General features: G+C 38.7%; 1 protein-coding gene across 1 annotated transcript; it reads right to left on the reverse strand.

Annotated features, from left to right (window-relative positions):
- Positions 1-19,072: 19,072 nt before the first annotated feature.
- LOC149781128 (hyaluronidase-like) lies at positions 19,073-50,897 on the reverse strand. Its single transcript, XM_089935236.1, has 5 exons — positions 50,431-50,897; positions 22,418-22,668; positions 21,913-22,053; positions 20,784-20,991; positions 19,073-20,229 (listed from the first exon to the last, which is right to left on the reverse strand). Exons 1-5 carry the CDS (start codon positions 50,749-50,751, stop codon positions 19,699-19,701), a joined length of 1,452 nt encoding a protein of 483 aa, XP_089791362.1. The 5' UTR covers positions 50,752-50,897; the 3' UTR covers positions 19,073-19,698.
- Between the last annotated feature and the right edge of the window lie 16,070 nt (positions 50,898-66,967).

The following is a 66,967-nucleotide window of genomic DNA, read 5'->3' on the forward strand; positions in this document are numbered from 1 at the left end:
AAATCTAGCTATATAATTTTCAGGGGTTCTTATCACTTTATCAGAGTCAAAGACAACGTCAACGTTATTTTTTATATATCATAAAATCGTTTTAGTTCTCTATATCTTTTACCATCACATTGTACACACAACTGCGTTTTCCCTCTAACTCAAACACCACACTGTAAACGCGGTCTTGGACCAAGACTCCCTCTTCTTACGCTTTCTAAGTGTTGTCCGAGAATTCATTTACGCAAGATTTGTTAAAGGAGATGAAGACCCTATCATCAACCACTTCCATTGATTCCTTATTTGAGTCATTGTATACATAATATGATTTATTTAAATATTTGTCTAAAATATAATATGGAGGAGTTTGCGAGATTATCTACAATCGAGCCCTGTAAAACTTCGTTTCCTGAATCAAGAAGACAGAAGAACCCCTGACTTGCGGAGCGAGCTTTGGTTGATCCAATTCCAACATCACTCCTGCTTGAGTGCTTAGATCCAGTATTGCCCTCACTAACTGATGCTATTAATACCTATCTCTCATCTGGGGAATTCCCATACTTTTTCAAAACTGCCATTGTAAAGCCTCTGCTGAAGAAACCAACACTAGACCATAACGATTTAAAAAACTACCGCCCAGTTTCTAATCTCCCATTCATTTCAAAAATCTTAGAAAAGGTTGTTCTATCCCAGCTTGTATCTCATCTAAATTTAAACAGTCTTTTTAGCAATGTACAATCTGCATATCGCCCTTGCCACAGTACTGAAACTACTCTTCTAAAAGTAGTTAATGACATTTTCTCTGCGTTGGATAGCGGTAAGATTACAGTCCTCACCCTCCTTGATTTGTCTGCAGCATTTGACACAATAGACCATGATATATTACTTCACCGTCTCCAGCATGCATTTGGCATTCATGATACAGCCTTACTGTGGTCCAAGTCCTACTTGGTCAACAGGACACAAATTGTGTCTGCAAATGGAATACATTCCCGCCCAGTTGATCTATCATTGTGGTGTTCCACAGGGATCAGTTCTTGGGCCTGTACTCTTCATTCTGTACACTCAGTCACTCTCAAGTGTCATAGATCATCATCCAGTATCTCACCAGTTGTACGCTGATGACACCCAAATAAACAAATCTAGCCACCCAACTGAAGTTGATGCTATCATCCAAGGTGTAGAGAGGTGCATTTCTGATGTGAAATCATGGATGACGTGTAACAAGCTGCAGATGAATGATGATAAAACTGACGCCATTCTGTCACAACACAAAGACTTTCTCATTTACATCCTTTACCTCAAACAATAAATATCAGCAACGCCAACATTAAATTCACACAATCAGGACGAAACCTAGGTGTTACTCTGGACAGTACTCTCACATTGCACCAACATGTCATGAACATATGCAAGGCTGCACATCTTGAGCTGAGACGCATCATTCAATTCGCAAATATCTTTCAGTTGATGCCAATAAAACACTTGTGTGTTCATTAGTACTTTCAAGACTGGACTATTGTAACTCAATTATGTCTGGTTCATCTCGATATCTACTCCAGAAATTTCAAAAAGTTCAAAAGACAGTTGCTCGGATCATCCTTAGAGTACCACGATCAGAGCACACCTTCCCGCTGATCTTTACCCTACACTGGCTATCCATTCGATCCAGAATCAAACACAAAATTTGTTCTCTGTGCTACATTTCACTGTCGGACTCTAGTCCAACATACCTATCTGACCTTACCCATGTGTAAACACCAGCAAGATACTTACGCTCCTCTTCTGACAATCGTATACTCATTATTCCCACTATGAAAACAAAGTCATATGGACAGCGTTCTTTTGCATACCAGGGCCCAGCAACATGGAATGAAATGTCCACTGAATTTAGACACAAAGACACAGTGATCACATTAAAGAGGGCTCTCAAAACTCACTTATTTCGACTGCAAGAACAAACTTAAAGACCTAATAATGATTCCTACCTGAAATATTCCCAGCATGTTTTTTATTGTTTAATGTTTTTCTAATTTCATGTTGTTTGTTTTTGTAATAATATTATTATTTTTCTTATCTTATAGGTGTTGTCTAATGATGTAAAGCGCTTAGAGCTTCTAAAGATTAGGTGCTATACAAAGTCCTTATTATTATTATTATTATTATTATTATCTCGCTCGAGCGTATCATATGAAAGCGGTTATTTATGGAATTTATCAGCTAAATGATAACCCCAAACATTAATGATCTTGCTCCAGTGAGATTGTCAAGACTAAACTGTGTAGTCGAACGAGTAATCGAACATTTTACAAACGCGATACGTGGAAATGGGTTTAACGGATCTACGACGTGAATAAATAAACAACTCGGCTGAGTCGATCAAGGATACCGGAGCTAATGATGTGGCTAAATGACATGATTCGAAACATTAGAAAAAGGTGTGAGCTCCAATAAAAATCGTTGATCATAATGCACACGCGTGGACTAGCGCAGTAACAATATTTCAACGAGATCGAACCGTAAGATTTTACCCTCAAGACTCTGAGGGAAATATGTTTGATTTTATTCACGAAATAAGTAAAAACGATCCTGTATCAGTATGACTATTTAAGAGATCCGATGATGAAAAATATGATGAATTTGTTCGACCTCACGGCGAAATATATCGTAAGGATTCTCTTCATGAAGAAATGAAAAATCTTGCGCAGACATTTTCAACAGAGAATACTGAGAAATTGCTAAATAATTGTTTTACAGTTCCATCTGTTGCAGCTCACTTTGCAAGAGAGAAACATTCGTGGAGGCCAACAAGATTTGATTTCTTGAAGACGTACGACTAAGTTGCTATGAATACGGACACGGTGGATTGTGGAATACCAAGTATGACCACAAAGATGTTATCTCGGTTGATATGGTCGCGTGTTATCTGGGTAGGCAACAGTTTACACATCTGTAGTTTTCAAGCATATCAAAAATGGTTGTTAAACTTAATTTGATTGGCACATTGTGCCCTGGAATAAGCGTTATGGCATAGTTTGAGCCCTCCATAAAATAAGTTTTACAAATGCGTGTATAAAATACGAGCCACCTAGAAAACCCAAAATGTCTGATTCCCTGCGTTGTTCATTACGTTTTTGTTCGCCGAATACTAGCTAGTGATTGTGATGATAACAACAATTTTTAAAGTTATGAAGTATGTTGGATTATTGGAGCTGGGAAATTGGTCATGGAGATACCAGTGAGTGATTTTGAGCCCAAAATGGTCTTAGATAGGAGTCAGATATACATGTTGGACGGACAAATATAGAGGGCATGGCGGTCAGTCTCCCATTTGGTGGTATTTCGAAAATAAATGTAGAAAGGGCAGAATACTGAGCCCAATTAAAATACAGACAATTTAAAAATAGAATGCAATTTGCATTTTGGTTTTGTCAATCAGTTTAGCCCTGCAATTCATATGCTACAAAACCATATATCCATATCAGGGTTAAAATAAAATGAATAAGTAAGGATGAAAAATATGAAACTCAGAAGTAAAGATATTTATTTGACAAACCATGTCTTCCCAAGAAGATTATGGTATTGTTGACTAAAAAGCCATCATGGAACAGATCTAAAATCCGGCATATTAGTCACTAAACTACTGATTGAAGAAGCAAGTTTGTGTCAGTGAAATATCCTATTTTGGAGCAGACGTATCCAAAATGTAATACCTGTGCGCTATGGAAAATTTCTAATCACAGACAAAAAGATCAGTTTCCCAACATCTTCATGCTGACAAAGCTAATTATCTATATGCGCCTTCAGAAGGAAGCACACAAAAATATTCCAACACCAGATAAGGAATAGAGTATGCTCAGAAATAATTAACAGATTATTTATACAACTAGAGGTGACATCATTTAATGATTTTGATTTCAGTAGAGCTCTACAAAAAAAGTGGAGTATTGAAGTGTTAGGTAAATATTGAACCATGACTGTTTCCTATTCCCCTTCCTTCTTTTCTACTTTCCCTATCTTTTGGTGACAAAGAGTGAAGTCCCCTTAAGATAAAATCCTGGCAGCATCTCTCCTTAAATTGTACATTGGGAACACATTTGGAATTTCTCGTTTTATGCAGAGATATTTAACCAGTGAATGAAGGTGCTGATGGAATAAATAAAATTACCACAGAATCAGCAAGGGGGCAGAATTCAAACAGTTGAAGTTTATCACCTTGTGCAAAAAAAATTAAATTATAGAAAAGGACTGGATATTGTCAATATTTTTCCTTCTTCACTAACAACCACAAGTACCTGTGACTGCAGTAGTCTCGTGCATCTTCAGGAAGTACAATGTGATATATTTGGTTGGTATTCATCCTCATCCCCATGCCCAGATTTGTTCTAGATGAGATTTGCTTTGCACGAGAAAATTGCTTTATTTGTTCTGTTTTGAAGATAACGTTGTATTGTCTTCCAAGTTTACGTTAGACATTAAATTGGTAATGGTATTTTTTCAAAGCATTCATGCAGTGAAAAACAAAGGACCTGGTGGCTAAAATGAGTTAAACTGAGCCACCATTAAATGACCTAAAACGATGAATAAAAATCGCTGACAACCAACAGGTAGTCTATTTGAACGGATTTTTGTTTTCTTGACATCGATGAGAATTGCATGTAAATACATGATAACTTTAATTATACCTCTGTCTGTAATCTTCAAGCTTACCTTGAAATACAACCATCATGTCAACATACGTAAAGGGGCACCACCTACCTTTCAAAGATGGGAAGACCATCAGGTGTATCTATATATATCATATCAAAGGCTGTGTATCGTGAATCGTAATGCTACGAGACAAATGTGTATCGTTTAACCCCGAGCGGGAACAGAGAAAACCGCTGTCCATTGTTGGCGATGTTGTCCGCGGTCTGGTCGCCTTCCAGGAAGCCAAACTAAAGTAGGTGGAAAGCATTGCCAGGAACATAGAGTCGGTCGGAATGATGATTAGCATCAATGAAGGCTATGCTGACGGTCTGATTACGACATCAAAGATGTTAGGCTCGCCCAGACCCAGCAAACAGGGTTCTTACTTCTACAAGAAATTCATCGATTGTTTGGACTGTTAAATACAATGATTGCTGAAGCATTCGCAGGCCTTTGTATATGGAACGTCACTTTGAGGTCTAAAAAGAATGACATAGCAGGCTTGGCACATTCAAATGGTCCATAATAACAATATTCAACAAGAATGCAAGTTGTAATATGACTGTGACGACCGGCCGGCTATTCTACATGCGCATAACACATTCGAGATTGACGGCGGTTTCACCTGGGGTAAATTGTCCTATCAGAATAAAAATGTAAGCTTGTTTTCCGGGATAAAATAGCCAATTTAACTGGTTTACTTAACGGGGATGTTGTTTGAGCGGCTTGTTTTTTTTTTTTTTGTTTTTGTTTTTTTTTTTGTTTTTTTTTGGCACGAAGGTCTTAAATGCAAAGAGGTAAGTATACTCCTCCTATGAAACCAGTGTTTACACGTAGCACGCGGTGGGTTTGTGATTGAGCAAACGTTACACGTAGCACGAGGGGAAATCCACTTTTTATAACATCAAAAACCGGTCGATTTTTCAATTATATTTTTTCTACTATTTTACTATTTTATGCTTTAAGAACTTTTATCGACGCGCAGAAGTTTAGAGCACAATATGGTTGCAAATATCGTTTAGCACTACTGAGAAAGTTACAGTCTGGGGAAGGTAAAGATCACAAATCTGTCACCAAAGCAATATAATTGATGACGCATGGTAAAAGTTGTAGAATAGAACTAGCCTTTCAGCTGCTAACGTATCACTGTATACCGTGCATTTGTACTATTCCACACGTGGGAACTAGCCTTTCAGCTGCTAACGTATCACTGTATACCGTACATTTGTACTATTCCACACGTGGGAACTAGCCTTTCAGCTGCTAACGTATCACTGTATACCGTACATTTGTACTATTCCACACGTTTCATTTGATCATAACGCGTGCACAAACTTCTGAAAAATAGAAGGTTGCAAGCAAGGCTTCGAAATGCTAGCATTTGTCTCTTGTACGATAAAATTACTTCACAATCAATTGTACGATCATTAAATGACCAATACAGAATCAGAATTTCGAACTGTTATGACTAAATCATTAGGAAGAGAATTACATACACAATAGTCTGTACATAGTTAATAACACTCACGCTTGATTCACCTAGAATAAGTTAAAATTTGTTTCAGTACTGTGTGAAAACAGCGGAAAAAATAATTAGTGACAGCTTTAGAATTAAACAATATACGAGAAAATCTAAACAAGTATAGAAGTTATACCGAACGTGGTTATTTTTGTAAGTGTGCCAAATGAAGCAACAGGCTGGAGAAGACAATAAGTATTTCGTTCATGAACAACAACAGTGCACATGGTAACAGAACCATGCATCCACCTGCAGATCGAAATAAAAGTAAATGAAGACAAACACAAAATATCTTTGTTTTGTATACTATGATGTGATAAATATTCAACGTAACTTTTATCAATTATGTTTTATGCATAACATGTGTATTTGAATGGACATGATAAATTGATACATTGTCCATTTTTATTGTTGTGAAATATTGCTTGCACTAAAATCTGATTAAAAATTACTTCTGAACTTTTTGCTATAACGCTAGCGTTTGTACAACTTTTCTGTTCATCAAAACATACAACACAAATTAGCAACTCAAAGATAACATGGTGAAAGAGATCATAAAAATAAATTAGATAACTCGTTAGAATGATTCTTTGATATCGTTCAAGTTAATGACTGATGACTATGACAGCATTGATGATAAAAAAAAGAAAGCAAATAATTAAACTAAGCAAGTTTTTAGTGGTAGACATTATGAAAAATCATTTTTTCTGGTAGTGCACAATACAATAATCAAATATTTTACAGAAAATACACATTTGTGGTATTACTTTACAGTTAGAACAAATAAGCAATGGAAACTAATCGAATAAAACTTATTAAAGACGAAATGAAAAGCGATATTGTAAAGGAACACATTTTCGTGCGGTTAGAATTTTCTTATCCGTACAAGGCAATTCAAACATAGATACATCAAAAGTATGCTACGTTTAAGTTTCTTCTCATAGTCGAAAAGCTCTCGTCTTCACATGCGATGCTACTGTGCTTATTTCAACCACCTGAGTTTTTTATAGTAAGGACATTTCAGAGTTTAAATTGTGTTTGATTTACACATTTCATTATTCCTTTACCAGGTGTGAGCATTGCGTTGTAATACCCTATTTATTTATTTTAATATCAAGTAGTAACATTCATTCATCAACCACTCAACTTTAACAATGTAAGTCTTCCATAAATTAGTTCGGTTAAATTTCGAAAGTAACGGATCGCAGATCATCATGAATAGTTGTTCTCCTGGCAAACCTTAGTTTCAACATGTATAAACCTTTATTCATCTGCACAATTTTTGTTGCTGTTATTCTTCGCCTACGAGTTTACCGCTGTTTACTTAATACTGCGTTATTCCTCATGTGACATCATACTAATTCTGTAGTGTCTCGTGTCTCAAATATTATTCAGTTCCATTTAGGATTTTGACTACGGTTGTTGATCCAACAAGACAATTCTGCATATCTTTTTGGATTTAAGCGAAACTGAAGGTAAAATTGCAGAATTAGTGAATATCATATTTCTTGTGGGTTTATGGCGTGTTTTAGTACAACTTGGGTTGAACCATTCTACTCGTTAGTTAGATTCCCTTTCAAGGACGATAATTCACTTTAATCAAGACAAATTTTCAGTGGATCAATCACATAGTTTTTTTAAATAGTCCTACAAGTGTACCTAAATGTCTAGATCTATTAAATCCTTTTGAAATAGTCCTACAAGTGTACTTAAATGTCTGGACCTATGGTATCCTTCTTTAAATAGTCCTACAAGTGTACCTAAATTTCTAGATCTATTATATACTTTTGAAACAGTCCTACAAGTGTACTTAAATGTCTGGACCTATGGTATCCTTCTTTAAATAGTCCTACAAGTGTACCTAAATTTCTAGATCTATTATATACTTTTGAAATAGTCCTACAAGTGTACTTAAATGTTTGGACCTATGGTATACTTCTTGAAATAGTACTACGAGTGTACCGAGATATATGGAACAATGGGATGCTTCTTGAAATGATCCTACAAGCGTACCTAAATGCCTGGATCAATTGGATAGTATTTAAAATGGTCCTTCAAGTGTACCTAAATGCCTGGATCTGTTGGATACTTCTTGGAATAGTCCTGCAAGCGTACCAAAATGCCTATGTATATGGAATACTTCTTGGAATAGTCCTGCAAGCGTACCAAAATGCCTATGTATATGGAATACTTCTTGGAATAGTCCTACAAGCGTACCAAAATGCCTATGTATATGGAATACTTCTTGGAATAGTCCTGCAAGCGTACATAAATGTCTAGATCTATGGGATACCTCCTGAAATAGTCCTACAAGTGTACCTAAATATTTAGATCGATGAGATACTTTTATAAATAGTCCTAAAAGTGTATCTAAATGTCTGGATCAATTGGATACTTCTTGAAATTGTCATACAAGTGGACCTAAATGTCTGATCTATGGGAAACGTCTTGAAATAGACCTACAAGGGTACCTAAATGTCTCGATCTATGGGATTCGTCTTCGAATAAATAGTCCTACAAGTGTACCTAAATGTCCAGATCTATTGGATAGTTCTTAAAATAGTCCTACAAGTGTACCTAAATATACAGATCTAATGGATAGTTCTAGAGATAGACATCCAAGTGTACCTAAATGTCTGGATGTATTGGATAGTTCTTAAAATGGTCCTACAAGTTCACCTAAATGTCTGAATATATGGGATACTTCTTGAAATAGTCCTACAAATGTACCTAAATGTCTAGATTTATTGGATACTTGTTTAGATAATCCTACAAATGTACCTATATGTCTACATCTATTGGTACTTTTAGAAATAGTCCTACAAGTGTACCTTAATGTCTGGATCTATGGGATACATCTCAAAATAGTCCTAAAAGCTTACCCTAGTGTCTAGATTTATGGGACACGTCTCTGAATAGTCCTACAAGTTTACCTAAATGTCTAGATCTATGATATGCCTGGTGAAATGGTCCTACAAACATGCCGAAATGTCTGGATATATCGGATAGTTCTTGAAATAGTCCTAGAAGTGTACCTAAATGTATGGATCTATTGGATAATTCTCGAAATAGTCTACAAGTGTACCTAAATGTCTGGATCTATGGGATACTTCTTGAAATAGTCCTTGTAAGGGTGCAAATTTCTGTCGATCTATAAAGATCACATTTATTTGGGCAAGAGAACAATTAATTAGATTTATAGGGACAGGTGCGTGTTAAATCGCTATACTGCAATGATTTTTTATGTCTGTGTCGTGAGAGGAAGCGATTCCTAATTAAGCTTTCGTTTATTTAACCCGTCAGACAGGCTAGAAGGAAAAGGTTAACTTCGATCTTTTTATCGAACATGTCAGAGTTGAAATTGTCCAGAATCAGTTATTTGGAAATCTAGAAGTCAGGCTGACCACAATTTTGTCGACTTATTATAAAAGGCAGTATATATATTTAATCCTGATTGGTTACGCTAAATAACGTGCGTGTTTCCCACATGAAATTTATTGGTTTCAATATGCTCCATTGAAACATTTAGTCAGTCTACGTTTTCCTGCAAGAGGAAAAGCATATAGGAGGAGGCTCCGAGATTGAATTTAGAAGAAATTCTCTCGTAAAAGATTTATCACAGAGACTGGATGTCTAGAAATTCGACGGACACAATTATGACGTAAGAAGCGAGCAAAGCTTCAAACCACAAGGTATTTGCGTCAATCTCATGTAATTCGTTGATACCAATATAATGAGTTGCTTGAATTTATTTGCTCATTTTTGCATTAATGTTTTTGTTTCAATCCGTAGACCTCATCTATCTGAATTCGTACAACGACCTTCTTTATTTAAGTTTCACGAATTAATTGAACTTTTCGTCTTGATTGTTATAAGGAATCATGTATTCTAAGAATTTCATGCATTATATTAGTCGATACCAGTTGCGAGAATTCGTGTGAATTCTCCGATCTCAGATGATTTCACGTATGATAAAGACTTGAGTACGTATTGACTGAAATTAGCATTGTTAAGCCATGAAGTGAGGCTTCATGTATGCTAAAGACTTGAATGTGTGTATTCGCTGAAAATACCATAGTTTAGCCATGTAATGAATTTCGTACATTAATTTGTGTAATTGAGACGAGAACGGAACTGTTATGTCTCGTGTGAGGTTAATGTGAGTCAGTGATGAAATAGCCGTTAGGAAGTACATTAATCTTATGGAACTATGTTTGTTTATGGTCTGCCATGTTTGGCTTGACCAGGGAGCCTTTGGTATCTCTTTGAATGCCAACTGGACTATATCTGACATAACGAGAGGGGATTAATGATCTATTCTCAGTAGGATATCTGACAGAAGATTTAGGTTGCTTCTCTGTTTATTTTGAAAGGAGAAATAGCTTCACTGACGTATGCACGTACCTACTTATCCAAGTATATACGTATCCACCTACCCACACAAAGTCTGAGGGCCGAAAGAGGTGAGATAATAGAGAGTTTGGAGAGGAAAAAAAGCGAAAGAACCAAGAAGAACACTGAAGTTGGAATGAACCGGAAATAAGTAGGTTATGAAGTTACACAAGGCAATGACTTCGATTTTTCACTCAATTCTATGATAAACCATTTCTATCTTTTAAAACAGATCGGCTATTTTTAAAAGTATATTTGTGTTTGAGGTTCGGTGAATTATATATTTCAAAAGAGAAGTGTATCTTTCTAATGTAACGTATTATGACAGTTGTTTATGCCATTGATTAAATTGTTGTATTTCATGTCTCGTGTCATTCTGTTCTATATATCTGCTCAGATCTCTATTTATTCCATCTATAAGTTTCAAACTTTATATTAATATTTACTCGATCCAGGCCACAACACCTGGGGCAATCACCCTCTAGATCACGGTAACCAAATAAAGCTGACACCGTGTAAGAAGGTCCAATCCGCCAATCAACCCCAACAACACCTCCAGCCCCACAGTCCTAAAAAGAGTACCTAAATGTCTAGATTTATGATATACTTGTTTAAATAGTCCTACAAGTGTATATAAATGTCTAGATCTATGGGATACTTTTAGAAATATTCCTACAAGTGTACCTAAATGTCTGGATATATGGAATACTGTTAGAAAAAGTCCTACATGTGGACCTAAATGTCTGGATATATGGAATACTGTTAGAAATAGTCCTACATGTGTACCTAAATGTCTGGATAATAATGAGGAAAGGTACAAGAATTAATCTTTCATGTATATATTTTTAAATTCCTATTTTAAAATATCGTATAAAATCAATTTATCTTTCTTTACTTAGTACTCACATTCGTCTTTGTCTCAGAATTCAATATTTGCCATGACACCATGTATAAACAGGTTTTAGTCTCTGAGTTCAACATTCTCTGTGACACCATTTACACAATTGTTTAAGTCTCTGAGTTCAACATTCTCTGTGACACCATTTACACAATTGTTTAAGTCTCTGAGTTCAACATTCTCTGTGACACCATTTACACAATTGTTTAAGTCTCTGAGTTCAACATTCTCTGTGACACCATTTACACAATTGTTTAAGTCTCTGAGTTCAACATTCTCTGTGACACCATTTACACAACTGTTTAAGTCTCTGAGTTCAACATTCTCCATGACACCATGTATAAACAGGTTTTAGTCTCTGAGTTCAACATTCTCCATGACACCATGTACAACCAGGTTTTAGTCTCTGAGTTCAACATTCTCCATGACACCATTTACAAACAGGTTTTAGTCTCTGATTTCAACATTCTCCATGACACCATGTACAAACAGGTTTTAGTCTCTGAGTTCAACATTCTCCATGACACCATGTACAAACAGGTTTTAGTCTCTGAGTTCAACATTCTCTGTGACGCCATTTACACAATTGTTTAAGTCTCTGAGTTCAACATTCTCCATGACACCTTGTACACACTAGTTTTACTGAGTTTGACATTCTCCGTGACACGGTGTATACAGTGGTTTTACACTCTGAGTTCAGCATTTCTCATGACACCATGTATAAACAAGTTTTAGTCTCTGAGTTCAACATTCTCCATGACACCATGTATAAACAGGTTTTAGTCTCTGAGTTCAACATTCTCCGTGACACCATGTACAAACAGGTTTTAGTCTCTGAGTTCAACATTCTCCATGACACCATGTATAAACAGGCTTAAGTCTCTGAGTTCAACATTCTCCATGACACCATGTACAAACAGGTTTTAGTCTCTGAGTTCAACATTCTCCATGACACCATGTACAAACAAGTTTTAGTCTCTGAGTTCAACATTCTCCATGACACCATGTATAAACAAGTTTTAGTCTCTGAGTTCAACATTCTCCATGACACCATGTACAAACCGGTTTTAGTCTCTGAGTTCAACATTCTCCATGACACCATGTACAAACAAGTTTTAGTCTCAGAATTCAACATTCTCCATGACACCATGCATAAACAAGTTTTAGTCTCTGAGTTCAACATTCTCCATGACACAATGTACAAACAGGTTTTAGTCTCTGAGTTCAACATTCTCCATGACACCATGTACAAACAAGTTTTAGTCTCTGAGTTCAACATTCTCCATGACACCATGTACAAACAGGTTTTAGTCTCTGAGTTCAACATTCTCCATGACACCATGTACAAACAGGTTTTAGTCTCTGAGTTCAACATTCTCCATGACACCATGTACAAACAAGTTTTAGTCTCTGAGTTCAACATTCTCCATGACACCATGTACAAACAGGTTTTAGTCTCTGAGTTCAACATTCTCCATGACACCATGTACAAACAGGTTTTAGTGTCTGAGTTCAACATTCTCCATGACACCATGTACAAACAGGTTTTAGTCTCTGAGTTCAACATTCTCTGTGACACCATGTACAAACAGCTTTTAGTCTCTGAGTTCAACATTCTCCATGACACCATGTACAAACAGGTTTTAGTCTCTGAGTTCAACATTCTCCATGACACCATGTACAAACAGGTTTTAGTCTCTGAGTTCAACATTCTCCATGACACCATGTACAAACAGGTTTTAGTCTCTGAGTTCAACATTCTCCATGACACCATGTACAAACAGGTTTTAGTCTCTGAGTTCAACATTCTCCATGACACCATGTACAAACAGGTTTTAGTCTCTGAGTTCAACATTCTCCATGACACCATGTACAAACAGATTTTAGTCTCTGAGTTCAACATTCTCCATGACACCATGTACAAACAGGTTTTAGTCTCTGAGTTCAACATTCTCCATGACACCATGTACAAACAGGTTTTAGTCTCTGAGTTCAACATTCTCCATGACACCATGTACAAACAGGTTTTAGTCTCTGAGTTCAACATTCTCCATGACACCATGTACAAACAGGTTTTAGTCTCTGAGTTCAACATTCTCTGTGACACCATGTACAAACAGGTTTTAGTCTCTGAGTTCAACATTCTCTGTGACGCCATTTACACAATTGTTTAAGTCTCTGAGTTCAACATTCTCCATGACACCTTGTACACACTAGTTTTACTGAGTTTGACATTCTCCGTGACACGGTGTATACAGTGGTTTTACACTCTGAGTTCAGCATTTCTCATGACACCATGTATAAACAAGTTTTAGTCTCTGAGTTCAACATTCTCCATGACACCATGTATAAACAGGTTTTAGTCTCTGAGTTCAACATTCTCCGTGACACCATGTACAAACAGGTTTTAGTCTCTGAGTTCAACATTCTCCATGACACCATGTATAAACAGGTTTTAGTCTCTGAGTTCAACATTCTCCATGACACCATGTACAAACAAGTTTTAGTCTCTGAGTTCAACATTCTCCATGATACAATGTACAAACAGGTTTTAGTCTGAGTTCAACATTCTCCATGACACCATGTACAAACAGGTTTTAGTCTCTGAGTTCAACATTCTCCATGACACCATGTACAAACAGGTTTTAGTCTCTGAGTTCAACATTCTCCATGACACCATGTACAAACAGGTTTTAGTCTCTGAGTTCAACATTCTCCATGACACCATGTACAAACAGGTTTTAGTCTCTGAGTTCAACATTCTCCATGACACCATGTACAAACAGGTTTTAGTCTCTGAGTTCAACATTCTCCATGACACCATGTACAAACAGGTTTTAGTCTCTGAGTTCAACATTCTCCATGACACCATGTACAAACAGGTTTTAGTCTCTGAGTTCAACATTCTCTGTGACGCCATTTACACAATTGTTTAAGTCTCTGAGTTCAACATTCTCCATGACACCTTGTACACACTAGTTTTACTGAGTTTGACATTCTCCGTGACACGGTGTATACAGTGGTTTTACACTCTGAGTTCAGCATTTCTCATGACACCATGTATAAACAAGTTTTAGTCTCTGAGTTCAACATTCTCCATGACACCATGTATAAACAGGTTTTAGTCTCTGAGTTCAACATTCTCCGTGACACCATGTACAAACAGGTTTTAGTCTCTGAGTTCAACATTCTCCATGACACCATGTATAAACAGGTTTTAGTCTCTGAGTTCAACATTCTCCATGACACCATGTACAAACAAGTTTTAGTCTCTGAGTTCAACATTCTCCATGATACAATGTACAAACAGGTTTTAGTCTCTGAGTTCAACATTCTCCATGACACCATGTACAAACAGGTTTTAGTCTCTGAGTTCAACATTCTCCATGACACCATGTACAAACAGGTTTTAGTCTCTGAGTTCAACATTCTCCATGACACCATGTACAAACAAGTTTTAGTCTCTGAGTTCAACATTCTCCATGACACCATGTATAAACAAGTTTTAGTCTCTGAGTTCAACATTCTCCATGACACCATGTACAAACAGGTTTTAGTCTCTGAGTTCAACATTCTCCATGACACCATGTACAAACAGGTTTTAGTCTCTGAGTTCAACATTCTTCATGACACCATGTACAAACAGGTTTTAGTCTCTGAGTTCAACATTCTCCATGACACCATGTATAAACAAGTTTTAGTCTCAGAATTCAACATTCTCCATGACACCATGCATAAACAAGTTTTAGTCTCTGAGTTCAACATTCTCCATGACACAATGTACAAACAGGTTTTAGTCTCTGAGTTCAACATTCTCCATGACACCATGTACAAACAAGTTTTAGTCTCTGAGTTCAACATTCTCCATGACACCATGTACAAACAGGTTTTAGTCTCTGAGTTCAACATTCTCCATGACACCATGTACAAACAAGTTTTAGTCTCTGAGTTCAACATTCTCCATGACACCATGTACAAACAAGTTTTAGTCTCTGAGTTCAACATTCTCCATGACACCATGTACAAACAGGTTTTAGTCTCACGAGTTCAACATTCTCCATGACACCATGTACAAACAGGTTTTAGTCTCTGAGTTCAACATTCTCCATGACACCATGTACAAACAGGTTTTAGTCTCTGAGTTCAACATTCTCTGTGACACCATGTACAAACAGGTTTTAGTCTCTGAGTTCAACATTCTCCATGACACCATGTACAAACAGGTTTTAGTCTCTGAGTTCAACATTCTCCATGACACCATGTACAAACAGGTTTTAGTCTCTGAGTTCAACATTCTCCATGACACCATGTACAAACAGGTTTTAGTCTCTGAGTTCAACATTCTCCATGACACCATGTACAAACAGGTTTTAGTCTCTGAGTTCAACATTCTCCATGACACCATGTACAAACAGGTTTTAGTCTCTGAGTTCAACATTCTCCATGACACCATGTACAAACAGGTTTTAGTCTCTGAGTTCAACATTCTCCATGACACCATGTACAAACAGGTTTTAGTCTCTGAGTTCAACATTCTCCATCACACCATGTATAAACAGGTTTTAGTCTCTGAGTTCAACATTCTCCATGACACCATGTACAAACAGGTTTTAATCTCTGAGTTCAACATTCTCCATGACACCATGTACAAACAAGTTTTAGTCTCTGAATAAGCCTTTTCCATGGCACCATATATAAACAGGTTTATATCTCTGTGTTCAGCATCTTCCATGACACCATGTACAAACAGGTTTTAGTCTCTGTGTTCAACATTTTCCATGACACAATAAACACTCTGCATTTACTTGTTCTATAAGCTTGAATTGCGTAAACTGGAATAAGTCTTTTCTTTCGGCGGTATAGCTGTTTGATTAAACTTTTCAAAGCAATTAATTAATTAATATGCGTAAATGTATTTCTTCAAATATATAAGTTATATGAATCTACGTCTGTCTTCACGCGTGACTGACTTTTTACTTGTTTGTTTGTTTTCTTCTTTATGTACTTATTACAATTAAAATCCTTGTTAGAAAAATGCTTTTCGTCGCAACTCGGTCTGGTGTTCGTTCCGTCGTAATCTTGATCATTTTAACCAGTGTTTAAAATAAACAGGTGACTGTATTGTAGTGTGAACAATAGTGAGTTATTCTTTATCCTTCTTTCACTGAACTGTCATCTACGCGATCATGACAAAATAAAACATTATTAGTTATCGTTGATCCTAATGAGTTTTACAAATCATGTTGATCAGTTCTGACCAGCGTTTAATGAACAAATGCTAAAATATAAATTTCGTAAGAAGACAAGTTATGACTGAATATTGGGATGTAGTTGAGATATTTGTATCAAAAATTACAGTAAATATATGTCAGCCAGATAAATTGGCATATAGTTGAGATATCTGTATCTCAAATTACAGTCAATATCTGTCAGCCAGATAAATTGAACTGTTAAGTGATCATGATCTCGAACTTTGTACTTAATATTTATAACTTCTCCTGAGAGATGTAACATATATTTGTTTTAATTAAAATGCTTCTTCTGCAAATACAACAGATTGTGCATTTTTTCGCACCTAGTTTTTGCATCATTACTTCTGCAATCATAACCAAAGGATTGCAAAATACCTGACTGCAATACGTTCCTATACAATCCACTGGTTTATAAAAATAAAATTGCATTGCATATCATCAGAACCCTGGTGGAATGTATTAGTCTACATTGGTTGTAAAAAATATATAATCACTATAGGTGCTATGTTCTGGCGGAACAGCATCATGCTGACGTCTAAAAAATTGTTCCTGTGCTGCTGTAGTTTTATTATACATCTAGCACTAGTTTCACTTCAAAATCATCATAAATATCGTACAGTGATAATAGTTCTTAAACTACTTTACAACTCAGCTTTCTTTAAGAATCTCTCTCTCTCTCTCTCTCTCTCTCTCTCACACACACACACACACACACACACATACACACACACACGCACACACAAACACACGCGCGCGCACACACAAACACACGCGCGCGCACACACAAACACACAGATACACACACACACACAAACACAGGGATTTAGCAGTTAATACACATTTCCAAGTCTAAAACGAGTTTCAGTCTTACGGGTTAACTGTTTTAGCGTAAAATTTAACTTAGAGATGGATATTTCTTTGGGTATTAGAAGTTGAGGGGTTTCGATTTCATTGGGAAAATTTTAACATTAAAGACGAAAAAAGATATGGACTCCCAAAACATTACAGTCTTCATGGGATTCCCGAATACTAAGGGTTCTATTTTGAGAAGCTGTTTCATGTGTGTGTGTGTGTGTGTGTGTGTGTGTGTGTGTGTGTGTGTGTGATCATCTTTATGGCGTATAGAAAGAAAATTCAAACACTTATTGTACATTTCTGATCTTCATTTCTGTTTATCTGTGATTATGTTAATCTTGGGTGAAAACTTTTGTATGCCATTGTAATTCCATCTTTGTAGTCATTACGACAGCTATGGTGGAATATTATTATCATGCCAGCGGATTTTTATTTTTCTAATCCAGTTACCCAAATCAGTTTTACGTAAAATGGTTCAGCCATTTCACATACATTTACGGATATATCAAACCCATTTTCAATTTTCCTGATGTCAATTTTTTAACACAGATATATCAAAACACTGACTAACAATCTAAATTATATTTAGGTTTTCTGACAACATGATGACCTTAGTGCATTTAAAACATATTCAACATAATGAAAAACACCACTGCCATCAATTTGCACATTTGTAAAACTTTTTCTCCTTTTTAACCCATTCATATATGTCTATGTATGACACTCTTCTGGGTGGTTAGTATCTATCTACATTGTTAAATAGTCAGTCGTATCAACTATTCGTTTTGTACTTACATTTATTTCCTGTTCAAAATTAGTATATGACCAATAAAAGTTTAATGACAACGTCTTAAAAGCAATTGTTTTGATGCATGTTCTGATGTAGGAACGAACATGCTCAACATCCGTGTTTGCCTTCTTAAGTGGGTCACTTCATAAGTCTGGTCGCCAGGCCTAATTGAGAGTTTTAATATTAAAAGAAAAACATATCTATATAAATTTTGGTTGTTATCGCCATTAAAATGTATGCTAATTTACAAATGTTTGAAATGACCTTTTTGTTAGTTTAAATACGTAATAACTATATATATATATATATATATATATATATATATATATATATATATATATATATATATATATGCCATCTACAAAAAGCATTTCCTGAACGTCAAACTATAGGTACATATGTGGTTATATTGTAATGAGAATATGTTTCACCAAGGAAAGAAACGCGTAATAAAATACGTTGTTCCTCTGTATACAGCGAGAGATATATGTCCTTTGACCATATAGCTCGATAAATTGTGCCATTATTTATGAAAACAAAACTTCAATTAGTATTATTTTATGTTGGCTATGTTTTCTCCATAGTCTACCTGGTCATTTAATTTTCTACTAGCGAAAACATAGCCTCTAGTCTAACGGGTCCGCTAATTTTCAGAACAATAAGGTATAAAGACAAAACTAGAAGTTACATTTCTCTAAATGTCCTTACGGATTTATTTATTTGCGAGAGGTTTAAACCAATGAGGAAATATTATTTTAAATATCCTATGGTACAGTTCTGCGATTATATTTACTAATAATCTGTCTTATCGGACACGTCTATATAAAGGACACCTGATGTAAAGGACAATGAACCCCTATCTTAATCTCATGCACAAATTTAGCCTGTAAATAAAGAATATATGCACAAAGAACAAATTTTTCTTTTGTGGACAGCTGCGGGTTTTATTTCTGCATCAAATCATTTACCAGTCATGCAGTTGTGCGTATTTAGGGTTGGTATTGTTTTCTGTTAAATTCGCGGAATCAAAGAACAATTAAATTTTCAATCAAGTGTCATGTCATATTTCCTTCCGTCGATGGAGAAAAACAGGAGTAACAAATACTTTGTTGGCAAGACGACTGGGGCGTTGGTCCAATATTAGCGAAATTAAATATTTAGTCATGTTATCGTGTGGGTCGGTGATAAAAGTGAACATGGGTGTAACTGTACCCACACACATTACACTGAGATTCGATATTTTGAATCGTTATAGTCACGATATCAGATGAGAGAAGTCAAATCAGTAAAGGTGGGAGAGGTTAAACCCTGATACCTACCCTCGATTTTCACAATGCTTTCCAAACCAACCAAAGAAACAATCACATTTATAGTTTTTAAATGTAAAATTCTGAGATGTTCCTGAAGTGCCTTTCGACAGAACTGCCCCAGTTTTGGCCAGGTCTTTCTCAGCATATCCTGAATATCTTGTCACCGGAAATTGGTATTCGTCGCCTCCAACAAACACTGCCTTTTTAAGGACCATATTGAAACGTCTTACTGGCAAAAGATCATCGAAAGCTTCGATCAGATCATCTGCATTCTGTTTGACATTTTCTACTTTCAAGCTATCAAGAGTCTCCCGCCAGAACTTACTCATACATCGTCCATGACCTTCGCAGTTGTCAAGGGTACATGTACGCGCAAAGGAAGTGATGTTCTTGATGAACGGCCCTAATGTGCTATTGAGGTACCGGCGCAGTTGCAAGCATGTGTCACGGTCCTGGAAAGACTGAGAACTGTCCCACATGACCAACCCACCGCATCCAGCGTCAAATGCTTGTGTTATGCTGTTCTGAAGGTCAGTCTGAGAACGAAAGTGCAGAAATTGTAGTTGTAATTCAGGTTGTTTGAATGTGATTTATTGTTTATACCCCGCCGAATCCAACGCAAAGAATATTGTAATAGTTACTGTTTTGTATGAGAACGTTTTATATTTTGGATAGAAACTCATCAGTGTTAGCATTGGAGGAGCAAACAACTGAATCATTCTTTTTAAGATTAGAACGACGTAAAGAAATGTCTCCCAATCAAACTATGTCTTCAGTAAATGAAAATATGATATTATAAATACATATGACAAAATCGAGCAGCTGCCTCGCCTAAATTCTAATTAAAGGTAAAAACTCTGAACTACTCTCAGAGTCATAAATAATTACTACAGGTTATCCATGACCGTCAGCCTCACTTCGGTGTACATGAAGTTAGATTACGGGATTTCAAGAGAAACCAACTGAAACACAAACGGATGGACGGACGGACACAGATGAATGGATATAATCGATGCCTATATCCGGCAAAGCGCAAATATTCAAAAAAGAAGGTGATAATAAAGTTTTTAAGAATTCCATTTCGCTTTACCTCGTTGTAAAATTTCAGAGTGTCTTTGTACCGGTACATCGTATAAGCCAATAGAGGGACTTCTGGGTTGCTGAAACGGGTCTTGACTCGAAGGGCCTCTCTAAGAATCCCTTGAACAAATGCATACTTTTCTGAGCTAGTCATTGGACCTTCGCTGATATAAATGGATGGGACGATAACAGAGCTTGCCTTGAACAACCACTTTAACCTGCAAATAAATTTTTAACATCAAGGTTTAGTTTTGTTTTGGGTTGGTTTGGTGCTTTACGGCAAAGTAACATAAGTAGGTTATTCAGTGCAAATCGCCCAATGACACACCATGGTAGCTGACCCAGACTGGTCAGATTGTATGATTCGAACCCTTGCTCTTTCGGTCATGAGTCCACACGCTAACTGAGGCCCCCTCTGAGCATCCAGGATGTATACGGTAATGTATGACTTAATTCACCGTATTAAATACTGCTGTCAAGCTCACTTGTCCACTCAGATATTCTGGGTTGGTTTTCCGGTGTCTGTACTACGCGCGCACCCACGCACAAATTTGCTGACATAAAAAATATATTAATTCAAATCTTAACCCCATGACGGCAGCGGCCGACCTTCAGTATCATACCAACGGATTAGAACGTTAATACGCATCTGTATCCCTACATAATGGTCTAGTGGTTAGAGCGAACGCCGGAGGTCACGGGTTCGAACCCCGGCCGAATCATACCAAAGACTTATAAAAAATTATACTAACAGCTGCCTCGCTAGATGCTCAGCATTAAGAGGTTAAGATTGGTCGACCTCGTGTCAGGAAAAGGTGACTGGTTTGATGATCCAGTGTTAGACATCATTATAAACTGCCACACTGCAGACATCGTAGCGATATGACTGGAAATTGTTAAAGCTACGTAAAAATTCCAAATCACACACCCACACCCACATGGCACATCCTCACTTTAAATCTCATATTTACCGAGAACAAATTATAAAACATGACAAAATAAATCAAAAACATTTCAGTAGCTCATAATCAGTCGCAAGTCATTTTAAAGTAATATTGTTTGATTTCAACTAGCGATATAAGAATTACGAAATGATAATAATTCACTGTACTAGGGAGAAGAAAATAAAAAATATTTACTTGTTATTGTCCTTCATTATGAAATCCTTACAGTGAGACTGACCAGGAGAATAGTTATTACATCTTGGGAACCCGTAATATCCCCAGTGGCCTTGTGGTCTAACCTCACGGACTAGTTCAAGAGTACGCAGCATGAACTGCCTATAAAAAAGAACATATGAAGTTTTTGATTAAGTTACGTAGGTATTTACTTCCATAAACAGACTGGTAAATATATACACATATAGAATATTTCTTTATTTGATCGTACGTCATTGCGATGATAAAATCAATACATGTAATTCTTCACTTTTAATATTAAAAAAATAATTAAATCTCTCTCTTTCTCTCTCTCTCTGTCTATCTCTGTCTCTCTCTCTCTCTCTCTCTCTCTCTCTCTCTCTCTCTCTGCTATTAAACCATTAAAATCTTGTTTTCAAAGATGTACTAAGGCAATGCTAGAAAATCTACGTTCGGTAGAATCTTCGAAAGAAACTCACGGTGTGCGTAATTGAATTATGGTTACCTAGCTGCTTTCTCAAACTCTCTTCTGGCCTCCTCTATGACTCGGGCTGGACTCCAATCCGGATGTTGCGCGCGAACCAGCTCTTCCGATTTCTGCTGATATATCCGCCTTTTGGGACTGTAGCCATTTCTGTCGTACAGAGGATCCCATGCTTCCCAATCTATCACAGCTAAACCATCAAAGGATGGATTTGGGATCAGGGTTATTATGTCCTCCACAACCTTCTGTAGGTGAAGAGACAGGTTCCCAAGCTAAAAAAACAAAAGGAAACCAAAAGCAAAAAGACAAAAGATATGGAAAGAAAGCTAGGATTAATCTGGATAAAGATTCTAACTGAATGCAAATAAAAGATCTCGACTTTTAAATTTTAGCTGACCGGAAAATATAAAATAACATACATTTTTAATTTTGTCCCTGAAATATTGAAATGCAACACGAAAGTAGTATATGGGGATCTTATAGGGTCTATGGGATTTATCATTACAGACCCCCTTGGGAACATATAGGGTCTATGTAAATTTAACATGGAGAAAAATCGTGGGAACATATAGGGTCTATGGGAATTAACATGGCCAAAAACCCTGGGACAATATAGGGTCTATGTAAATTTAACATGGAGAAAAATCGTGGGAACATATAGGGTCTATGGGAATTAACATGGCCAAAAACCCTGGGACAATATAGGGTCTATGTAAATTTAACATGGACATAAACCCTTGGGACTGTATAGGGTCTATGTAAAATTGAAACAGGGAGGGTCTCTATTTTTTTTTTTAAAAAAAAATAAAATAAAAAAAGGGGTAGGCAATTCAAAGACTATCTCTTTTCGAGAAATATGGCTGGCCCTGAAAAGGGCCTTTGGGTTTTCTTCTTCTTCTTCTTCTTCTAATTTCTTCTTTTCCTCCACCAAGTTCTTATTTTATCTCCTACACTCTTCTTCTCTTTCTTTTTTTTCTTCTCCTCCTCTTCTTTCTTCTTCTCTTCCTCCTCTTCTTTCTTCCTCTTTTCATTTTCTTCTTCTTTTTCAATCTTTTCGTTCCATTTGCGTATTCTTATTCTTTCCTCTTCATCCTCCTTCTCCTCCTTGATCTCTTTCATGACACCACTAATCTTGTCCTTTGCTTTCCTTAAGTTATTAATTTCCATCTTCACACGATGGGGACTATAGGAATAATGGTCTTCAACCAGTCTTAATAGCATCTGTTCCATTATTCCTAAGTTGTCTAAAACGTCTTGCAAGGTTTGAATTTTGTCGATTTGGTTTGACGCCATCTTCTTTTTATTCTTTGCAGAATGGTTTGAACAACGAACACTGTGGGTTATTATAGTGAAAGCGCGGACGTGATGGAAAACATCCCCCTAAAAAACATAAAATCAATCTTACCTAGATCATGACCCAACAACGCGCGAACGTGAAGGAAAACATCCCCACTTTTCTCATTTCATATAATATAACCCAAACTATACTCTCCACATACGCTAAGAAACAATAAAGAAACCCATAATCTACTATTCACACAAACTTACTTTATTAGTTACTAACACAAATACACAATCACATACACTCCCACTATTAATAAAGAGTTAGTGTTTATTTTCACACTACTCTACCTACACACATTGGCAAATCGATCGTTATTTCTTTTCTAGAGTATTGGGTAGCCCTGAAAAGGGCTGTTTTGTTTGGAACTTCATGGACACCTGGTTAATGGTGGCACCTTCCAGGCCTGGCGCCACATACACATCTTATCCCCCAGTTACTTTTTACCTTTTGGGGGGAGAGAGCAGAGACAGGATATGTCGCTTCAGAATCCCAATTTTCGCTCTCTGGGATTTTGAAATTTCTTCTCTCCTTTTCCTCCTCCTCTTCTTTGTTTCTTCTTTCCTCTTTATATCTTCTTTCTTCTTCTTCTTTATATCTTCTCTCCTCCTCTTCTTTGTTTCTTCTTTCCTCCTCTCTTATCCTTCCCTCCTCGACAATGGCTTCCGCGGCCAGTTCATTTAATATGCGCCTGGCATATTCCAGATGCACATGAAGCTCCAACAGTTTCTCAAGTCTCGTGTTCATTTTTTGGTGTTGATCAATCAACAAGGGTAGCTGGACTGCCGAACGAGTTTCAATTTATACTGAAAGCGCGGACGTGAAGGAAAACATCCCCCTAATAACATAAAATTCATCTTACCTAGATCATGACCAAAAAAAACAACAACGCGCGGACCTAAAAGAAACACTCACTCACTTTTTATGCTACCCATCACTATTTTAAAATTTTTTATAAATCACTTCAATAGACTATCCACATACGCAAAGCAATTCAATCTAACTCCAAATATACACCTCAAACACTAAGAAAAGATATCATTTTAATCTACTATCCACACCAACTTACTTGAGCTCTTACAAACACTAACACACCAACACATACACTTTCACTATCAATAAAGAGTTAGTGTTTATTTTCACACTACTCTACCTACACACACATTGGCAAATCGATCGTTACTTCTTTTCTAGAGTATTGGGGTAGCCCTGAAAAGGGCTGTTTTTTTGTTTGCTATGGCATTCTTTTTTAGTTTCTAAGAATGCGATGTCCTCTGAGGATAGACTTTCTGGCGATAGGTCTGCTTCTTCGGAAAGAGAAGAAGAACTCTTTGGTGTCGATACGACAATCGACAAAGCCTCTGTCAGCTTCAGGTTGTTGCTGCTGTTGCTGTTGTTGCTGCTGTTGCTGCTGTCTCTGAAGTCTGTACTTCTCCGTCCATTCTTCTTTTTCCCTGTTCACTTCTTCTCTGAAGAGCTCTTCTATCAGGTCTTCAGTGATTTTTAACATTCTCACATTCTCTATTTCTTCTGGCTTCGGTATCAGACTGTGTCTGACCCTATGCAAATTCACGTAGGCTTCGTTGAGCTTAGCTAGTTTGGAGCACATCTTCTTAGGAGGATGAGTCGACAATGGATGGCTAGACTGGAAACAACCCCGGTTATTATAGTGAAAGCGCGGACGTGAAGGAAAACATCCCCCACACGATTTTCGATTCGCAACGTTCAGTGATTGTCATGAGAGGGATAGTAAGAAATGAAAGAGCATCAATTCAACATTCTTATAGCTAAACAAAAGACAAAAGCATTTTTTCAAAACACAACATTTTTTATTCAAAAATCACTTAACACTAAACAACAACTCTAACATTTTTAACAATAATCCAACACTATAACATCAAACCATATTTTTTCAAATCACTAACATTTTTTTCTCAATTAACAATCTACTTTAAACAGGGCTGACAACGTTGTGAATGAAATTGTGATTTCCACTGTTGGAAATCATTAGGCCATTGATGGACACTACGTTTCCTAGCTTGAGACAAAAGATAAGCATAATGGTCACAAAACCATCGATCTACTTTCACATCGTTTCTAGCAGAAGAACGAGGATCGAAATGAGTCACTAAATGTTCTAAGGAATAGCCCAGGCTGCGATGATGCAGAAAATACACACAGTACTGTCCACACACCAAGGAATCTGTGCCTTGTAATTTCACATTATTGAATCGGGTGGTTTGAGCATTTCTTCTCATAAAGTCGATGATATCGTCTTCCAAAGGGGGCAATCCGTACGAATCAAAATATTCCACACAGCCTTCTTGAGGAAAGTAGACGGCTACCCAGTGGGTTCCTGGGAGATGACTGTCGTCCGTGTTGATCACGTAAGCTTGATGGTCTTTAGGTTTGCGATGAGGGAGTTCATCTTTAGCACAGACGACAGGATTCCAAGAAGACGTATACGAACTGTGGTTCAAAAGGTAATAAAGTTCCCAGGTATCCATTGATTTGTGTTTTTTCTTCTTCACAGGTAATAATAAGTCGTCAATTCGATCCTGACTTTTTGCTTGAAAATGTCTGACGAATAAACGGTTATTCGTTCTGTTTCCTCACTCTGATTCAGGAGAGCTTCGATACGATGGATCTCTTGAGTGGTTAATGGTGGACAAGAATGCTCACGCAAGTCTTTATACCACTGGTGCAACACGTCTTTGTTTGAGATGAGACTCCAAGCTTCGTCCAGATACTCGTCCAATTTTTCTTCTTGACTTAACATCAGGCATTTATCGTGTTGAATTTGACTGGGATGATCGTTTTGACATCCATAGCAATTTTTCTTGATCAATTCCGTCATTTTGTCGACCAAGTGTTTGGCAAAACAGGAGACTAAATGGGCTTCTTGTTCTGGCCATCTTGACTTCATCATGACAACTTCTTCGTCTTTGTCTTGGGATCCTTCTTCCACGATCTCCTCACATTCCGTCTCCAAAGTTTCTCCACTTTGTAAAGAGGGATAACAGTCTTCCATGGTTTCTAATAATCTAGAATGACTGTTCTCAAACTGTTGATTTCTATGGTATTATCAAATTCTGCATACAGGATGACGTTCAACGTTACATCATCTTCAGGGGTTCGGTTTCCAAACTGAATTTCCACACGAATCTGGCCGGATTTTATAGGGTGGAAATGTCCCTCGTCGCTGCCTTGGTCTGGAGTGAAATCGAAAGCCCACAAAGCATAGCCTCCGTCATAATCGTCGTACGTAATACCGTGACTGGTGTTGGTTCCTAACTGACCCGTGGCTTCGTACAGGGACAAGTACGATCTCAAGTAATTCTTCTTCTCAAAGTCGGGTTCGAAAGGTCGGGTACACAAGGACTTGCCATCACGACTGACTTCGATTTTCTTCACGTTGAAGTGATGAAAGTTGAAAGGATTTTTAGTGAAGGCTCCGTTGAAGGCTTCATTCGAGACCATGCCAACGATCAAACGTTTGGGTAGCTGTCCTTGGAACAGATGATCTTCGATCATGGATTTCTGTCCCCTAGGAATAGTGAAAGTTTTCACTTCCACGCGTCGTATGGGATACTTGGCGGTCGTTCTGCTCAACGTCTGACTGATGTCGTTACCTACTTTAGGTAACACTTCCACACGGCGTACGTAGAGTCTGGCTTCTTCGATTTTGGTTTTGTAATCGGCACTGTCAGCTATTAAATGGAAAGCGGTACTGCTACGATTCAGTCTCAGGCGAACATTCACCCCGTTCAGCAAATATTTTTCTTGCAACCACATGTCCAAATGCAAACGATCCATCAGTTCTAAACTTTGGTTGACTCCCATGATTCTCTTTCTTCGTTCTACAAATCCCTCATTGGTGGTTGTTTTTGATTTGGGGTCAGGGTCAAGACCTGTTTTATCAAATTCGCCCGCTTCGTCAGGTTCCCATAGCACGCAAGCATTGAGATGACTATCCTTGGCATCTATTCCGTACGTCAAGAGATTTTCCAGGTAGGCACGGTAAGGGTAAGTATCCATGCTGCTGCTAACCAGTTTGTTATTCAAGTACAAGTCCACTGAGCTGAACAAGGAATGCATGAAATTGTTGACGGGAGCTACTGGCTCAGTGTCTATATCATTTCCATCCTTATCTAGAACTTTGACTTTCAAGTACAAGTAACTGCTATTCAGATCGATGTAATCTTCGGGTTGTCCTTTGATTTCAAACTCGATGGGAGCGGAATCGGCCAATGAGGAGACGGGATGAAATTCCACCCACTGGGATTCTTGCATCGTCATCATGGTGGGGGGCATGGCAAACAGATCCAGTTCCGTCTTGGAACAGGCGCAAGACTCTCGGTGCATCATTTTTTCTGTGTTTCAATAATCGAAAACGTCTAAGTCTCGAACGGTTCTTCTTTTCTTGGCCTTTCTCGCTTGAAGTCTGGTGAAAGGGTGTTTTCTTCGTCGTCTCTTTCTGCCTTGTCCTTGCTGAATGCCTGACTCGGTAGCGTGCAGGGCATTTATAGGTGTGTCTCGTCGGCCTAAAATGTCTTTGCCCGTTTGCAGCAAGACATTTTTGCCTGCCCTCATGAAGGCTTCTTTAGGGTTTTGTTTGTCGATGATGACATTTTGGAGAAATTCTTTGCCTTGCGTCAGTGCCGCATCTTTCAAGGCGTGCAATCCGCGTGTCACCATCGGTTTCAACACCGGGACCACCGAACGAAAGGCCGATTTTAACATATCTCCTAAACCGTGTCCTCGCTGTCGTGCAACCCCTCGGTACACTGGATACATGATTTACTTACGAGTCGTGAGAGAACCGTTTTCGAAAATGGAGTTTCACCGTGACTTTTCCTTTGGTGAATGGAATATTTTGTCCCAAATCTCCTTTTATAGTAATGTTGACCGTGTCCAAATACGACTTGCTGACGGGTAAATAATGAGGATGTACAAATTCGCGGTGGACGTGGTAAGTGTTTCCACCTTCCTCGTCAGTGTTCGTGGTAGAATCCACTTTGAAAGGAATGACACGCAGTAATGGCACAGAGGTGTGTCCCACCACGTTGTACTCCACCACATCGGAGTACACGAACATTAAATTCAGTCCTTGGTTCAGTTCTACCGGTTTTCCAAAAGCTCTGTAAAAATCCATATTACTGTTGATCTTGGGGCTCAAATTGTTTGTGACCATTGTTGAATGTCCACCCAAAATTTCAAACAAACTACCATTGAACCTGAAGGACAATGTGTCCGTATCTGAAAATTTCATCAGTAAGCGACGAGCCACTTTATGGTACTCCAGGGTGACACTTTTTTTGGCTCTGTTCAGGGCTTTGCCAAAGGTGAACTCGAACCTGTCCACAATAGTGTCCACCAAATGTTGGCCACTAAAATAAAACCCTGCTGGAATTTTCAAGGTGTAGATACTGAAGGCTGGTTTGCTGGCTGGTCTTGTGATCCCTGAAAACCCGATGTCAGTCATGGCTTCTTGTAATTGTTGGTTCAGGATTTCGACGTCAAAAGTGTTTTGTTTTTCGGTGATGTTTTGGATTTGTGTAGGGTGAATCATTTCTACTAAAGCCACTTCCCAATGGGCTTCGTGATCTAAGGGGATGGCTTGAGGTAATTTAGCCGTGTAACAGCACAACGTGTTGTGGGGAAACACCTCCATGGAACTGTCACTGGGTAAGGTTAAGTAAAATTGGTTTTGGTGACTCATAATTCCAGAGTTCTGTGGCTGTCCGAGGGGATATTACTGGACGTCAGAGGTGTGTCTCCGCCCAAAATGGGGTTCTGGTTGTGGTTGTTGTTGGAGTGGTGACTGGCACTGGCACTGGACACAACGTTCCCGTTCGAGGAGAATTTCAGGGAGGGATTGGGAAGCAGGTAACCGATGCAACTGCTCAATAAAATGGTCCACAATTGTTTGTCTCCTTGTTGCAAACTCAAATTGGCGATGGCTGCCCCGATGACACAATACACCACGAAGATTTGGCAGAAAAAGACGATTTGCGTTTTAGGCACACGTTCTCCACACCACACCCACAAGGGTTGTTTTTGTAAATCTTGCACAGAAGAACTAGGTGAAGGAGGAGTGGTCGACGTAGCTGCGTCTGATGTGTGAAAGGGCATGATGGTCACTTCTTTTTATAGTCGATGACTTGCGAAGCGTCGATCCAAGAATCGAAACTGGGTGGATATCCTTTCCAACGTACTTTGACTTCTTTGACACGTCGTTTGCCCACTTTACGGGTTCTGCGTTCGAGAATGCTTTCGATGTCGTACACGTCGTCTTCTTTTTTGGTGACACGTTGTAACTCGGGCAAATAAAACGTTCCTTTGAGCACTTCTCCGTTCATGTCTTCCAATTTATAGACGGCAGGATGACGGCCATGCACTCGTCCAGTGACGCGAAACAATTCGGTCGTCCAGTTAGGTAAGTAACCTTTGTCGAAAGTGCGTTTGGTTTTGCCAATGCGCACCCAATCTCCTACGGCCAACTCTCCACTTTTCTTGGGGACAGCCCTCGTCGGGGACGTACCGAACAGACGCTCAAACACCAACACTTCATTGTCGGGAGTCACGTCTTGCGGGGCACGTCCGATGCTTCGATGGTAAGATTGGTTGTACGCTTGCACCAGGTGCGGTAAGATGTCGATGTACTTCAGAGTGTGGTGATGCGTAAAATATTTCCACATGCGTTCTTTCAAAGTGCGTTGAAAACGCTCCACGATGCTGGCTTTGGTTTCGGGATTCTCGGTGGTAAAAAAATGAATGTCACGTTTCTTTAATTCTTTTTGGAAAGCTTGGTTCAGAAATTCGGTGCCTTTGTCCGTTTGCCATCGAAGAGGGTGACGGCCACTTTGTTTCAACACTCGTTGCAAGGCTCGCACTAACTCGCTGCTGGATTTGGAAGTCAAGGGCACGACCCAGGCAAATTTGGAAAAGACGTCGATGACACAAAACAGATATTTGTAGCCACGATTGTAGCTGGCCAAATGAGAGACATCGGCTAAATCGGCTTGCCATTGATGATCGATGCCTTCCACTCGGGTGCGACTTCTGGCAAACTTGCGTCGAATGGGTTTGTGCAAAGTGTAGGTAGCTTGTTCTTGTAACCATCGTTGCACTTGAGGTAAACGGAGACTTTTCAGTCGCGTTTTGGCAGCACGATACAATTTTTGAACTCCTGCGTAACCTGCAGGATGCGAGGGATCGTAGTAAATGCTAGCTAAGACTTTTTCCATTTTTTTGTGTTGATTGGTGTCTTAATAAGGCACCCACTCTTGGAAGAGGCTACTCTTTTTCTCTTGGGGTATTTTCTTGGATTGCAAGGCTTTGCGTGTGCGACCGGCAATAGGTGTTGAAGAGGAGGATGTCTGAGCAGGGGATATCGGTTCTTGTTTCACTTCTGTCTTCACTTTCTTTTTCTCTTGTGAGGAAGAAGGGGTGGCCATCATCTTTTTAATCCATCCAATTCTGGAGGTAGGTGGTGTTGTTAACTTGCGTACTTTTTCTGGTGGAGTTTGAAACCCTTCTTCTTCTTCTTCTTTTCCTTTTTCTGTCTTGGTCACGGGTAGTGGTGGAACTGGTACTGGTACTGGTGATGGTGCTGGACTTTTCATCAAGGCCTTAAAATCTTTCAAAGTGGGTAGAGCTGTTTCGTCTAAAGCTTTCTGGTGAAAGAGTTGTAGTCGTTGCAAGAGTTGACCGTACTTTTGCGATTTTTCTGTTTCGGACAAATCTTGGCGATCCATCAAGGATTGCAATTCGTGTTGTAACTGGGACATCTCGCTCAAATGGGGATTGGGAGGTAAATGAGGGGTGCGTTGTTCTTGCCACCGATGGTATTCCATCCATCGTTTGTAAGGCACTAAAGCTAGTTTTCGTCCTTCCATGGGGTTGTCAGGGGTCGATTCTGAGATCTTGGGACTTCCGAGGGCCTTTTTATCTTGCTCCCACCAGTCCTCCCAACATGGTTCCCAAGACTCCTTTCAGTATGGGGCCTAACAAGAGAGGTAAAATGCCTCCACGTTGGACCAACATCTTTTTTTTTTGACGAATGGGAATTTTCTTTCGAACCATTTGGCGAAGAACGTGACGATGTTTTCCTAAGCATTGTTTCTGGTGTTTGGACAAAGGGATCGTGCCTTTCAAAACGTTCAAACAACATTCGCACACGGTATCGATGACCTCTTTGGAGGCCGTTTGAATGAGTTTTTTTCGTAGGGGTGAAGAAGCTTTGGACAGGACAGATAACATGTCCCCATGTTTAGCTAAACGTGGTGGCAGTCCTTTCCTTTTCTTTCCTTGGGGTTTTCTGGAGGGTGACATTTTTTGCTTGTGGTTCCGGGACATTCACCGAACAGACACTAACGTCGATGACTTAACCCACACCCTTTTATCTTTTTTTTGGGACTATCGCTTTGTCATAAAGGTGACAATGTTTTTCCCAAAATCACCAAGGAATCCTCCCCTTTGTTGACGCCTCTTTTTCTTGGAACGACTGTGTCTTTTCTTAGGGTAATGTCGATGCTTGGCTAAGCGCTTTGTCGGATGACGCGTCTGCCTTTGTCTCTTTCTTTTGTGGCTTCTTGGAGGTGACATCTTTTTTACAAGTTCACTGATACCCCGACTTGGTCACAGGCTCTTTTTATACTGGAACGCGTCGCCACTGATTGTCTTTACGTTTTATCAGTTTGAGGACAGGCATGACACGTCGTGCAGGGGTACGCAACGGACTAAATCGAGCCAGTTCTTGCTTGGACAAATCCAGTAAACTTTGTAACATGCCCGATCTTTCTTGGACTTTGATTTTGGGAGAAGGTACTTTGTGAGCAGCAGCCACTGCCACTAAATTGGAGGGTCCTGCCACTGGGGAAGTTCTTTTGGGGGTCATCAACGGAGATGTTCTTGGTGTGATCAACGTCTCCAAGTACTCTTCAGTTCTGGGTGTCATCAACGGAGAAGTGGATGAACGTGAGGATGCCGGAGACGCAGTCACTGCCGTGGCAGGTCGTGGTTTGCGAGTGTAAGGTTGCGTCCTGGCCGAAGTGCCTCTCTTGCGACTAGTTTTCTTCTGTGGACTTTTCTTTTTCTGGGGACTTTTTCTCTGTTTCTTTTTCTGGGGGCTTCTTTTCTTTTTCCGGGGTGGTGGTGTCTGGTAAGAGGAGGGTCCTGCCACTGGAGAAGTTATTCTTCTTGGGGACCTGGTCTTTTTCTTTTTCTTCTTGGGGCTTCGTTGGACTTTTGTCTTGGGGATAACTTTGGGGGCATTAGGATCCCATCTTAAGAGTGAGCGAATGATGACCCCTCCTAGAGTACCGCTCCCTCCAGGTTTCAAAATGATTTGTTTTTTGGTTTGAGTGTCGATGCGGGGATCGGCCAGTTGGACCAAAGCGACTTTGTTTCGATCGAAAAAGCGTTGGGTTTGATGAGGAATCTGAATGATTCCTTGGAGTAATTGACGTGCCGTCACCGTGAACCATCGTAAGACTTCTTTGAGACTAGCTTCTAAGACACGGGCTCGTGTTTGTGGATTTTTTTCTCGACTGATGCCATACAAGGCACGAATCAATTTGACGGGAAGATGCGACTGAAGGGACGTCATGTTCACACTGTGTGAGACAGACGAAAAAGGGTCTGAGGTTTTTATAGATTTTTTGATGGGGAGTGAAATGAAGTCGAGGACGGAGACGTGTACAGGACAGGCCCTCCGTCTTGGCACCAGTGGTGAAACAAGTGGGTACGAAATCGCAAATCCTCGGGGGTCGTAGGTTTCAAATCGACGAGTAAATAGGCGTGTGGCGTTTGAGTGGCATCGTCGTACGCCTGAGTCAGCCAAGGCGTTCCTAACTGTTTGGCTAAGACTTGCACTTGCGATTTATCTCGAGGGCTTTTAAACAAGACCACGTAATGCGCATTGAGACTGATGGTGCGATGGGCTTTACTTTGTTGAAACAAATTTTGGGTGATGTAAATGACACTGGCATTACGGTGATGCCCTTTGCGCGTGAACCACAATTTAATTTCTTCTTCGTCTTCTCCTAACATGTCGTCGAAAATGACCAAATGGGTTTGACGGGAGTCAGAGACGATGCCGTCGTCTTCTTTAGGAATGCCTTCCACAAACACGATGGAATCGCCTTGACTTTCTCGCAAGAGGCTGTACGCCGATTGCCACTCTTTGTAACACCACACGATCCGTTGAGGTGGCCGATCGATCAAATGATGTTTATGTTCGATCAAACGTTTGACGAATTCGGTTTTGCCTGAACCACTAGGTCCAGCAATGAGCATGTTAAAGGGATGGCGAAGATACAAAGCCTCCCAACTGGCACGATCTAAGTGTTCGTCGATGACTTTGACAGTAGAGGAAGAGGGAGCAGAGACAGCAGAGGTAGCCATGGTGTGAGAAATGTCACTTGTGACACGAAAACAAACAAGACAAGAGTTTATATACTTTTTCAGAACACGTTTATTGAATGTTTTTTTATCAAACATGAATACGAAAGACAAAAATACATAAAAGCCAAAGGCTTAAGTACAAGGATAAAAGGCACATGATAACGATGAACGTGGAATAAACACAAGTGTCTGTACAACAATCACATCTTTTGGGTAATGTTCTAACCAGTTCAACAGGGGGTAAGGTCACACAAGTGTCCTCCCGAAAGGGTCTTTCAGGTCTGTCCACGACAGTCCTGTCCTGGGTGACGGGTTCTTCTGGCACCGTCACTAACACGGGTTGAAAAGTAACTTTTTTCCTTGAACAACTCTCGTGCATACTGGGCCACTTCTTGGGTCCAAGCCTCAAAATCCCATTCTTTCCAGGCACGGACATCTGTCCAATGGGGATGTAAGTCACAAGCTACACACATCGTCATACACGTCTTGGGTAGCTAAAAGTTGACGAATCTTTTTTTCCCGTAGAGGTCGAGAAGTATCCAGATGAAAACGCAAGGCTTTGAGCAAAAGGAGTTTTTCGTGACCATTTAAGGCCATGGAGGTGGTAAGTACTGATCGTAAAGAGTCCACAAAGAATCGGCTGGTAAACGAAATCCCAAAAAACAAGTCACTAAGACACACACCACTTGTCGTCCCAAATTGAATGGATACAGTTCTTGTAATAATCGATGGTAATGATCCACGGTTTGAATATGGTCATTGAGTTCCTTCCACGGAATCTGTTGGATGACATGTGACATAAGTCGTGGCATGGCAGCCTGTTTTTATAGTCTCTTTGTTTCGGAAACAATACACGTACTTTCTAGCCAGAGATCTTCGTTCTCCAGTAGGGAATCTAAATCTTGCATACTGTAACCGAAACTTCAGAGTTCGTTTAGAAGTTTCCTCTTCCTCTAAGTAGATTCCACGTAAAATATGTTGATAATCCTTTAACTTGTCTTCCTCAATGTATTGCTGTAGGTGAATCTCGAAGTAACCAAAATAATGAACATTTCGATCATTCACTAACTCAAAGTGTTGAACAAGGTCTGACCACTGAAACAATTTCTGACGAATCAGTTCTCTTATACCATTCAGGTACCAGTGGTTAAAGATCTGGTGACGTAACGGATGCAATTGTTCTTTACGTTTGACTTGTATTTTCACCAGCTCTCGGTAAATGCGTTCTCTCAACTCCACAGGCAAAGCACGAATGTTCTCTAGCAAAGTATCCATGAATAGGTCATACTAAATCCTCTTTGGTCTGACACAAGAAATGTACTCTTTGCACAAACATGGTTTCACTTCAGTGTCAAATTTAAATCGTTGAGTCACTAATCTACACATTACAATTCGTTCAGAAGTTTCCTCTTTCACTAAGTTGACATTGTGTTCAAGATGTTGGTAATTCGTTAACTCTTCCTCTGGAATTCGATGCAGTACGTTTACAATGATGTAGGTAGAATCGTCCATACCAAACCAATCCTTTTTAAAACTAGAGGATCGCTGATCAATGTCTGTCCGATGGAACACTTTCAATTGAATCAATCCTTGTATAGCCTTCAGGTACCAGTGGTTCAAACACCGGTGACGTAACGGATGCAATTGTTCTTTACGTTTCACTTGTATTTTGACCAGCTCTCGGTAAATGCGTTCTCTCAACTCCACAGGCAAAGCACGAATGTTCTCTTGTAAAGTATCCATGAACAGATTATTATGGTAAGAAGTTACTTCAATGTCTCGGTCCCACTAAAGGTAAGTAATGACAATTCGGTGACCATCGAGCATGTTCTACGTAGGCCGAATCTTGCGGTTCCCAGTGGTGAAGTGTCACATCGCAACTGAAGCACCTGACTTTATCTCCTTCGCCCAAGTAGAAAAATCCGGCTCTGGCTAATTCTTCGGGGGTCGGTCCTCCCAGATACTTTGGCCATTTTCCTTTGAACGATTGAAGACGATTTTCAAAGTCGCAGTATTCCGACAAACGCACAGGAAACGAATATTCGTTTTTCACAGGTTCGTTTCGATGAGGGTTGAGTGACATGGGTAGGAGTTTGCTCAAGGCTGGATGACATCCGTAGGGGGGTAGACGTGAAGGTGAACATTCCCCTTTAAAACGAAACCCAGTAAAATGTCCAAGAGGACGAGCAGCATCGCTTTCGCATCCCACAGGTTTGACACGCACAGCATCACTTTCCATGATAGGGGTAGGGGCACTAAAGTTCCCATGATGCTTTACGGCATCGCTCAGGTCACAAGGTACAGCATCGGTCCCATCGCAAGGCTCACAATCGCACTCGTCTGCAAACTCCGTTACGCAATTACAATGGTAACCACATGGACAATCGCAGTTTCCTTCCGGACATTTTCCGTCGCAATGCATGGGTCTTATCCATCCAATATTAGTCACACTAGAGGAAGATACAACTTTTTTACAATCCCCAAACTGGAACGATGTCTCTTTCAAAGTATTCATCTTGTTTGCTCGGTCTTGGTAGTCCCAATGAACTATCGATCTTGTCTAGGGTTCCTTTTTATATACAGACCAATACCGACGTGACCGTACGGTAACGTAAAGTGATTGGGAAGTCGCACTCGCTTCTGGTACACGATTTGATAGACTTTTTCCAAGGGTCGACTGACGATGTGGTGAGTGGGTAAACGTACAATCTTGTTCGGTTGATAGGTGGTCACTTTAAAGTTTCCATCCTCTTCCGATTGCAAGGCTTCTTTCAATACCCCAAAGTTGACCACTCGACTGGTACGATAATTCAGAGTCAGTCCTTTCACTTTGCACGTCGTGTGCACTTCTCCTTGTTTGTCCCGGTATTCGTAGCCGTAATTTTTGGGACCGCCACTGACGAAACTTAGAATCTTGTCGTCGGGATGCTCGTCTGTCCAGGCTCCTAAACGGTCTCCTTCGATGTCAGGGTGATGTTGAATCGGGTGATGGATGTAAATGCAACTGTCCGTGTCAAAGTACAGGACGCGTTCTTCTAACAGTTCTAAAGCTTCGTACAATTTTAAGCGAGCATGGGCTGTCACGTAAGCCGCAATGATGACATTTCCAAAGGGGTCGTCTTGTACAAAGTCCAGATCTTCTTCGTAATTGACTAAGATCAAATCCTCGCGAACGACGTCCACGTGTTTCATGAATTTGGTTTTGTCGTGAATCATCTGAAAGTAGCGGGAAGGTTCTGTCAAATATTCCGTCTTGGGTAAACACGGGCGTTGTGCCATTTTACCCCACAAGCAATTTAACATCACTTTGGCAAACGATCGCCTGCCTTCGTTTTTCTCGATGTGGTCTAAAGTGATGCCTTCTTGTTCGTAGTATTTCTCTTTGAATTGTATTTGGTCTTCGGGAGTGTGACACCAGGAAGGATAGCCACTGGCTTCTTGCTTCAGTTTCAAAAAGGCATCCACGTAGTCTGCGAAAATGCCTTTCTGAGTGGGGTCACCCTTGTGGTATTGTTGTGTCTTGGGAAAGTGGCAAATTTCGTACACTTCTAGCAGTTGGTATCCCATGTCCATAGCTTTGAACAATTCTACGCTGACCCAGGTTCCCGTCAAGGCCCGTTCTTCCTGGCTGTGATGACAAGGCTGGTCTTGGTTGCACGTTTCGGCACAAGTACGGCACAAGGGAAACATCAGTTTGCCTTGACAATGGTGAGGTAAGACGGGATGGTATAGGTTCGTGGGAGGCAAAACTTTACACTTGATCAAGCCTTCGTATTGTCGAATGTTGACCAGGTCGATGTGTTCCGTCAACAATTGCGGGTGCCCTACAGGAAAGCGACAATATTTGCACACGTAGGGATACAGCGAACACACGTCCAAGTATTTGATTTCTTCTCCGTTCTCTTCGTCGGCTTGGTACAGCAAACAGGTGGCATTGGTCCTTCCTCCGTACAAACTATCCCTCGGGTTCAGCGGGTCCATGAACTGGTAACTTTCCACGAGGCGTTTAAACTCGGGATCGGTTTTCATACGGTGATCGTACTCGTGTTCCCACATTTCCACCACTTGGTATCCTTGCTGTTCTAACTTTAGGCGTCGCTGACAAGTGTCCTGGTACAAGTCTTCCATGGTTCGTTGCAAAAACTGATTTTTAGTGCCACGGTCAGGATAACAAACGGGACATCCGTGAAATAAGCAACCGTTAAACTCGTACACGATCTTGGGGTTTTCTAAGTCCCAGCCATCGACCGAATACGTTCCGATGGTCTTTTCACCCCCTCCGTTGCGGGCATGCTGAATCCACTTGTCTTCCTTGTCGCACAAGTAATGTAACCAACGTAGGGCTTTGACCGAGTATTGACGCTTGACATAGTGGGTCGTTTGAGGACTGATGACAGCCACGGTGTTTTCAAGCATGAATCGTTGGCGGTACACTAAGGAACACGCTTTGGCAATGGTGCAAGCTTCTTTCAAAGGATCGACCCCTCCGTGTTCCATGAACAGTTCTCGAAATTTTCCACAGCAACGCCGTAAAATGTCCACGTCGGAACGACAATACTTTAGCATTTCTTCCTGAAAGTCGAAGGGGTCAGAGGCATGAGCCTGGTACCAAGCGTAGAAAGCTTCTCGTTGTTCGGTACGCATGTTGTCGGGGTCGTAATAGTGAGCCTCAGGTAAATGGGGTAGAACGGCGTGTTGATTGGCTTCCGTATTGAAAAAGTGTGGAAAGTACCCTTTAGCCATTTCTGTCATTCCAAACGTTTTAGGCATTCGACTCAAAGGCATGGCCAAATAGCTCATCGAATCTTTAAACTGTACTTGTCCCACTTGCATGAAAATGATTTTGGCTCCGTTCAAAGTCACTTTAGGACGTTCGGTGCCATGTTCCGTATAGTACCTCAAAAGAAACTGTCCATCGTATCCGGAGAAATTGTGAGCCATCACTGTGGCATGGCGATGACAATCTCCGTAAAGTCCGATGTCCTCTTGGCTCCACGTCTTGTCGATGGGGTCTAAGACCCATTGGGCAAAATCGGCTAACGTGTTTGGCCCCCGAAAGATTTTTTCACGCCCTCCAGGAATCTTGCTGCAGTGAGGGCAATGACTGAAGATAGGTTCTTGAATGCACTTCTCGCACGCTCGATGAGCCACGCAGAAATTAGGAATGTGAATGCCAGTCTCTTGCATGCATTCGAAATCGAAAAAGATGAAATTGCCTTTCTTCTTGTGACCGTCCTCTTTCTCTGGTGGGGGTTGGTATTTTTGCACGTAACATTGGTGTTCCAAGTCCACGATGTGGTGACAAATGTGACATTTCTTTTTTCCTGAACATACGTGTGCCTTGGTACTATTGGTACGTATGCCTTGTCCACACGTAGGGCACAATCTCAGGAGTTGACAAGCACATTTCTGCTGTGAACCTTGCGTTTTCAGATGTTGTTGGTAACAGGTAGGGCTGACAAACGTGCGCAGACAAGTGGAACAAGGCACTGGTTCTTCGCTCAGACAGGGTGAAGAGGCCAAACATCCTGAGCATTTCGATCCACAATGCTTGTGTTGCTCTCGATTATTATAACCATGGTCACATTTCTCACAGTAATAACCGTATCCCAGGAATCCGGTGATACTGGTAATGGTATCGAAATGGTCATCGTGATGATAAACATGAATGTATTTTCCGTCCTTAAAATCTTGCCCTCGAAACAACAGAGACCCGCGCACTTCTTGAGGGTGCACTTTCAAAGTGTATCGTGGAGCTAGGGCATCTTGCAATTTTTGCATCTCAGGAATGCCACAGGGTGTGTCTTTGGACATGCCAGCTTTTCGTAACAGGAGTTCTGCTTCACTTCGTTGTTTGGCTCGGTCCGATTGTCGAATGTTCTCCCAGTCTCTTTTCCATTCTACCGTGTCGTTCTTGTTGGCATAGGTTCGTCCCACCACGATGGCACGGGCTAAACACATCTGGTCATGAGGATTGTGAATTTGGACAAGGCTACGCTTAATGCTGCGAAGGTCGTTCACCAATAACATCTTTTTGCGTCCGGTCCCTTGAGGAGGAGAGACGTGGGTCATGTCCAATGTGGCTTTTCCATCGGTGATGTCAAACTGGTCATTAGATTGTTGCACGTGTTGAATCTTGTCCATGACTTTGGAAGCGGTCAATTCTGCAGGGGTGCTAAACTCGATCCAAACAGGGGATTTCAAACCGTCGTGTTGTATGGAAAGTCTCAAGCGATCGTCTTCTTTGGGTTGACATTGTCGCTTGAGTGCAGTGAGCAGAGAATCCCACACTCCGGTGATGAACCCTTCTGCTTTCTCTAACGGTACTTCGGACTTGAAATCTTTAAACTTCACCGTGTATTTGTAAGCCGTGGTTCTAAATTTTCTAGAGGAGCGCTTTTCCGTCTCTCGAATGGAATAGTACTTTTCAGGGTTGACAAAGGGTGGTGGACTTGGTTTAGAGGGTTCGGATTCTGGTTCACTCATGTCCTCTTCAAAATCACTGGCATGAATTTGTGCCAATATTTCAGCCCTGGTACGAGGCGATAGATCACGTTTCTGCCTCTTACTTTCTTCTTCTTTCTTCTCGAATGAATGGGATCGTTTCATCTTGAAAGCAAAAAGTCAAATGACTCAAGTTCAAACACCATGAACTACTTTATAGTCATAGCAGACCAGCGTATATAAAAGGGTGTGTGTCTTGTCCTTTCACTATTCATTTCACTCTCAAGCCGAGCACAACGATGGAAGAGACTAACCAGATGGAACGTTTCGTCAGAGCTTTGCGAGGGGTCATTAGAAAATTCTCTTCAGACCAGCCTACGGACTACTCTCCTTCCTTTCGAGATAAAAGTCAAGATACTTGCTATATCTGTCAGAAGAAAGGGCATTGGTCTTCAGAGTGTCCAGACCGTCAAAAAACAGGAGCTAAAAAAGACAAAAGTAAAGATACCTGTTATTATTGTAAAGAAAAAGGACATTGGTCTCCAGATTGCCCAAAAAAGAAACAAGAGGAGTCAGAAGAAAAGAAGGATTCTTCAGAAGAAGAGAGGGATTCTTCTGAGGAAGAAAGAAGACAGGTGAAGAAAAAGAAACAGGAGAAAAAAAGAAGGGAAGAAAGCGAGGAGGAAGAAGAGGAAAAGAGTGTGACGGTGAAGAAATTCAAAAAACAGAGAGACTAAACAAGGAGAAAAGAAGAAATCAATGAACTTTTTATTAAAGTGTTGTGTTGTGAATTGTGAATTGGATTGTAAAAAATGGAGAAAAGAATAAATGAATGATATAAGGTAAGAGTCTTTGAGTTTTGATTTTAAAATAAGAAGCTACACTCACGCACTCATACACAGACACGTACTATAAGGGTAAAATGGGTGGGGTTTATTTTTGAGTTATTGGCAAATTGAAATTGTATTTCTTTTCGAGAAATGTGGGTGGCCCTGAAAAGGGCCTTTTTTCTTTATGGTGCAGGGGTGAGTTTAAGCAATCAATTTTAACTGCCTTAAGCCTTTGCCACGGCCAAGGCCTACTTCTGGACTACGTAATGATGATAATGATTGGGTTGAAATCACTAAGGGTGGTACGGTAGGCTTAGTCACAGGGTTGACGTGTTTAGCTCGGGAAGGTCGTATTCTCTTCGGTCGTGATAAAGAAGTCTGATACATTTGTTTCAGACTTCTTAACTCCGCTAAAATGTCCAACAGTACCGTGACCGTTTGATTTTCACCCTCTTGTTTCTTTGCTGCTACTTCTTCTTGCTGTTGTTTTTGTCTTACCTCTTCTTCTTGTTGCTGTTGCTGTAAGAGAAAAGCCTGTTCCGCTTCCTTTTGTCGTTGTATAAATTTCTCCAATTCTTCTTTCTGTCTCTGTCTAAAATTCTCCACTTGCGGTAATGAAGAAGGTAACGAAGGTTCCGGAACAAATTCTTGCGAGGAGAGAAAATCGACAAAATCCCAATTCACCTCTTCTGAAAGTAAGTCCGGGTTCCCTTGGGCGGTCTCCCCTGCTGGTGCACCCCATTGGATCGTTTTCTGAGTTTCCGTCATGTTGAATCACTGTCGCATAGATTGACTGCACACAAGCGCTAGCGAATCTATATAGACTACGTGACGTCACAGACTGCTCTCTTCGGATTGGATGCGGGCTGACTGAATTCTGTAACGCGTGTTCGGATTGGTGAATGAACTCAATCCGTTTCAATCCTTTCTGTCCCTATAAATAAGCGCAGTTCACTGCATTGATTCACCTATTGTAGGAGCCTCAACATGTGGACCGACGTTGAATCTTCAACCCTTGTGTCAACAATGATGTTCAGGACGGACATGCTCATGTATGTCCGATCCAAGTGGACCGTTGTCCACAGGACCAGTAGCAGCCTGTGGATAAGAAGAGTCTATATAGAGAGACAAGGTTGCCTCAAGAGGACTCTGATGTATGGCCCTGCTGTAAGACGAAGTTTGAGGACAAGAAGATGTCGCAAATGCCCTTTATGTTAAGGGTATATTAACATAAACCAAAGGCCCTTTTCAGGGCCAGCCATATTTCTCGAAAAGAGATAGTCTTTGAATTGCCTACCCCTTTTTTTATTTTATTTTTTTTTTTTAAAAAAAATAGAGACCCTCCCTGTTTCAATTTTACATAGACCCTATACAGTCCCAAGGGTTTATGTCCATGTTAAATTTACATAGACCCTATATTGTCCCAGGGTTTTTGGCCATGTTAATTCCCATAGACCCTATATGTTCCCACGATTTTTCTCCATGTTAAATTTACATAGACCCTATATTGTCCCAGGGTTTTTGGCCATGTTAATTCCCATAGACCCTATATGTTCCCACGATTTTTCTCCATGTTAAATTTACATAGACCCTATATGTTCCCAAGGGGGTCTGTAATGATAAATCCCATAGACCCTATAAGATCCCCATATACTACTCACGAAAGACAATTCGATATTCTCTGCCAATGTAACAAATAATAATAATAAACACCAAAAGCATCTTAAATTAAGGGTTTTTTTTCTTCTAATATCAAACATTCATTGGCAACTTAAAGTACATAAAAGTAAGGGTAAAACATAATTTGGCAAGCAGATTATTTATTCTTTCATCTCCAATGATCTTGACCTTCGATTTTTTTTACTTCATAATTTATAGCATCGGCCCATGCTTATATCTAAACATTATTACCTGTTTGTGTATTACGTAAGCATTGCATAATTCAGTAAAATCCAAATTTGCTAAGTTTGGCCTCACTGCCCCTTATCTTATACGTTTGGAATCTAATAATAGCTGATTTTTCCTGGACGGACGGACATCCGAATCAGAAAGTATTGCAAGAACAGCCCGAAGAAAATTTTAAAATCAAGTGGGCATCATCTTATCTACAGATGGGCAGATTGATACACAGACTATTAAAAACGCCTAACCATTGCTGTACAAAGATACCCTGGAACCCTGATGATCAATTAGATAATAACCCAGAAAGGTCATTTAAGATATCTAGGCAAGGTCAAGATCACGCAAATTTAGGATATGCCAATGAAAAAATAAAATGTTTTTGTTTCAGCTAACAACATACGTATATTTTGGATCTGAAAACAAACGAAATATTTCCTTCATGATCTTACGTGCATGTTCTTGCAGTTTCTAATATAAATTCCTATTTTTCTGCCAAACTGCATACTTTGCACTCGGGAATCTCATTTTACTTTTCTCTTGTCTATTTGTTTTTGCTCTGAATAAATGAAGCAGCGGTACATCCATTTGGCAGAAAATATCTCCCTGCAGGTCTATCTATTTTAGTAAAGAACACACCTGAAGTAAATGTTCCTAGAAAAACAGGCAAGCGAATCTGCAAACAATTAAACCAGCAAAGATCTCGATTCGACTGCGTGGGGTGGGTGGGTGAAGGAAATGCAAACAATTCATATGTGTTTGCCAAATTTGTACTCAAAGAAAGTGGGGTATTTCATCTGCATATCAGCAACATGGAGGTGGGAGGGTGAGTGGCCGAGTGGTCTAATGCGCTCGCTTTATGCATCACTGCCATCTCACCTCTGTCCGCGTGGGTTGAGTCTCGGGTTCGGCCAATGTGGGTATGTGAGAAAGCTTGAGAGCAGATTTCCTTGGGTTTGTGGTTCTTCCCGGGGTTTTCCCCGAGTACTTCCAAATACTCGGGCCAAATATACTGGCCGCCATGTCCAGCCTATCATGCGCTGAAAATGACATTCAACCTAAAACATAATCATCAACAAGATCAAGAGAATGGCGTTCCATACGTCAGTGTGCAGGCGAGAAGGGCGTGATATCTTTTGCCAAATATTTTTTGTTACTTATGGAAGACTTCAGCATTTTCAATTGTCTAAACATCCTTTATTCCAACCGCTACAGATCCAACATTTATTTTCGTTTCTCAAGTACTCATAAATTGTGTGTCCTATAAATTCTTAAAGGTGACTGGATTTGTTTGAAATACTAGTGACGACTCAAATAATAAAATCGCACCGCCAAAGCCAGTATTGACAGGGTAGTATTTCATTTCAGCCGATTTTTTCCACCATTAAAAATGGCGGCTTAACAAATGCCATGCACTGTGTGAACTCGTCTGCTCTAAACGCTAGCTCAACTTGAACATTACCATCAGTACATAAAATAATTACGTTAACACTGTATAAATGCATTTTCAAAGACCCATTACGATATAGAGGGAAATACACTATATACATGTCGAAATAATAGGATTGCACATCCTAGCCGCTGTTATGCGTCAGACATACCTCCAACAATCGCTTTTTGTTAACAAAGTCACGCTAATGTTTCATTTTTATTACATTTAGTCCCTTCACTGCGACCGCTCCGGTGGCCTAGTGGTTACAGCATCCGCCTCGGATGCAGGAGGTCGTGGGTTTGATCCCCGGCCGAGTCATACACAAGACTTACAAAAATGGTTACTAACAGCTGCCTCGCTTGGCGCTCAGCATTAAGAGGTTAGTGTTAGGACTGGTCGGCCTGGTGTGAGGATAATGTAACTGGGTGGGACATCATGCTACATGTCTTCGGCATGATGCCCCAGTACTAGACATCACTATAAACTGTCACATTGCAGACATCGTAGAGAAATGACGGAAAAATTGTTAAAGCTACGTTAAAAATTCAAATCACATCACATCACACATCACTCTTTAGAGCGCGAATTTCTATTCCATTTAGTCTCGTTAGTGCGCGAATTTCTATTACATTTAGTCTCGATAGTGCGCGAATTTCTTTTACGGTCTCAAACAGTGTGGTTGTGGAAACTCTCCATACTAACGTGGCGGCTACGTTTCAATATATAGAGTTAACCGAAGACGATATTCCGGGGTCGAAAATTCCTTACAAACCAATAGAATGTTCCTCTGTTATACAAATGAAATGGTGGTTATAATATCCTTTCTCGACAAGTGGAAATGGAATTAAATTTATCTTTTTTATTTCAGTACTTCAGGACACACGGTACTAATTATACGGAAGAACTGTGAACCAGTCCAGAAATAGGTGAACAAATAATAGAGTATTTACGGGTTTGGTGGTCCATAATTGGTTAATAATGAAAACTAAAAGTTTAGTAAAAATATCTTTTGAGAGCTTATCCTATCTGCAATTTTAAAAAAACATAGACAAAATTCTATTGATGCAGTTTTAGTATTTTTACAGGCTTGACTCAGGAGTACTCAATAATGAAAGTAGCACCTGATTCATTTGGTGCAGAATCAATAACATGTGTTTCATGCACATGTAGATAAACAAAATGCCGCGGGTCATATGGTGTTCTCCACAAAGAAGCTTGCACCAAGGTTAGATATATGATAGTTGTGCATGGAGACATGTAAGTCTGATCATCAGCGCCCAGAAATTTTAAGTTATTGAATTTTGAATATGATGGTGTTTCCATATGTTTACTATGGGAGTTGAATTAGTACCGTGACTCCCTTATGTCACTATATTATAGCGCAATACACTTCTTATAGTATGACTATCAGTCACTGAGTACAGGGTTTGGTGTTACTAATAAATGGTATTAAAACCATGGACTTTGAGATTAAATCAATGGATAGAACAGTTCTAAAGATGGACAGGAACGCCAATGTTGTTTTTTTTTCTTCAAATTTTCTCTTGGTAATTGTAAAATGAAAATGCATACTGTCCATAATGAACTAATAATAAATTATTTCTGGAATATAAATGACAGGATACTCTTTCAAGCAATTTCACCTTCGTATCTACTTGCCTCTATATGACGTTTACGGCTAAAATATCTCAATTTAGAAATTCCAGAGGAATGTTAAAAGGCAACCCTCTGCATAGATAGCTCTCAACATTCTGTAATGATGTGTATTCCCTTAAATAAATTTATTTTGTCGACAGATTTACTTTTTCATACAAACGTGTAAATATACAATTTTTTAACTCTGAAGAAAAACAACTTAATGTATGACAAGTTTTAAATCGCGCATATTTATATTCATCAATTAAATTTAAAGCAATTTTCGACATTTCCTCCACCACGTCGATATCAATTTAATTATGACTATGTTTCTTACAATTTGTCTGATGATTTTTGTTTCTCTTCTAAATAATTATTATTGAGATTGCCGTTAACAATCTTATTCATTTAGTTTTAGATTTCATCAATTGGTTTTATAATTAAAAGAAATACACGATGTACGGACGAAAGAACAGAGGCTGGGGCATATTAGACGGTAAGTAAAAGAATAGACGCAAGAATAGAATGAAAGAAAGAATGAACAAACAAACGATAATAAATTATTGTAAGAAAAGACAAGGCGAATCGGATACATGCTAAATAGATTAATTTATACAGGAATCAAAATCAACAAGAGATAATAAAGGACCATAACATTTCGCAAAGCGGACATTATAATTTTACCGTGAACGGAAATGCAATATGCAAATCACTTCCATATGCGGTGGTTACTGTTAAGTGGTGGTTACATTTAATGTTTGAATTAGACCGAAGAATAAATCAATTATCTTGTTAGCCGATAAATCACTAATGTCTCCAAATTAAAGAAACTAAAGACAACAGTACAGTCTTCATTTCTTTTTCATACTATGCATGGTTAATATTTTATCTTTGAGTGCTATTTTGTACAAACTGAGCAGAGAGGAACATAGCTGTGCGTAAAGCGTCATATTATGCACAGGTCCCCGGATGAAGAGTCATCTAATGCGCTCGCCTTTATCGATCACAGCCATCTCACTTGTCTGAATGGGTTCAAGTCTCGTGCACGACCAATGTGGGTATGTGAGAAAACGTGTCAGTCTTCCCGCAGGTTGGTGGTATATATTGGTGTTTTGTTTATATATTTTTTTACAGGTTCTTCCTCCACTAGCTATACTGGCCGCCGTATGTTGAAATTTATAAATTCAATATTAAATCATTACCCATTTGAGATTCTGGGGTTATCGCATAGTTTTATTTTCATGGAAATAGTTTAGAGAGAAAGAAGAAGGAATAATGTCGTTCATTCTGACACAAAAGTAGCACCTTTTCATTTGTTGTGCGTAAAAATAGTCCAAGACACTAGCTAATAATGTGCAGTTCTACAACCAGTAACATTTTTTTAAAAATAGCCTTTTCACGCTATATAATTCAAAGACCAACTGTCCTTCCAAATCAAAAGAACATCTGACATAGACCATCACTGTTCAACACTGTATCTCCCTTGAAAACTCCGTTACGGTTTGATGTCACATCGTTTACACTTATGTTCGTTTCGACGAGCTATACAATAGGTATAAACATCGATTAGAATGTTTACAATGTTTTAACTTAAAGTGTGTGAATACCAGCAATGAGCATTTCAGTTGTTGGATATTAATGTGAAAGGAATGAATGCAGGAATTCCAGATTTAAGGTATTTGTGACGGGATAGTTGCTTGATTTGGAACAGTACTGTAGACATATATAGATTTTATTCAGGGTAGGAACTGCATCACGTAAGAAACAGTGGCTCCTTGGAGCTATTTTACCGCATAAAAAAATGGTGTTGCGTTTGACCAACTTTTTGTCAGTCGGGAGAGCGGCAACTGTCCACATTCTTCTCTAAGCAGAGGTGAGTAAATTTACTCACATAATTTTACATGTAAATCGCAATTGTCATTGGCTGTAAAGCATTTTACAGGAACCCCTCTCCCGCCGTCTGCCAGTTGACCAATACTCATACTTTTATTTGTAACGAGCCCCTGTGTGCTAAATTGGTCATATTCCGACAAACTTTACCTTTTTTCCCAATGCCCCTTGGGCCACCGATTCTAATAATGTCCGCCAAAATGTTGAACGTAATAGCAAAATGAAAACAGTTCCAGAAGGTGAGGTAAGGAAAATTCTCACACGGTCTTAGCCAGTCGATGAAGATAATACTGCGCACTAATATAATGGATTTCTTTGGACCAATCAGAAAAACGTAAGTTATATGTTAGCATGTTGTCATATTAAAATTTTGAACTGCATGCACAATATGAAAAGTGTACCAACTAAATAATAAATAGCCTGTTGTGTGCTGGAAAATGGAGTTAAATCAGCAGCAGCAACAACAACAACAACATTGTGCGCACTGTGTTCTGTCTGTCGGAAAGCAATATGACCATGCAAGCCAGGTCTTGTGGGAAAGTCACATCAAATTTTATTTTTAGCAACAAAGCGAATTCGCAGCCTGCCCTTAACCTGGGTACAGTCGTCAATATGTTTGTTTTGCCACTGTATCCTTATCTGTCCATCACTGATAATTATCGTTAATTAATGGCAATCTACTGAGATTCTGGCGATATCGACGCCTGGGGATATGCGAGGTATTTTCCATGATGATTATTTATATTAATAACCAGTTCACACCAAAACTTTATTTATCTAAAAAGAGGCAAAGATGCTTCTGCACGCGCCATTTGATGTTATCGGATTACACATGTCAATTAAATGGACACAGTTTTGTACTTTCGTTGTTTTTTATTTATACGTACGAATACAAGACAGTATTCGGTAGACGGCGTGTTTTTTGTGAGCGATCAAAAGACGTGTACGTGTTTTCAGCAAAAATAGTAAACATTCCGGTGTTCAGGGGCTACCTTGTGTAGTTGAAAAAATAAAAGGAACTTGGTCAAAGTTATCGAGCGTGAAATTAGCCTGTTTAATCAGAGGAGCAAAGCAGAGGGCGCTTCACTTAATTTTCGCATATCCCCAGGCCGTCAATCTAAAACTTGAAGAAAATTGACCGGACAGTAACCCAGGCTACTTGCCCTATGCGTTTTAAATTCTATTATCTGACAGTGAGGAACATATTAATGTTTCAGCTGACTCAATTTTTCAAGCAGAATATGACTATATAATATGCGAACTCTTACAATATAGGTCGCGTGTGCTCTGTTTGCATGCTCAGTATTTTTGTCCAAAAGTGTTAAAGTTAAAACGGGTATAAGAAAAACGTAGAACACTGTACATGTACAATGAAATGTAAATATATAATGTCATATGAGAAGGAATAATGTTACACTTCCCTCAATTGAAAATATTCAGAATGTTCATTTAATATCTAAACAAAGGTTCATTACATATTTAAACAAAGCTGTTTGGTTGGTCATGATATAATGAATGATAAATTGTAAGCATGGTAAATTGTAAGCATGATATGATAAATTGTAAACATGGTAAATTGTAAGCATGATATGATAAATTGTAAGCATGATATGATAAATTGTAAGCATGGTAAATTGTAAGCATGATATGATAAATTGTAAGCATGGTAAATTGTAAGCATGATATGATAAATTGTAAGCATGATAAATTGTAAGCATGGTAAATTGTAAGCATGATATGATAAATTGTAAGCACAATAAATAGTAAGCATAAATGGCACATTTTCAGTCTGAAGTGGTGACAATTAATTCATTAAATGTACAGCCTGCACAGCTCAAGTTCTCAGTTTTCCTGTATTGTTTACAGTCACAGTAATGCATAGTGGTGAAAACTGATCATTACCGAAACTCCTTTTTTACGACCAAGTAGCAACCAAAATATACGGATAAGGGTTGAAAACTATGAAGTGCTGATAAGAGAAAATCTCTGTCATAGATCTGTCAGAAAATCTATACAGTTGGCTAAAATATCAGAATGTGGACTTTTTATATTTTGTTGAGTGGTCTTTCAATAAATCAGATTGTGAACTATCAGAAGAAAAAAATGTGGAATAACTGATTGAGTGGCAGGCAGACAAACAGACAAATTTTACCTGGGGTAATCCGCCAAACCTCGGTGTTCCATCATTCATGTACATTGGGTAATAACCCAGTTGACTCTCGTACAAAATCAAAACTTGGTCCCCTCGGAAAGATCCGTTCCGGTTTACAACGATGTCAAAAGACGATAAGTCTAGACTGACCCCAAACTTTTCCTGACAAATAAAAGTGGGAGAGTTCCAGATGACCACTAACGGATTATCTGGAAGGACATATTCAGAAACTCTGAATCCTGTGCCATACATATGGATCCCTTCAACGTTTAGTAGAAGAATCATCGGTAGAAACAACTTCTTCACTGCAGAGCGCCCCATGTTGTAATGAAGACTTGTGTGTTTAGTGCGCTGGATTGTACGTGCATGAAAGGCAGGTATGTTTTGTGTAATCAAGCAAAAGAAGCAAAAAATATAGCAGATACGGCCATAATTATCTATAGCTCTACTTAGCAAACACAAAAACTTCATACCACAACTTAAACATCTCTGCCGTTTGGTTCCGCTCCCTGATTTCACAAATTGAATGCACACATATTAAGACGGCCAACGGAAAGAGAGGCGTTTACATCAGTAATATGACACAGTTTCACTTAAACACCAGAAGGCTTAATAGTAGAATACTCTGTGAGAGTTTTGGAACACCCAATACGTTTTTACGTGTGTGTGTGTGTGTGTGTGTGTGTGTGTGATTTGGATTTTTAACGTAGCTTTAACAATTTTTCAGTCATATCGCTGCGATGTCTGCAGTGTGGCAGTTTATAGCAATGTCTCTCTCTAGCACACGCGACCTATATTGTAAGAGTTCGCATATTATATAGTCATATTCTGCCGCAGACATGTAGTATGATGTCCCACCCAGTCACATTATCCTGACACCAGGCCGACCAGTCCTAACACTAACCTCTTAATGCTGAGCGCCAAGCGAGGAAGCTATTAGTACCATTTTTGTAAGTCTTTGGTATGACTCGGCCGGGGATCGAACCCACGACCTCTCGCATCCGAGGCGGTCGCTCTAACCACCAGGCCACCGTTTTTATTTGATATTTCAACGTACACACAAAAGCCATAACATCCGATGTACCAGCAACTTTCATCTTCTATAGTACACAAAATTTTCTAAACGTCTACTCTCACAATTCTACTACATATATGAATAAAAACTTAATTAGTGCTGAAATAAATTATCAATATTTACTATAAATTCAATATTTATTTAAAATTTGTTTCGTAAAAAATACTTCTAAACACACACGCACACACACAGTCATACACACATAGAAAATAACGAGATAAAAATACTTTTAAACATGCCTCGCTGCTTTCTCAAATTATTTTCTAGCCTTCTTTATCATCTGGGCCTGGTTCTTGTCTGAATGTTCCTTTTAATGAAAATATATTTTATTTATATCACATGAAAATACACATACTTGCATTTCTAATGGGGTTAAAATTGCTACAGGAAACTATGTATTGACGGTGTGAATGAACTCTTCACATCCCTGGCCATTGTATCCGCTGCAAAATATAGTCCTGTGACTATTGCAGCTATTCACACTCCTCTTTGCAAATTGATAATTCGCTTCTCTTTGTAGTTTGTCTTCTATTTTCATTTAGAGAGATTAAATAAATATAAAACAAATTATGATTTAAACGTGAACAATAGTTTAAATGAAGGAAGAAGTGCAATACCGACACAGCATCATTTGCTTTTCAACACTGAAAGCGTATCAATTTAGTCACAGCATTGTTTGGGGCTGCTGTATTCTCTCTCTCTCTCTCTCTCTCTCTCTCTCTCTCTCTCTCTCTCTCTTTGTTTGTTTGTCTGACCGGTGATTGAAACAGGTGAAAATCAGCTACGACAATCCTTTCACGGAGCTTGCGACGATGGTCAACTAATAATTAAGCAGTAGAGATTCATCACTGATGTAAAGAGTTTAGCTCTGGATTACTGTATCCGTAAGAGAAAATATGAACGAGTTATTTCTAAATAATACTGCAAGACGTTAGGAGTATACTGCAAGACGTGAGTATACTGCAAGACGTTAGGAGTACAATGCAAGACGTTAGGAGTATACTGTAAGACGTTAGGAGTATACTGCAAGACGTTTGGAGTATAATTCATGACGTTAGGAGTATAATGCAAGACGTTAGGAGTATACTGCAAGACGTTTGGTGTATAATGCAAGACGTTTGGAGTATATTGCAAGACGTTAGGAGTATATTGCAAGACGTTAGGAGTATATTGCAAGACGTTTGGAGTATATTGCAAGACGTTAGGAGTAAACAGCAAGACGTTAGGAGTATACTGCAAGACGTTAGGAGTATATTGTAAGACGTTTGGAGTATACTGCAAAACGTTAGGAGTATACTGCAAGACGTTAAGAGTATACTGTAACTCAAATAAATATTTTCCAATACCAATGTAGCAACCTTTTTATTATATACTCATTTTGCTTTCATATCTAAGGCTAAATAATAAAAAGAGCACACCACAGAAGCAAACTAATTGCATTTATGCTGGATTCCAAAGTAACAGTAAGTTCAATATTACACAGAACAGTATTAATGCCCACATAGCACCACCCAGCGATCGTTGAACTTGGTAGCGTATGTCGTGCGCCCGGTCATTCGTTTAAAAAATAAATCTCTTTGAAGTATCGAATTTTGAATTGCAGTGAACTTTAAAGTTGAATGCATTGAGCATTAAAATGTTAACGCATTTAAGCCAGAAAACTCTTTGTGAAGGGTCATTTCGACCATTCTTCGTCCATCCCCACCCCCACCCCCATCATGTCAGTGTAAACTTCAAAGGGGCAGCATTCAAACTCATTGAAATGGACCGGGGTATCTTAGCACCGTCCTTAGAAAGTAAACATTTGAGCTACCAACCCTAACCGCTTCGTAGGAACCAATGTCCACGTATCATTTTTTCAAAGGGAAATTGTTACGCACTGTCATTCACAGATTCCGAGCTGTCTAAACCTGATGAAAGGAATTATTTCTTTGGGAAAAATTAGGGACCGCTGCCTGCGATTGGGCAGAATAACTTAGGGCGTACACTTTAGAGCAATTAAATTTTAAAGTGGCGACCTTAGGCGAAATTCTTTAGTCTGAAAATCCCCTGAAAGAGGAAATATTTTCGACTCCGTGGAAAGTCTAAAGAGAATAGTGATTTCCTCGTTAAACAAGAAAAGGACCAGGTGGCCGTCTTGTAAAAAGAATGACAGGTTTTAGTGCCAGGACGCACAAGTTCTGAAAAAGAACAGCAATAAGATACGCAATTTTAGTTTCACGTAATATTCTATCTTTTGACTGTCTGTTTTATGCAAATGTGTTTGCCATGACTAGGTTTCCATATTATGTATCGTTTATTCAATTCATGGAAATGTGTTGATGCTAGAGTTGTTATGCAATTTTTTTGGTTCAATTTCATGAAACGTGTTGATGCTAGAGTTATTATGCAATTTATTTTATTCAAGTTCATGGAAAGTGTTGATGCTAGAATTGTTATGCAATTTATCTTTAAATTTTACAGTTATTAGTTCATTGGTAGAATTGATTGCATGCGATCTAAATGTTCATATGTGTAGGATTTCATAGGGTTATATGAAATAACTTCCTTCGTTTGTTAGGACAATACAGATCATCGTGCGTTAACGATACTTACCTAATTATATCTGATTGTGTAATGTTTGAATAATCTTGTAGGTTAAGGATTGCTATGAGTTGTAATTTGTGAATTTCATGCAGTAGTAATCGAACATATAGTAGCACATGTAAAATAATACGGTAATATTAGATAGACGCTCACGTGGTAATTTAAAACCTGCCGCTGGAAGCGAGGTCAATGTCCTACCGTACTAAGTCAGAATTTACACAGTGTATGGAGCCAGCGTGATCTGAGTAACGTAAGTGAATTGTATGGACCTCTAGAATATGGCGGCCGCGTTGTGATGAATGTCACGTGACAATTCCTCGGATGTCCGACTGCAAGGATATGTTTATGCCCTGTTACTTGCATGCTCTTTGTTGGAGTGACCCCAACTATTTATATGAACTAGTGAATTATAAATCTAAACAGTGTTTTAAAGATGTAAAGTGGGGAAAATTGCATTTCGATAGCGGAAATTATACTTCGTCGTCTTGGATTATTGTCTCTGATGCTCATTTCTTTCAACGATTCGTCTCTGAGGGAGAAGGGATATTCCTTGGTCTTAATATGCCTTACCATGCTATCTTTATAGACCCTTGAGAACACGGCTCGTAGCCTGCATCATTTGATGTGTTACTAGTTACGAACATTTCTCCTAAATATCTGTTTAAATGATCATATGGTACTTGCAATACTGCGCGTCTCACTTTTGCTGTGGGCATTGCGGACATCATGTTGGTTTGTTTGCTTCTTTGAATGTTTCATTTGTGACTCAGTGACTCATCCACATTGTCACCGTTATAATTATTTGTTCAGCTACAGACAAACCTAATAAATAAAACTCCGGATACTGCTACAAGAGCGTGCATTGTTTATTTACTATCAACAGAATCATTTATTTACAACCGAAAGTTGCTCCTAAAAAACGATACTATTTTAGACACACGTGTCGTGCAGGATGAAGCAGTTCAGTAAGGAATAATTTGGCACGATTCTGACAATACAAAGTGAATGGAGAAAAAAGGAGCATTTAATACAAGCAAATGCAACCGTTGAAAACGTGTTTACATATGCGTATTCATGCGCTATGGGCAGATAACAATTTGAGGTAACAAAAGTATTGGTACATCAAGTTGCTTTATGCCAGGACTTTAAAAGTCGTCATACATAATGTGTCTTATAATATAGAATATATGTATCTAGTATGTACGCTATATCATTGATATATCTCGAGATGAATACATTTTTCAAGCCTCGTTTCCTTTTCAAAAGAAATGTTTAAACCTGTGGTATATCAATGATACAGCGTTTGTGTACACTCTTTGTGGGATTTTTATACAGTGTTACATGATTACAATGATAAAAAGCTGCAATATCCTCTTTAGATGACTAAGCCGAACGGTAAAGTCCTTGTCATTAGCTGTTAGTTATTTTATGCCACATTTTGTGTTTTCTTTTTCATTTTAAATCAATAATAATTCCATAACGATCATTTTTAAATGTTAAAATGTATGAAGGTTTTCCGTCTCTCATTTATTCTGAGCCTGTGTCCGTTGCTCAGCTTTCGGTGTCAGATTTGTCTAAATTGATCCAACAAACCAAAAGAACTGTGTAATATAGACAAAATATTAGACAAGATTTCCTAAGAAGAATAAACGTTATAAAAAGGAACAGCCGACAATTATAGTACTTAATCAATCGTGACCCCATATATGTCTCTAATCCATCAAATTACGAAATTATACAATTACAAGACTACAAACGTCGAGCTCTAAATAAATATATCCTTTAATGTATAATATCAAAAAACTGGGGACACGATCTTTAACAAAATGAAATGACCCACTGACTCGAAAATTTCACCAAAGCGTGTAGCATTGCAATCTTTTCTTTTAAACAATAAAGCCTTTATAGAGTAGCTACAGGTGCAAAATTGTCATATTAGTACGTACACATATAGCAACTCTGATTGAAAATATCCTCTTCATCTGACACTTTTGCAGCAAATTTATAGTCAAGATATACGAAAGTTGCAACAAAGTGTAAAATATTCTTATGTTACGTGTTTGGGCTCTAATAAACAGTAACAAAAGAAAAAGTGAAAACAACAAACTTTGAAAAATTTAACAAATAGTTTATTTCCCCGGAATAAACACTGTAAAAATGAAAAAATAAGAACTTACGGTTTTAAGAATCAAATCCAAAAATAATCAAAATATAATCCACGAATTACATTTTGGAAGTCCTAATAATTAAATGTTCTAATGAATTCAAGTTCGAGTCCCGACGAAGAATCCGAAATGGAAGGCGATGGCGTATACGGTAGTCAGTATAGAGCTGATGTGTACAGTCCTTTGTGAACCACAGAAAATAATAATCCGGTGCTTGAATTCCGAATAAACTTTAAATGAAAATCTTTGTCCGTGAATTCTGTATGAGCACTCAAATATTATCAGGAAAAAGAATCATTCTTTAAAATCCAAATAATCTGAATAAAAATTAAAAAGGACTCCAAACTTCCACAACAGACAGTGTAAAGAAAAAAAAACCATCTGCCGAATTTCTCTATAAACAACGGTTATACAGTAACTTGAAACGCAAAACAGATTCCCGGATGAGCGTCAACTCTCCAGAATTTTCGAGAAGTATTTACGTCTAAAAGTATGTAGTCCCAATATGACCTTGACAAAAAACAATTATTTTACTCTAAGAATAAAATTAAAATAAAAAGTTGTTTACTTGTCTCAGTGATTTCTGAATTAAGGTCGGGAACTAAGTCAAAAATAGAAACAGTGCTTCTATTATTAGGTATTTATAAAAAGGTCAGGTCAAAGTCAATTTTCTGGAAAATATCAAATTTCTAATAAACAAAATTACATTACATTGACATGTAATGAGATTAAAACTAAAAAATTTTAAAACTTACAAACAAACAATTAAATTAAATCAAAATATAAATTAAATCAAATATACATAACAATATCTCCATTTAATACAAACTTGGGTTTTACAGGAAATGTCAAAATCTCGAGGTTTAAATGGCATACAAAACATTTTTAACATGATACAATATAACACTTTCAATAGCAATGACGTCACCAATAGTTGACAATTCGTGCAATGGTCCCGGTCTACGGCTAGGATGTGCTTATGAGAGAGGGGCCGCTATAAGGTGAAGTTGTCTGCTTATGCAATCTGCACATTGCAGAGAATGTTGGTATATCTCTTGTGTGGTAACACTGGTCAACAGTGAAATCATTACTGACTTGAAAAGGCCCTAATCTGTAGTATTTTGGTGTGCCGAACACGAATATAACCGTGAAAAATTTGTATTGGCTCTCGTTTTGAAGATATTCATATACCTCATTTTCTATGTTTCACTGTGTAAATTTCTCCAGTAGGACTGCAGCAACATCCGGAATAATGATGTAACATTGCATAATACCATCATGCTCACATCATCCACAGTTGATTGCATCATTTTCTGATGCAATGCAATACTAATGCCATGCGGCTGCTGAAGTAAGTTGACGTCAGCAGTGTACTATACATGTGTAGGCCTATTATACTAATGCCAGGCGGCTGCTGAAGCTGACGTAAGCAGTGTACTATATAAAGCCCAATCAGATAGGTTCAGCATTTAAAATATTTTAGACGTTGTGCGAGACAGTTCAAGCTACTGTTACATAAAACTTATTATTTTATCCATTTACGTACAATAAAGAACAGTAATGCCTCGAAAGTGTGTTAATACCGCGGACAATTTTTGCTATATTTGTGGGGAAGTGACATTTGCCAACCAGAAGAAAAGTATCAATTCTCAAGTGAAGAAGGCATATCATCTTTACTTCGGATGCAAGGTTGGTGACCAAGACAAGCCTTGGGCTCCGCATATATGCTGTGCTACATGTACAACACAGCTTTCACAGTGGTTGAATTGCAAAAGGTCATCAATGCCGTTTGCAGTCCCAATGGTGTGGAGAGAGCCAAGCAACCACCTAAATGACTGTTACTTCTGCTTGGTTCCTCCTCTTTCCGGCGGAATAACGAAGCGAAAGAAGTCGAGAATAGTCTACCCAAACATTCCGTCTGCATTGAGACCAGTTCCACATGGTGAGGGACTTCCTATTCCAGAACCTCCAGCAGAATATTCTCTTGATTCATCTGACGAAGACAAAGGTGAGTCGACCTGTTCTTCTCCTGGTCCATCAGCATGCAGTGATCCAGATTTTCACTGTGGTGCATCATCAACCCCACACAGAATAACACAGGAAGAACTAAATGACCTGATTCGTGATTTGGACTTATCAAAGAACAAGGCAGAATTGCTAGGATCAAGACTCCAACAATGGAATCTTCTAGAAGAAGATGTCACAATTACTGCATATCGAAAGCGCCACCAGCAATTGGAGCCTTTCTTCAGAAAGGAAAGTAATCTGATATTCTGTTCCGATATTGAGGGCCTCATGAATGCTTTAAAAACCACTCATGACCCACAAGAATGGAGACTATTTGTGGACTCTTCGAAACTGAGTCTCAAGGCTGTGCTTTTGCACAATGGAAACATTCTTCCATCTATTCCAGTAGCGTATGCTGTCCACATGAAAGAGACATACGATAACTTAAGGCAGCTACTGAATTCCATTGAGTATAACAAGTACAGCTGGCACCTCTGTGGTGATTTGAAGGTAGTTGCCCTTTTAATGGGACTGCAGCAAGGATATACAAAATACATGTGTTTCTTATGCGAGTGGGATAGCCGAGCAAGGGAAATGCACTACATGAGGAAGGAATGGACTCACAGGCAGAATGTAGCCATTGGAGAGAAGAATATCCAACACCCAGCTCTGGTTGAGGCTCAGAAAATCTTGCTACCACCCCTTCACATCAAACTAGGTTTGATGAAGAACTTCGTGAAAGCCATTGACCTGACTTTGCCAGCATTCCGATACCTGCATGAAAAATTCCCTCGACTCAGCGAAGCAAAGATTAAAGAGGGAGTTTTTGTGGGTCCTCAGATTCGAGAGCTTTTCAAAGATGACCGGTTCAACAACTTGCTGGAAGGTGACGCGAAACAAGCATGGAATGCTTTTCGCCTAGTTTCTACAAACTTCCTCGGAAATGTTAGGGCAGAAAACTATAAGGAACTAGTAGAAGACAAGTTGATGAAGTATAAGAAACTTGGCTGCAATATGTCTCTAAAGATTCACTTCCTTCATTCCCATTTGGATTTCTTTCCTAGCAACTGTGGTATTGTTAGTGATGAACACGGCGAACGTTTTCATCAAGATATCGCAACAATGGAACAAAGATACCAGGGAAAATGGTCCACTACAATGCTGGCTGACTACTGCTGGACACTCCTCAGAGATGCTCCCGAACAGCTGTACAAGAGACAGGCGAAGAAATCTAAGATGTAGTCAATGACTTGATTTTTTATAGGTAGGCTATTACAGTTGACCTTTTACTATTGGAATGCATTTCGTTATGTAAACATTAATTTCTTGCAGATTACAAAAAAAACTAGAGCCAATTTTGCAATTTGACTGTCATATTCGTGTTCAGCACATAAAAATTGATAAGAATTGACTAATTTTATTTCAGTAACATGACTTTTGTAAAAATTTGTTGTCCAGTGTAATTAAAGAAACGATGAATTATCTAAACCAGACAGCTATCAAATTGGCTGCTCACATGTGGTCGAAAACTTGGTTCTAAAGCACACTAACTTGAGCAATTATTGAAATTGAGACAATTAATTTTAACATTTTCACACAGTATACAACAACAGCTTCTAAAAGTATATTAAAAGTACTTTAAAATAAAAAGTTATTGGCTGTTCTTTGTCCAATTTACATTTGAAGTCCAGAAAGTGAAAATGACAAAGTGGAGCTAGCAGTTTTTTTAAAGATGCACATCTGAAGTAAGGCCAAGCTGTATTCTCTATGACCCAAAATACACCCGTCATGCACAAAAAACATAAAGGGAAGTAAAAGCTACCTTGATAATACCTAAGATGTACCAGATCTTTTTGGGAAACACAGGATCAGCAGCGATGAATTCATGTCCAGTTATGTTTGCTTTAAACCCCATGCAAAGTTCGAAACTACGTCAATGATGTAACAATTCACATTAGATTTACATAATCTCCGATTCAGATCATCAAAATAAACGTCTAAAAGGAACAAGAGTCTTCCTTGTCAAACCACATTTGTCATTTGAAAGAATTCTGACTGGGCATTATCCGATACTGCAGAGAGTAGCTGAGAGCTCCACCAGTGATATGAGCGATTAACAATATATGTAAGGATGCACTTATTTAAAAATTGAATACATAACATTCTTGTGTTTGACACTGTCAAATGCCTTTTGAATATCTATAAAACAGTGAATATACGGGGCTTCCTTGGGCTCTATATTATTTCAGATTCTCTGAAAGCAAATAAACACACATCAGTAGAAAGATGTTATCGGATACAAAGAGATTATCTGGGAATAATTAACCAGCCTGAGATAGTTTCAATAGAACATGTTCGAAAGTCTTTGAAATTAAGTGAGCAAGAATAACAGGCCTGTAATTAATTACCAGATTTTCTTTTCACAAATGGCCCCTTCGTATGCCAATATTTTTTGGGAAAACTGGAGGGTCAATTTTTAGCATCGGTGGAACTTGCACCACACCAGTGGGTTCGCTTCATAGATGATATAGAAATGAAGTGGCAGCATGGAAGAGAAATTCTGGATGATTTCATATCAAAGGCAAACAACTTCCATTATTCTTCAAAATTTACGCCAGAAGTCTCCAGTTCAAACCATGTTTTCCTGGACACAACAACCTCCATATAGACATCTAGAAACCAACCAACAAACACCGGTATCTCATCCCAACCAGCTGTCATCCAAAAACACTGCATTAGGAACATCTCATATAGCCAGGCACTAAAGATACCAGTATTTGCTCCGACGATAAAACATTCCAAAACATGTCCGAAGAGATAATATGATTTACCGCGGCTACGACAAAGAAAGACCTCAATTCGGAGGCAACCCAAAGGGCTATTAAATAAACCGCAATGACCTACTAAAATACTGAGAGAATTAAAAGGGTGATAGGATACCATTTATCCTGACCTGCCATCCAGACAACCACAACGTAGGTAAATTCAACGGGAAACACTGGCCCATCGTGGAATCGTGTGACGCATTAAAGTTAATCTTCCCGAACAAATGTGCAGTAGCCTACCGAAGACCAAAAATCCGTAAGAACATCCTAGTCAGGGCGAAGCTAACGCCAATCACTAACCAAGACCACCCTAGTAAATCTGGCCCCTGTGGCGATAAAAGGTGCAAAACCTTTCAACATGTGATAGAGCACAGTGACTAGAGAAAAACTGAACATACATGGTCCAAACAAAACGTGCAAAACAGAATGTGATTTATCTCATCACATGTAAGATCTGTTGCCTTCAGTACGTCGGAGAAACTGAAAAGCTACACGAAAGGATCAACCTTCATAGATATGATTGGCTGACAAAGAAGCTGTACAGAAGCCCAGTCGCAAAATACTCCTCCTCCCATTTCCACACTTTCAGTGATATATCACTTATTGCAATAGCTCACAAACCCAACTGGAGTTCCGAAACCAGGAAAGAAAAGGAATCTTACTGGATACGCCGCGGGTTTAAACTATAAAGACTAGAAAAAGACAGCCTTGCACACATAAAGTTGTTTTTGCAGCCGACACATTTTCTTTTAAATAATTCTCTAAATTTGCTTATTAGTCACACAATAGCCTATAATTACTACTATAACAATGAAATATCCGGGATATAATTTGCGCTTATCGTTTTCTAGGTCAATATAAAATATTTTCCAGCATCCGCAACAAATTCAAATAAACAAGTTAAAACGTAATAAATTTTAAGGTTTCATTACTGTAGAAATAGTTATGTAACGTTTATCAAACACAACAGTGGTTCTGTTTTATTTGCTTATTTTCTCTTTGTTTGGTATTTGCCACTGAAACCTTCAAAAGCTCTCATGCTAGTTATATACTACTTTTGCACAGTTCGTTGTCAGTTTATTGCATTTACACACACACACACACACACACACACACACACACACACACACACACACACATATATATATATATATATATATATATATATATATATATATATATATATATATATATATATATATATATATATATATATATATATATATATATATATATATATATAATAAAAAAACTCTATAGACCTGCTCGGTAACGGTTATGTCCCTTGGTTAATTAATTCCCCAATTTACCCATGATGCAACAATCTTCCGGTGAGCAAATGTGGAGTGATTACATTTATTCTTCCTCGTTATTCTATGTCTTTGTTTCTCAGTGCTAATATTTTCACTGTGTCAACATCCTGATAAATTTTCTGTTAATCTAAAATGCTTTCAAAGAAACATTCACGGTGAAATTCTTGTTATATTTTATCGAGCATTTCTTGGCTGGCTTTTATGTAAACAAGGCACAGTGAAATGGATCAGGATCAATGCCTCATTACTCACTGTGCACTGTCGCCGAGGTAAAAACAGACTTTAATGAACAAATTCTAACGAATAAACAATAACCTTTAAATCAATGCTAATAATATCTAAATCTAGCTCTCCTATCACCATCAAAATGAGAGTGGAAAAAAATATTCGAAAATTAGTATGTGGCTACATTCGTGGAAGCTGATCCGGAAGTAATGATTTGAACTGAGTCTATCTATATTGTAATGGCTTTTAGATGTGAATTAACCTTGCGACTTTTGACATTTTAGTGTCATTTGCCTCAAGACATTCTTACGGGATCGATGTGCCCATCCCTAAGAGAGTAATGCTGAGCTACTTAAGAAAGCGAAAGGCGTGGCAGATTTAGGTGTAGGGACGTTGGGAGAAATACGTGTACAAGACCGTGAAAATGACTCGGTTCGAACCATTTAAAAATGAATGATACCGTTTGGGGAAAAATTACCTGATCCGAACCAAATTCGCGATAGTTGGACATGTAATATTTATGATATACCATATCTTAGTGAAAATGAGATGTATAATTATGTAGTGCTTAACAAGAGGCATATATTTGATTCGGAAAGTATGGAGGACAAAAGACAGCTGAAGGCTGTCGTCTCTTATGAAGACCGTCATGTTCATACTGTTAAATTCCATCCCATGCAGAATACTGTATACACGTATTTCTTATGTGTAAAATTGTTCCTTCCCTTCCGACCTAAACGGAAAACAAGAACCTGTCTATGTATTTGTTTATCAGAAGAAACTGGGAAAGTTTACTCAGCTGGCTGTACATGTAGTGAAGGGTAAAAGTATTTACTTTTTCCTTGTTCTAAATACTAATTTTAAAAATAAAACGGACTTTGAATTCGTCGTAGGAATCCTTAGTAATAGTGTACTTCAGTGGCCGATATGTAGGTGTGTCTGCTATGCACTGTACCAACGATGTTGTAGCATCATTTTGCGGCGATGTGTGCATGGTTGAGATGGTATTAGGGTTGATGCGTGCATCCAAGACGATGCATCCAGGAATAGTACTTCCGCTTTGTTCTCTCTCTCTCTCTCTCTCTCTCTCTCTCTCTCTCTCTCTCTCAGGCTTGACCAATTTAAGGGGAAAATTTTAAAGTTATAAACAATCAACTTGAATAACTGTCATTTAAATGAGCAGGTGCATGAAGACTAAGCAAGATGCAACAAGCGTTACATTGTTTTATGTACATTGGATCTTGGGTACAATACATGTTGCAAAGGGGTGGGGGTGCCATATCAGTCTTCCAGTTAACCTGGTGCCATGACTGACAGTCATATTACAGGTATCGATATTGTTAATAGCGAAAACAAATCATCATAAGCATTCCTGATATGCATACTATGAAAGGACTTATTTATTTTCTTTCATTTAATTATTTTCCTCTCATCTTTCACCACAGGTAGTTCTGAAAATATTAATCTGCCAGAGCTTATATCTTGGGGTATTTTCAGTCCTTCTTTGCTAATACCCGTCTAAAGATAATGACAATTATTTGACATCAGCTGCTTATCGTATTTAATGTATGCATAAAAATGGAATATAGGCTACATTTGCTTGTAAGTAAGATAACTACTGTAGTTGGGGTATGTGTTTCCCGCAAAGAAAAAAGACAAATTTAACAAAATTACAAACTAATCAGGTAAGGTATCCAATCAGTTGGATACTTTAGACGAGGATACGTCGTGCAGTTCTGTTGAATGTTACGGCTGTCACCAATGCTAAACTAAGATCAGCTTGCGGGCGATCTTTGTGACGTTCAATTTGACGTGTATACAATTTTATACATGTATCTTTTGAAGACTGTATGGTGCGTCGAACACGCCACGTGTATCGAAAGAGTTGTCGCCTCTATGTATGATTAGTTATTTAAGTGGTGATTTAGTAGCATTCTTGGGTATTTGTGATAAATAGTTATTGATGTGGGGTGGGTGGGTGTGGGGGGTGTCATTTGAACACTGAGTAAATTAGTTTTTTCTAGTTGAACATTGTAGTCGTTTGCATAGACAGGGATGATGGGATGCTTTAGAAAGCAGGATACAAGGACGGGGTGACTGGTGCTCTACACAAAGGGGAAATGGTAGACCAAAGTCTTAAATGTTTTTCATTTTGTCTTGAACCCATTACAAGGATACCGGGAAATTTGTTAGCAATTACCAACTGTGATAGAATAAATAGATAGATGTACAATATGTGCAGAAAGACATGTCAGCAGAGAATATGACATTATTCCACGCTGTTCATTTTGGGGATCATCATAGTATTTGTTTCTGAAAGGTTTGTAATCTTTATTTCTTAAACACATGTACAATTATGTCACTGTCTTCCTCATAGAATGCTGATTATGGCCAATACAGGCCCTCATACCAATATGGCCAATATAAAACAACATTCTATTAAATTTAACATATTTCAGAGACGTGATTGAGATATTCAGTGAGTTTTAAATAAAAGTGACAATGACGGTATTAAAAATAGTTAATAGATGCCATTCATCATTTGACAAGTTTGGATGAAATAAAAGTGTAATCCAACCTATTTTTTTATACAAATAACATGCATTAAATACACCACATGCTGACTTTGTTTATTTGCAGCATCATAAAAGATAATAAACCCTGATATTTCGATTATTATAACAGTACGACAAAAACATTTTGAAAGTGATATATATATATATATATATATATATATATATATATATATATATATATATATATATATATATATATATATATATATATATGTCTTCATCATACAACCCTTATGGCCAGTACAGACCTTGTTACCCTTCCTTATGGCCAGTACAGGCCTTCCTACCCTTATGGCCAGTACAGGCCTTCCTACCCTTATGACCAGTACAAGTCTTCCTACCCTTGTGGCCAGTACAGGTCTCGCTACCCTTATGGCCAGTACAGGCCTTCCTACCCTTTTGACCAGTACAAGTCTTCCTACCCTTATGGCCAGTACAGGCCTTCCTACCCTTATGGCCAGTACAGGCCTTCCTACCCTTATGGCCAGTACAGGCCTTCCTACCCTTATGACCAGTACAAGTCTTCCTACCCTTATGGCCAGTACAGGTCTCGCTACCCTTATGGCCAGTACAGGCCTCCCTGTTTCATTTTAGGAACTACTGTCAAGGTTGCGTAGGACTGGCAAAAATCCATTTCATTTGCAAATGGTAGGTGTAGAGAAACAGTTTATGTTCACATTCTTGCGTTTTATTTAAAATCCACTTCTTGCCACTAAATGGATTATTCATAAGTATCAATGACATCCATTTTTCACTACACCCACACTCCATGTTTGCTGTACACTGCGTCAATGTTTGCGGACAAAAATGTATTGAATTTTGTTTTAAAATAAGTTCTTCTTTCAAACATTCTCAGTTAAATGTTGCATGATACTTAACGTAAAACAATGGGACATCACTATTACCGTAGTTGTTAGCCATGTCGTCACACTTAGAGTTCCTTCCCTCTCCCATCTGTGCTGGATAAGGCATTGCCAATGTCCCTCTATCCGGTTTCATGGTGTAAAACGTTTTTCCAATTTTAAATCTGATATCCCGTTACCGGAATATTTCTGGACGTTTCGATTTAAAAAGATAAAATCAAAATTACTTTCAATGTAGTATACATTGGTGTCCTCTTTGATCTGATATACACAACATGATTTGATACTGATATACACAACATGATTTGATACTGATATACACAACACGATTTGTAATTTTTGTACCCAACATAAATAATGGTATAAAGCAATATTCTTATAAATGTAACATATTTGAGAGAGGTGACTGAGATATTCAATGAGTGTAACATATTTTAGAGAGGTGACTGAGATATTCAATGAGTGTAACATATTTTAGAGAGGTGACTGAGATATTCAATGAGTGTAACATATTTTAGAGAGGTGACTGAGATATTCAATGAGTGTAACATATTTTAGAGAGGTGACTGAGATATTCAATGAGTGTAACATATTTCAGAGAGGTGACTGAGATATTCAATGAGTTTAAAATGAAAGTGACAATGTCGGTATTAAAAATAGTATAAATTTGGTGTGCGTCTTTTGACAAGTTTGGATGAAATAAAAGTGTAATCGAATCTTTTTTGTTTTACAAATAACATGCAAAAAATACACATGCTCATTTTAGTTTTATTTGCAGCATCATACAAGATAATAACCCGTGATATTTCGATTATTACAACAGTACGGAAATACATTTTGAAAGTTATATATATATATATATATATATTTCTCTTCAAAATTCCCTTGGGCTCAGAACGTGA

Source organism: Sinohyriopsis cumingii, chromosome 15, assembly GCF_028554795.1.
Source record: "Sinohyriopsis cumingii isolate HCF-2022 chromosome 15, ASM2855479v2, whole genome shotgun sequence".
NCBI classification, from domain to species: Eukaryota; Metazoa; Mollusca; class Bivalvia; order Unionida; family Unionidae; genus Sinohyriopsis; species Sinohyriopsis cumingii.

Bases quoted from the DNA above. Each gene is read 5' to 3' on its own strand.
- LOC149781128 (XM_089935236.1), bottom strand. From the start codon at position 50,751: ATGGGGCGCTCTGCAGTGAAGAAGTTGTTTCTACCGATGATTCTTCTA. The intron at 22,669-50,430 runs GTAAAATTTGTC...TTGTTTTTTTAG, and splicing joins GGTTTGGCGGATTACCCCAG to CTTGGGAACCTGTCTCTTCA. The intron at 20,992-21,912 runs GTAAATATTTTT...ATTTATTTGCAG, and splicing joins ATAATGAAGGACAATAACAA to GTTAAAGTGGTTGTTCAAGG.